Here is a 72,089-nt window from a genome sequence, read left to right as displayed (position 1 = left end):
ATCATGCCACTGCACTCCAGCCTGGGTGATAGAGTGAGACTCCGTCTCTAAATAAATAAATAAATAGTTACCTCCTGCATGATATAACATTTTTGAAAAGACAAAATTATAGAAATAGAAAACAGTAGTGGTTGTTAGGGGTTAAGGAGAGAATGGGGGCAGGAGAGAGATGAACTGTGGCTATTGAAGGGCAACATGGGCCGGGCCCGGTGGCTCACGCCTGTAATCCCAACACTTTGGGAGGCTGAGGCAGGTGGATCACCTGAGGTCAGGAGTTTGAGGCCAGCCTGACCAACATGTTGAAACCTGGTCTCTACTAAAAATATAAAAATTAGCTGGGCATGGTGATGTGCACCTGTAGTCCCAACCACTCGGGAGGCTGAGGCAGGAGAGTCACTTGAACCCAGGAGGGGGAGTTTGCAGGGAGCTGAGATCACACCACTGCACTCCAGCCTGCGTGACAGAGCAAGACTCCATCTCAATAATAATAATAATAATAATAAATAAAAGTTAATAAATAAAAATTTAAAAATAAAAAATTATCTGAGTGTAGTAGTGCACGCCTATAGTCCCAGCCTCTTGAGAAACTGAGGTGGGAGGATTGCTTGAACCCAGGAGTCCGAGGCTGCAGTGAGCTGGGATCGTGCCACTGCACTCCAGCCTGGGTGACAGAGTGAGACTGTCTCCAAAAAAATAAAGAGAGAGAATGATTGTTAAATGTAAAATGGCCTCCTAGAGTGAATCCTGGTACAATAGAATTGCCAGAGGCGTTCTAAATAGACTCCATCTTGTGTGAGGGCTAGGAAAATGAGGCTGGAACTTGCTGGGCTGCTTTATCAGAAAGGTATTCCTAGCCTCTAGATGTTTACTAAAGGAATAAATTGATAATGTTTACTAAACAGCCCCAGATGTGAGAGTGTCCTAATATCCCAATATCTTGAGAACAAAGGCATTCCTAATTTTGCTTTAAAGATAACAATATCGATTCTTACAAAATAAAGTAATTAAGAAAATTAACCCTTTATCACAAACCCTTGAGCACAGCACATCTTCCCATGATCTTTTTTTTGTTCTATATATACAAGTATTGTACCTAGGGTGGACGCGTTTCTCCTCTTACTTTCGGGAACGTCATACTCTGTCTGTGGAATAGCTGTACTTTCACTACTTTACTTTCTTAATGAAGTTGCTTCTACTTTGCACTGCGAACTCATCCTGAATTCTTTCTTGTGTGAGATCTAAGAACCCTCTCTTGGGGTCTGGATCGGGAACCTCTTCCTGTAACAAAATGACATTAGTGAAAAACAACAGTAACAATGAAGTCACTAGATCTCTGTGTACCAATATACAAAGATGTTTACATATTGTAAATGCTCAAAGATCCTTATATTTTGCAAGATCCTGTATGTGTGAAAAAATGGAGGGGTAGGCCAGGTGCAGTGGCTCATGCCTGTACTCCCAGCACTTTGGGAGGCTGAGGCAGGCGGATCACCTGAGTTCAGGAGTGCAAGGCCAGCCTGGCCAACATGGCGAAACCCTGTCTCTACTAAAAATACAAAAATGAGCCGGACACCTGTATGGTGGTACATACCTGTAATCCCAGCTACTCAGGAGGCGGAGGTAGGAGAATCACTTGAACCTGGGAGGCGGAGGATGCAGTGAGCCAAGATTGTGTCACTGCAGTCCAGCCTGGGCAACAGAGCTAGACTCTGTCTCAAAAATAGTAATAATTAAAAAAATGGGTGGTAAGCAGGGCATAGTGGCTCATGCCGTAATCCCAGCACTTTGGGAGGACGAGGTGGGAGGATTGCTTCAGCCCAGGAGTTTGAGACCAGCCTGGGCAACATAGTAATACCCTATCTCTATATTTTAAAAAAATGGATGGGTACATGTGTAGGTTTATGCAAAGAAACATATATTATACGTAATTATTTCAATCAAACATTTCTAGAAGGAAACAGTGATTTCCTCTAATAGGGAGTGCAAATGGGAAACAGACAGAAAAAACTTACTTTTTTTTGAGACAGACTCGCTCTGTCACTCAGGTTGGGGTGCACTGGCTGGCTCTCGGCTCACTGCAACCTCTGCCTCCCAGGTTCCAGCTATTCTCCTGCCTCACCCTCCTAAGTAGCTGGGATTACAGGCGTGCATCACCATACCTGGCTAATTTTTGTATTTTTAGTAGAGATGGGATTTCACCATGTTGGCCAGGCTGGTCTTGAACTCCTGACCTCAGGTGATCCGCCCCCACTTGGCCTCCCAAAGTGCTGAGATTGCAGACGTGAGCCACCGCACGTGGCCAGAAAACTTACCTTTTGCTTGACACACTACTGTTCTGTTTGTACTTTTTTAGTACCATGAGCATATATTACAACCATACATATATGTATATTTTTTTTAGACAGAGTCAGCCTCTGTTGCCAGGCTGAAGTACAGTGGCTCAATCATAGCTCACTGCAACCTCAAACTCCTGGGCTCAAACCATCCTTCCACCACAGCTTCCCAAGTAGCTGGGACTACAGGCAGGTGCCACCATGCCCGGTGATTTTTTTATTTTTATTTTTGTAGAGATAAGGCCTTGCCCTGTCACCCAGGCTGGTCTTGAACTCTTGGCCTCAAGTAATCCCCTCACCTCTGCCTCCCAAAGTGCTGGGATTACAGGCATAAGCCACCGGACCCAGCGACATTTATAATTTTTAAAACTGTAATTACAATGCTGTCATTATTTAGGTTCAAGCAAATCTAATTGTGTCTTCCTTAGAACAGAAGATGTATTACGGCATGATTATTTTTTATTATAGGAGTATTTCCTTTATCAATGACTAATAATAGGTTTATTTAAAAATGCCTTATATTGTGATTTAATTTGTAAAAGTGCGCCACTTTGTCCACCTTTTTTTGTTTGTCTCTTAAAATTTACTTATTGGCCGGGCGCGGTAGCTCACGCCTGTAATCCCAGCACTTTGGGAGGCTGAGGCGGGTGGATCACAGGTCAAGAGATCGAGACCGTCCTGGCCAACATGGTGAAACCCTGTCTCTACTAAAAATACAAAAAATTAGCTGGGTGTGGTGGCACGTGCCTGTAGTCCCAGCTATTCAGGAAGCTGAGGCAGGAGAATCAGTTGAACCTGGGAGGCGGAGGTTGCCGTGAGCCGAGATGGCACCACTGCACCCCAGCCTGGGTGACAGAGACTCCATTAAAAAAAAAAAAAAAAAATTACTTATCCTGCCTGGGTGCAGTGGCTTACACTTGTAGTCCAAACTACTCAGGAGGCTGAGGATAACTCGAGCTCAGGAGGTGGAGGCTGCAGTGAGCCGAGATCTGGGTGGATAACTTGAACCCAGGAGGTGGAGGCTGCAGTGAGCCGAGATCACGCCACTGCACTCCAGCTTGGGTGACAGAGCGAGACCATGTCTCCAAAAAGAAAAAGAAAATTTACATTATCCTTTTAAGATCAGCTCAGAACCCTCCTCCTCCACTATGAATAACCCTAGAAACAGTGATTTCTTTCCTTTGGACTCCCACAGCCATTCTTTCTGCTGCTTTTATGATATTCATCATGTTCTAGCTTATTTAGTAATGTATTTCGTCTCTTCTAAATTGTATCCACCTTGAGAGGGTAGATTATGTTTTATTAATCTTTGTATCTCTCACAATATAAAGCCCAGTGCCTTGGTGCTTGTATTAGTTTTCTGTTGCTGCTGTAACTAAAACTGCTAACTTAGTGACTTAAAAACAGCACGAATTTAGTATCTATTTTTTTTTTTTTTTGAGATGGAGTTTCACTCTTTTGCCTAGGCTGGAGTGCAGTGGCATGATCTCGGCTCACTGCAAGCTCCGCCTGCTGGGTTACACCATTCTCCTGCGTCAGCCTCCCGAGTAGCTGGGATTACAGGCACCTGACACCGTGGCCGGCTAATTTTTGTTTTTTTAGTAGAGACGGGGTTTCACCATGTTGGTCTCGAACTCCTGACCTCAGGTGATCCACCCGCCTTGGCCTCCCAAAGGGCTGGGATTACAGGTGTGAGCCACTGCACCCGGCCGCAAATTTAGTATCTTACAGCTCTGGATATTAAAAATCTGAAATGGTCTCCTTGAAGTCTGAATATTTAGTTAGAAAAACCCAAAAATCTGAAATGGGTCTCACAGCTAAAATCAAGCAGTAGGCAGAGATGTGTTCCTTCTGGAGACTCCAAGGCAGGCCTTTTTCATTATCTAGAGACTGCCTACATTTCTTGGCTCATAGCCACATCACTCTGACCTCTGCTTTCATCATTGTTACACCTTTGACTCTGACCCTCCTGCCTCCTTCTTTTTTTTTTTTTTTTTTTTTTTTTTGAGACGGAGTCTTGCTCTATCACCCAGGTTGGAGTACGGTGATGCAATCTCAGCTCACTGAAAGCTACACCTCCTGGTTCATGCCATTCTCCTGACTCAGCCTCCTAAGTAGCCAGGACTAGCAGGCACCCGCCACCACGCCCGGCTAATTTTTTGTATTTTTAGTAGAGACGGGGTTTCTCTGTGTTAGCCAGGCTGGCCTCAATCTCCTGACCTCACGATCCGCCTGCCTCGGCCTCCCAATGTCCTGCCTCCCTCTTATAAGGACTTTGTGATTCCACTGGGCCCACTTGAATAATCCAGGATAATCTTTCCATCTCAAGGCGGTTTTTTTTTTTTTTTTTTTTTTTTTTTTTGAGACAGAGTCTCACTCTGTTACACAGGCTGGAGTGCACTGACACCATCTCGGCTCACTGCAACCTCTGCTTTCTGGGCTTGAGTGATCCTCCTCCCTCAGCCCTGCAAGTAGCAGGGAGGCACAAGCCACCATGCCTGGCTAATTTTTGTACTTTTAGTAGAGATGGGGTTTTACCATGTTGGCCAGGCTGATCTTGAACTCCTGACCTCAAGGAATCCACCTACCTCAGACTCCCAAAGTGCTGGGATTACAGGTGTGAGCCACCGCGCCCAGCCTGTGTGTGGTTTTTTTTTTTTTTTTTTTTTTTTTTTGAGACAGGGTCTTGCTCTGTCGCCCAGGCTGGAGTTCAGTGGCACCATCTCCACTCACTGCTACCTCTGTCTCCTACTATATTAAGGAACCAAGCTCAGGGTGACAGAATAGTTCGTCCTATTTACTCCCACATGAGTTGTTTTGTTTGTTACTTCTGCTGATACTATCTGTAGACTTTGTATGGTGTTTGCCCAAATTCAAAGCTGAGCCTATGTCATGGGTTGGTAAAGGTGCCCCTTAAATGTAGTCCCTGCATCTAAGGCTGAGGTGCAGCCAACTCAGAAGCAAAGCAGCAGTTTACAGACCTTATTTTTGTTGGTATAAATCCAGTCATTCTTCAGTTATTCAGGCTTCATAATTTTTGCTATACCTGAATACTCTTTGACATATTTACCTAATTTTTCTTTTTTTCTTTCCTTTTTTTTTTTTTTTTAAGAGATGAGGTCTTACCCAGGCTGGTCTCAAACTCCTGGCCTCAAGCAATCCTCCCACCTCAGCCTCCCAAAGTGCTGGGATGGCTAATTTTTCTTAAGAAATTATTGTAACTATAAGTTACAATTTGCATTTACTTAGCTTCAGTGAAATCACAGGTTTAATTTGTTATCTTTTTTCAATGCTGATTAAAATAATCAGGTAAGTATCAAAATGAATACTGTATCTGAAATCTTCTGACTGTTTGGGATATGCTGGTATTGACAGATTGTAGCCTACTGGAATCTGTAGTCATTAGCCAAATCATGGCAGAGGCAAAGGTACATTTTTTTTTTTTTTCTTTTTTGAGACAGAGCCTAGCTCTGTCTCCCAGGCTGGAGTGCAATGGCGCGATCTTAGCTCACTGCAACCTCCACCTCCCAGGTTTAAGCAATTCTCCTGCCTCAGCCTCCCAAGTAGCTGAGATTACAGGCACCCACCACCATGCCCGGCTAATTTTTTGTATTTTTAGTAGAGACGGGGTTTCTCCATGTTAGCCAGGCTGGTCTCAAACTCCCGACCTCAGGTGATCTGCCTGCCTCAGCCTCCCAAAGTGCTGGGATTACAGGCGTGAGCCACCTCACCCAGCTAGATCTTGTTTTCTAAATAGTGGGACTGCTGAAGTCTGTGACTAGCCACATAAGTATTTTTCAGTTGTTGCTGGTGAAGATTATTTTTGATTATGCTACTAGGATTTGGGGGAAAAAATATCTCCTAGAACCACCACTATGCCACTTTCCTGTCTGTCCCCATTGAAACACTTGAAGTGACGTATAAATCGCTGGTACTTTCTGATACTATCTCCTAGAAGATCTTTGAGTCTTCCCTAAAGAGAGAAAAGAGTCAGGGGTAGTGCCCTTTCATTTTTATTTTCCTTTAAAATTTTGGGCTTAGCCTTGATCTAAACGAAAGAAACTATAAGTTACAATATCACTTAATATGCGTTGTAAGAAAGCTATTATGTCAAGTACTTCAAATTTTCAAATATTCACCATTACTTTGTTATCCTCCACTGCACTCCAGCCTGGGTGACAGAGTGAGACCCTGTCTCAAAAAATAAATAAATAAACAAAACAATACATAAATAAAATAAAATAAATAAAAAGAAGGGGTGAGGAATATGTACAGTCTGGTGAGATCAGGATTAAAGGAAACAGACTGGTGAAAGAAAAACTTCATTATAATTTATCAGGCTTGGGATTTTTTTTCTTTCAACATTTTATTTTTTAGTTTCCGAAATACAAATCAAAATACATTTTTGTTACATATCATTTTAACAAGCTTAACATTCTTTTCAATACAAGATTACTCGATATAGGTATTTTAAAACTTCCTTTTTAAAAAAGTCATACATTTTATTTTAGAGTAAATAGCTCATCAAAAAAATACATGGGTACATGGGCTATTGTTGTTTATTATTTTAGAGCACACCCTCCAACTTAAAATTTGGTCCACTAAAATGTGTAAATGTTCATCTGGGTACAGTGGCTCACGCCTGTAATCCCAGCACTTTGGGAAACCAAGGCAGGTGGATTACCTGAAGTCAGGAGTTCAAGACCAGCCTGGCCAACATGGTGAAACCCCGTCTCTACTAAAAATAAAAATAAAAAAAATTAGCCATGCATGGTGGCACATGCCTGTAGTCCCAGCTACCTGGGAGGCTGAGGCAGGAGAATCACTTGAACCTGGGAGGCAGAGGTTTCAGTGAGCTGAGATCACGCCATTGCACTCCAGCCTGGGTGACAAGAGTGAAACTCCGTCTCAAAAAAAAGAAATATTCCTCCTATCACAGAAATAAATTAAATCTCATGGCTGAACAAAACAGAAATGTGGCCGGGCACAGTGGCTCACATCTGTAATCACAGCACTTTGGGAGGTGGAGGCTGGCAGATCATGAGGTCAGGAGTTCAAGACCGGCCTGACCAACGTGGTGAAAAACCGTCTCTACTAAAAATACAAAAACTAGCCAGGCGTGGTGGCATGCGCCTATAATTCTAGCTACTTAGCAGGCTGAGGCAAGAGAATTGTTTGAACCCGGGAGGAAGGGCTGCAGTGAGCCGAGATCACACCATTGCATTCCTGCCTGGGTGACAGAGCGAGACTCCGTCTCAAAACACAAAACAATAGCCGGGCACGGTGGCTCACGCCTGTAATCCCAGCACTTTGGGAGGCCGAGGCGGGTGGATCATCTGAGGTCAGGAGTTCGAGACCAGCCTGACCAATATGATGAAACCCCATCTCTACTTAAAATACAAAAATTAGTTGGGTGTGGTGGCATGTGTCTGTAATCCCAGCTACTTAGGAGGCTGAGACAGGAGAATTGCTTGAACCCAGGAGGCAGAGGTTGCAATGAGCTGAGATCGCACCATTGCACTCCAGCCTGGGCAACAAAAGTGAAACTCCGTCTCAAAAAAACAAACAAACAAACAACAAAAACCAGAAAAACCAAAACAAAAACAAAAGAACAAAACCAGAAATGTTGGCATAGACCTGAGTAAGCGTGAAAAACAAGTTACGATGTTTTAACTGTATGGAGGCACATTACAGAATCCACATAGAAACATCTGGCAGAGCAGCTGGCTGGTTTCTATTGGAGCTGTTCTGTTTCAAAAAGGGATATAAAGTACATGGGAGGGTGCTGAAAACTCACAACAGCCACAGAATTAGTTACTCAAAATTAACCAGAATTCAATATACAAGAATATATGACAGCAGTAGAGCAATCTCAACAGTTACTCGATGCCTGGAAAGCAAGCTGTAAGCTTAGAACAAGTAACTCAGCAGGAACAACAGTCAACGTGTTTATACGACTTTGAAGGTGAGAAAACTTTATCGTTCATAGATGATGTCTTGTGCACAAGTACATTAGTTTCCAGGACACTGGGAACAACAACACAACAACACAACAATAGGGCCGGGCACGGTGGCTCATGACTGTAATCCCAGCACTTTGGGAGGCCGAGGCGGGCAGATCACAAGGTCAGGAGATCAAGACCATCCTAACTAACACGGTGAAACCCTGTCTCTACTAAAAATGCAAAAAATTAGCCGGGCATGGTGGCACATGCCTGTAATCCCAGCTACTCGGGAGGCTGAGGCAGGAGAACTGCTTGAACCCAGGAGGCGGAGGTTGCAGTGAGCCGAGATTGTGCCACTGCACTCTAGCCTGGGTGACAGAGCAAGACACTGTCTCAAAAAAAAAAAAAAAAAAAAAAAAAAGGTAAGAATAAATCCAAGCTGTTTAACCTTCCATCATTCTCTTGAGTATTAAACCCAGGCCACCTTTGGCCGCTCGCAGGGGTGTCTTTTCTTCTTCTCAGTGTAAATACTCGCTCCTTGGGACACCAGCAGTTTTGCTTCTTCCACTCTCTCCTCATCACAGGCTAAGTGTAGAGGAGTGTTACCCTCAGTGTCTGGATGTTCGTGGATGGTCTGTAGTACAGAAGGATAGGAATCATCTTCAAGTTACCCTTGGCTGCTGCCTGGTGCATTGCTGTAGCCTCACGATGGTCCTCGGCAGCTGGATCAGCCCCGCCTTCTAGTAACATGACAGCAATCTCATGCCTGTGTTTGGAAGCTGTATAATGTAGGGGAGTACAGCCATTTTGACTGACAGCATTTACTTGAGCACATTTTCCCGGAAGGGCTTTTACAATCTCATCCTGCCCAGCGGAAGCCGCAGTATGAAGAGGAGACCAACCTGCATCGCCTTTATCATTCACTGGCACTCCAAGTTGCAACAAAAATTCAACAATTTCTGCCTGTCTGGCTGAGCATGCCCAGTGCAATGCAGTTCTGCTGTTCTGGTCATTTCTACTAGCCAGGAATTAATAGCCCAGAATACTCTCCTTCAACTCTTCCAGCTTCCTCTGTAGGCCAGGTTGCAGACCATTAGGTTAGACACACACCCATCCATTTTGCTTTCCCAGGAACTTGTGATACTATTTTGTGTGTGTGTGTGTGTGTGTGTGTGTGTGTATGTGTGTGTTTTATTTACTTATTTATTTATTTTTAGAGATGAGGTCTCACTATGTTACCCAGGCTGTTCTAGAACTCCTGAGCTCGAGTGATCCTCCCACCTCAGCCTCCCAAAGTGCTATAGGATTACAGTTGTGAGCCACAGCACCTGGCCAATATATGCGTTTTCATCCATGGTTCGTGACTTATAACTCCCATAGCCCATGTCACAGTAAACAGACTCTCTCTCTTTGACCTTCTCTCGCCTTCTTTCACTTGCCTGACACAGGGTTCTAATTGTGAGTCATAAAACTCTCCATTCCAGAGGAAGTTCTGCCTCATAACCTGGAGGTAAGAATGCTGCACTGAAGAGCCAAGAAGAATCTGAACAGACAGGCCTTGCTGGGTTTAGATCATTCCCTTTTTGCCCAATCACATTTCAACATGGTTGTCCCTGCTTCAGTCATGCCTATCCAAGAAGTCTCCATGAAAGGCCCAAGAGGACAGGGTTTAGGGAGTTCTGGAGACCTGAACACATGGAGGCTGACAGGAAGGTGAATAAGAACTCGTTGAACAGCCAGGCGCGGTGGCTCGTGCCCTTAATCCTGTTATGCCTAGACCGTTTGTTCCCCAAAGAAGACCACCAGAGTCCAGAGTCAAAGCCAAGTGGCAAGGATCTTCACTGCAAGTTTGAACTTTGTCCCTCCATTCCACAGCATACAAGAGGGCCCTGAACAATGCGAGTGCTTGCCTTTTATAGCCCGAGGTAGATAGGATAGTAAAGTTACAGAGGAACAAAGGAATTCTTCTGGTTACAGCATTACAATTGGTTTACATTTACATTTAGTAGTTTTTTTTTAATTGGTTCCCGCGCTTTCAGTAAAACTACAAACGGCTGTGTCCTTATCGGAGATGTTTGTACTGGGCTCAGGAAATTGAGAGATATGTGTTTGTACTGGGCCTGTTTGTGTTGAAAGATGTATGGTGGGATGTGTTTGTACTGGGCTCGGGAAGTTGAGCCCGGGGCTGAGGAATGTGCCTGGGCTGAAGAATGTGCCTGATTTCTTTCATTCCTTTCAATCCCAACATTTTTGGAGGCCGAGGCGGGTGTATCACCTGAGGTGGGGGTTCAAGACCAGCATGGAGAAACCCCGTCTCTACTAAAAATACAAAATTAGCTGGCGTGGTGGCAGGTGCCTGTAATCCCATCTACTCAGGAGGCTGAGGCAGGAGAATTGCCTGAACCTGGGAGGCAGAGGTTGCAGTGAGCTGAAATCACGCCATTGCACTCCAGTCTGGGCAATAAGAGTGAAACTCCATCTCAAAATAAATAAAAAGAACTATTTCAACCAACTCTTCAGGCACAGAAGTTCCTGTGTTCAGGACCCTTCCAGACCTCTCAGTATGTAGGTATGTGTCAATATCTCTTCATCTGTTTATTCATATTTAAAAAAAATCCTTATAATAAACCAGTAAACTTAAATGTTTCCTTGAGTTGTATGAGCCACTTTAGCAAATTAATCAAACCCAAAGAGGAGTTTGTGGGAACCCCAACCTGAAGCCTGTTGGTCAGAAGTTCCTGAGGCATGGACTTGTGAATGGTGAGAAGGGGCGAGGCAGACTTGGGGGACTGAGCCCTCAACCTGTGGTTTCTGAGGCTATCCAGGAAGATAACGTCAGAATTGAATTAAACTGGAAGACGCTCAGCTGGTGTCCTCTGCTTGGTGTGTGGGGGGACATCTCCACATGTCTGGTGACAAGTCTTCTGTGTTGATTGTTGTAGCGAGACATTAGAGAAAAAAAGGTTCATTTGTTTGTTTGTTTTCTAACACAAGGCTCTGTCTCTCATTATATATAATAAGAAATACTGAAACTTTTCCTGAGCTGTTCCCTCTGCCCCCTGGGCTCAAGTGATCCTCTCACGTCAGCCTCCCAAGTAGTTGGGATTACAGGCACATGCCACCATGTCCGGTCTTTTTTTCTTTCTTTTTTCTTTTTTGAAGACAGGGTCTCACTCTGTGGCCCAGGTTGGAGTGCAGTGGCATGATCGTGGCTCACTGTAGCCTCAACCTCCTGGGCTCAAGCCATCCTCCTGCCTCAGCACCCCTGCCCCCCAGTAGCTGGGACTACAGGCACGTACTACCACACCCAGCTAATTTTGGTATTTTGTGTAGAGACAGGGTTTTGCCACATTGTCCAGGCTGGTCTCAAACTCTTGGTCTTAAGCTGCCTGGCCCAGGGTGCTTCTAATATGAACACAGCTCAAAACCTGGTTTTCGGATAAGGCTGGTGCTGTGATAAACTCAGTTGGCAAACTCCCTGCAGAAAGCAAAGGAGACGCTCCCTGTCTGAACTCCCTCATTCCAGAATAAGTAAAAGGCAAAAGATCCTTTGGAGCTCTTCAACAGGAACTTCATGATTTTCCTGCCTTCAACTGTTGAATCTATTAGATTCACTGAAGTAGATATTGAAAGGAAAATCTATTGAAAGTGAACTAAGTATGGCCTGGCACGGTGGCTCACACCAGTAATCCCAGCACTTTGGGAGGCTGAGGCGGGCGGATCACCTGAGGTCAGGAGTTCAAGACCAGCCTGACCACATGGAGAAACACTGTCTCTACCAAAAATACAAAAAATTAGCCAGGCGTGGTGGCACATGCCTGTAATCCCAGCTACTCAGGAGACTGAGGCAGGAGAATCACTTGAATCCGGGAGGCGGAGGTTGCGGTGAGCTGAGATCGCGCCATTGCACTCCATCCTGGGCAACAAGAGCGGAACCCCATCTCAAAAAATAAAAAAATAAAGTGAACTGAGTAGGCCAGGCACGGTGGCTCACGCCTGTAATCCCAGCACTCTAGGAGTCCAAAGCGGGTGGATCACTGGAGGCCGGAGTTCGAGACCAGCCTGGTCAATGTAGTGAAACCCCGGCTCCACTGAAAATACAAAAAAGTTAGCCAGGTGTGGTGGCAGGCGCCTGTAATCCTAGCTACTCTGGAGGCTGAGGTGCAAACATTGCTTGAATCCGGGAATTGAAGGTTGCAGTGAACCGAGATCGCAGCATTGTACTCCAGCTTGGGCAACAGAGTGAAACCCTGTTTCAAAAAAAAAGAAAGAGAACCTAGTGATGTTCCAGGTTTCAAAAGCAGAGCCAGGGCATGCATTTCTATAAGTATATGGGAATTTAGATTAATCAGATCTAAGTCAGTCTGATAAAATAGAGGTACTCAATCTCTATCTGATGTCTCAGCTATGTTTGTAGACAGTGAGGAATCATTAGGAATGGATGTTCAACAGGGTACACCTGAGGCATAATTACTAAATGTGCCTTCGGGGCACCTATTTTCCTACTTTGGCTGCTTTCTTTGCAGTCCCCTTTGTTCTTATAAGTAAAAGGCCTGGAAAGGGTTGGATTGTACGGATATTAAAGGATTTATCTCAAGATAGTTGCTTAAGTGCTGTGCTTGAGTGAACCGAAATGTGAGTTCCCCAGGGCAATCCTGTGGGCTAATTAGTGAGAACTGAGGTTTCAGGGCTTCCCAGGGAACTCTGAATAGTGTGTGGATCTGGGTGGATTTTGAGGCTCCCAGGGGCTCCCATGGCCCTACCTTCGCTCCTTCTTGCCCTTCCTCTTCAAATGGGATTTCGTCTCTATGGATTACAGTCTTGAATTTTGGTTAAAATCGGAAGATTGCTATTTAGCTTCTACTCTCTCCTGAAAGCTCACTAAAGTACAGTAAAAAGTGTTATTAAAAAGGACTTAAAGGCCAGGCATGGTGGCTCACATCTGTAATCCCAGCACTTTGGGAGGCTGATGCAGGTGGATGCTCTGAGCCCAGGAGTTTGAAACTAGCCTAGGCAATATGACGAAACACCACCTCTACCAAAAAAACAAAAACAAAAAAACAAAAAAAACAAAAAATGAGTTGGGTGTGGTATTGCAGGTGGGAAGATCACCTGAGTCCGGGGAGGTGGAGGCTGCTGTCAGTCAAGATCATGCCACTGCATTCCTGCCTGGGTGACAGAGAAAAACCCTGTCTCAAAAAAAAAAAAAAAAAAAACTTAAACACTAAAGAAAATTGGAAAAGAGACAACAGCCCACAAAGCTGCTTAAATTGGAAAGCAAATGGGAAAACGATGACGAAATTAGCAGATGGGAGAAAGCTTAGTCCTAAAAGGGAAGTGAGGAAAGCTGATAAGCAACTTCATCTAAGCTGTGGAAAGACCCAAAGACCAGGAACTGGTGGCACCAGGCGCCTTTGGACATGGGGACGTGAGAGTAAAACACAGACGCTGGTTGAAAATCTGTTGAAAATGCAGTGGAACTTCAGGAATTTCTCCCCCTGCCCCAGGTAATTAGGCAACTTTCCCTCCTCCACTCTGGCTAGAGGTTTATTCTTCAAAAATAGTGAATAAAAAGACCTCTGGATTGAGGGCCCTCATGAAGGTACACCTGACATTTGGTGATCATGTAGAGAACTGTTTTTTTTATCTGTGTCATATTGTTAGACTTGGGGAGGGCCATGTGTGCACTCAAAAGCCTACCTAGTATCCCACGAAGAGGTTTTTGCTATGCCATAGTGATTTACTTCTCTCTTCTGTTTGCTGCTATTGTTGACACCAAACTGATAATTTTGTTTGGGTCATATTAAGTCTGACACTCAAACAGGGATGTTGAGTGGGCAGTTATATAAAGTTGTGTATGTAAGCCTACAACAGGGATTGGAAGTGAGAAATCAGGTTGGAAGATCTCAGTGTGGGAGTCATTGACATATATATGGCATTGAAAATCACTGGACTGGATGGGATCAAATAGAGAATGAGCATAGAATTATGAGACTGGATAGAGGACTGAGTCCAGAAATATTCAACATTTATTTTTATTTATTTAATTTTTTTGAGATGCAGTTTCACTCTTGTTGCCCAGGCTGGAGTACGATGGCAAGGTCTCGGCTCACTGCAACCTCCGCCTCCGGGGTTCAAGTGATTCTCTTGCCTCAGCCTCTCGAGTAGCTGGGATTACAGGTGCCTGCAACCATGCCCGGCTAATTTTTGTATTTTTAGTAGAGACAGGGTTTCACCTTGTTGGCCAGACTGATCTCGAACTCCTGACCTCAGGTGACCCGCCCATCTTGGCCTCCCAAAGTGCAGGGATTACAGGCGTGAGCCAACGCGCCTGGCCATATTCAACATTTAAAGGTCAGCAAAGGAATATGAGTCCACAGAGAAGACTGAGGAGAGGTAGGAAAAAGAAGAGAGTGTGACAAACCAAGAGAATATGGAGTTTCAAGGAGGGATTTCTCGAAGGTTTAAATGCTGATGAAATATTAATATGACTACTAAGAAATGACCACTGGATTTGCAAGATAGATGCTATTGGTAATGTTGACTAGAACAAATTCAGTGGTAGGGATGAAAGCTTGATTAGTGCAGGTTAAAGAGAAAATGTGGTATTAAGGCTATGTGTAGTGAATTAATATGACCTGATAACTTTCACAAATACTAGATAAATTATGACACAATTTTTCTTTTTCAGAGGCAGGGTCTTGGCCTGTTGCCCAGGTTGGAGTGCAGTGGTGCAATCGTAGCTCACCACAGCCTCAAACTCCTGGGCTCAAGCTATAGTCTGACCTTAGTCTCCTGAGTAGCTGGGACTACAGGCATGTGCCACCACACCTGGCTAATTTTTTAAGAAATGGGGATCTTGCTATATTGCCTAGACTGGTCTCGAATTGCTGATCTCAAGCAATCCTCCTGTCTCAGCCTCCTGAGTCACTGGGATTACGGATGTGAGCCACTGAACCTGGTGAACACAAATTATTTTAAATTCATAGCTGAGCGTGCAAGGCAAAAGGACTATCAGCAGATATATCAAATGAGGAGGAAAGTGAAGACCAACAAGGATATAAGCTGACTCTGACTACTGTAAGCCAAAAGGTGTCTGAGACAGGTCTCATTCAATTTAGAAACTTTATTTTGTCAAGGTTAAGGATGCACCTGTGACACAGCCTCAGGACATCCTGACAACAGGTGCCCCAAGAGGGTTGGGGCACAGTTTGGCTTTATACACTTTAGGGAGGCATGAGACATGTCAGATGTACATTGTAAGATGTACATTGGTTCAGTCCAGAAAGGCGGGACAACTCGAAGCAAGGAGGAGGTTTTCAGGTCATAGGCAGACAAGAGACAAATGTTTTCTTTTGAGCTTCTGATTAGCCTTTCACTGAAGGCACAATTTACCAGAATAGTCACTTATGTCTTAGTCTGGCTTGGTGAAACAGCAGGGCAAAGGAAGCAATCAGATATGCATTTGTCTCATGTGAGCAGAGCGATGACTTTGAGTTCAGCCTGTACTTTGTCCACAGGGAATTTCCTGGTGGGCAGATTGTGAGGGAGGTATGTAGCTTTTTAAACTCTTTGTAGTTATCTTATTTAGGAATAGAATGGGAGGCAGGTTTGCCCTACGCAGTTCCCAGCTTGACTTTGATTTTGGGGAGATTTATTTTCCTTCCAAACTACCTAAGGATTGAATTGGCTTTAGTAATCTAGGGGCTTTGTTAAAAAAAAAAAAAAAATATATATATATATATATATATATATGTGTGTGTGTGTGTGTGTGTATGTGTGTATACATATGCATACATATGTGAGACAGAGTCTCACTTTGTCGCCCCAGCTGAAGTGCAGTGGCACAATCTCAGCTCCCTGCACTTTTGCCTCCCAGGTTCAAGCAATTCTCCTGCCTCAGCCTCCCGAGTAGCTGGGATTACAGGCACGCGCCACCACACCCGGCTAATTTTTGTATTTTTAGTAGAGACGGGGTTTCGCCATGGTGGCCAGGCTGGTTTCAAACTCCTGATCTCAAGTGATTCACCCTCCTCGGCCTCCCGAAGTGCTGGGATTACAGGCATAAGCCACTGTGCCCGGCCTAAAGAATACTTTTTATTTTGGAATAACTGTAAGTTTGCAGAAAAGCTACAGGTAGTACACAGAGTTTCTCCATATTTGTTTCACCCGTGTTCCCTCACTGTTAACATCTCAGAGTTTAGTTTCTCATAGGGGTTTAGAGTTTGAATTTTTTTACCTATGTGGTACCTCAAACTCTAATATGAGAACTTATAGAAATGTGTACAAGCCCAGTGACGTTCCAAGACTCTCAGCAGAAGTCAACAGAGAACAGACGTGCCAGGACTCTTTCTCACGATGAATTATCTCAGGAAAAAGCAAGCCCTGCTACTGATGAACTTATGCTCCAGACATACATGGAAACTGCTCACCATGCCTGTGAGTCAGTCCCAACAACAAACAGCCAGGTGCATGGTCGTGAATTTCGGATTATGGAAAGATTATCTGAAAGAGAACATGAAATGAGCACATTTAAAATGACTAAAATACGCTGGGCACGGTGGCTCATGCCTGTAATCCCAGCACTTTGGGAGGCTGAGGCAGGAGGATTTCCTGAGCTCAGGAGTTAGAGAACAGCCTGAGCAATACAGCAAAAACCCATCTCTATTAAAAATATAATAATAAAAATAAAAAATAATAAAAAAAGACTAAGACATAGAAGAATTGAATCCCTAAGATAGTAATTATGTACTACACAAAAAAGAAAACGTAGGCCAGGCACGGTGGCTCACACCTGTAATCCTAGCGCTTTGGAAGGCCAAGGCAGGCAGATCACCTGAGGTTGGGAGTTTGAGACCAGCCTGACCAACATGGAGACACCCCATCTCTACTAAAAATACAAAATTAGCCGGTCGTGGTGGCGCATGCCTGTAATCCCAGCTACTCAGGAGGCTGAGGCAGGAGAATCGCTTGAACCCGGGAGGCAAATGTTGCAGTGAGCTGAAATTGTGCCATTGCACTCCAACCTGGGCAACAAGAGTGAAACTCTGTCTAAAAAATAAAAAATAAAAAAATTGATCCCAAGCATGATGAATCAAGCCTGTAATCCCCACACTTTGGGATACCCAGGTGACCAGATTACTTGAGGCCAAGAGTTTGAGACCAGCCTGGGCAACATAGCAGAGACCTCGTCTCTACAAAAATACAAAAATTAGCCAGGCATGGTGGCACATGTCTGTAGCCCCAGCTACTCAGGAGGCTAAGATGGGAGGATCGCTTGAGCCCAGGAGAGGTCAAGGCTCCAGAATGAGACCCTGTCTGAAGAGAAGAAAAAAGAAAAAACATGGAAGCGAGAGTCTTCCCGTTTCTCTCTCTTTTCTCCTCCCCTTCCTTCTTTTTAACCAACATAAATGTGAGAGAAGCACCAAAAATCCTTTTCTGGCTTAATTAAGAAAATTCAGAAGTATTTCTATGTTTTAGAAAAAAGACAATGATTTAAATATTATTATAAGATCAATTACTTATTAAGAATGTCAACCAAGAGGAAATAAAACTTTAGAGGATAAAGGTAATGCATATAAGACACAACAATTTCTGAACGAACACATTCCCAATTTAATATACAATTTGTCAACCCCTAATTCCCTGAAAGCCTATTGATTTAGGTCCCAGCTCTCTGGGTAGTACAATTTGACAACTTATTTTTGCTTACAAGGTTTTATCTTTTGTGTTTTCAATGCTGTGAAATCTGAGGGATCTCTTTAATGTGAAGTTTTTCTGCAGACATCACTTTCTCTGGGATATCTTTATCCTTTTTTTCACAATCATGTTCCACATTTATGTCGATAAATTCCCCTTCACAAAATTCCTCTGGCTTCATATCTTATCTCAAGAATGACAGCAGGATCAACATTTCCCAAGTGGGGTATCTTCTACTCACATCCAATTCCACTTCTAACAATATCACTTTTTCTTTCTTTGCTTCACTTTCATCTTCATTGAGCAATTCCCTCTTTTTTTTTTTTGACTCTGTCATCCAGGCTGGAGTGCAGTGGTGCAACCTTGGCTCACTGCAACCCCTGCCTCCCGGCTTCAAGTGATTCTCCTGCCTCAACCTCCTGAGTAGCTGGGATTACAGGTGCCCGCCACCATTCCTGGCTAATGAGCAGTACCTTCTTTTTAAATTAAAAGTTTTTTTTAATACTTTTTTTTTTTTTTTTTTTTTTTTTTACAGTCAGGGTTTCACCGTATTGCCCAGGCTGCTCTCTAACTCGGGCTCAAGCGATCCTCCCACCTCAGCCTCCCCAGTAGCTGGGATTACAGGTGCTAGCCACCACCCAGCTCCTCCCTTTTTTGATGACCTATTTTTGCAAACTGTCGTGTGGATTTATCACTTGGAGACAAAGAATCAACTACATACTCTGCTAGACTGTGGATGAACCAAATAACAAACGCACAGTGACTCATCAATATACTTTGAAAGAATTGATGTGACTGGTAACTGCTCACAACACTTATCTGTTATTTGAAGACAGTGAAATTTGTACTTTATGTAAGTGGTTACAGAAAAATGTACTTTGGTAATTGCAATTTGCACTGTGTTGTGGGAGGACTGGTCATATCTACGTGAAATTTTTGCATATTGGAACCATGCAAAGAGAGGATTGCCTACATTGATTTCTTTTTTCTTTCTCTCTTTCTTTTTTTTGTTTTTTTGTGAGATGTAGTCTTGCTCTGCTGCCCAGGCTGGACTGCAGTGGCACGATCTCGGCTCACTGCAAGCTCCACCTTCCCAGGTTGACGCCACTCTCCTGCCTCAGCCTCCCAAGTAGCTGGGACTATAGGCACCCGCCACCATGCCCGGCTAATTTTTTGTATTTTTAGTAGAGACAGGGTTTCACCGTGTTAGTTAGGATGGTCTTGATCTCCTGACCTTGTGATCCGCCCGCCTCGGCCTCCCAAAGTGCTGGGATTACAGGCATGAGCCACTGCGCCCGACCTGCCTATATTGATTTCTCGACAAGAAAATGATCAAATTGGTTTCTGGCAGAAAAGGCTATCAATATATTAGGTGTATGTAAATTGTTTTGTAGTTTTTGGAAACAGTTCACTCAGGTCAAAGGCGGCCAAGTCCAAACCTTGCTGTGTCACAAAGGTGAGTCTGTACTTACGAGAAACAAACTACAATCTAATTTTTTTTTCATTTTTTTAAATTTTCTGAGACAAAGTCTCACTCTGTTGCCCAGGCTGGAGTGCCGTGGTGTGATCTCGGCTCACTGCAACCTCCGCCTCCTGGGTTCAAGCAGTTCTTCTGTCTCAGCCTCCCAAGTAGTTGGGACTACAGGCACATGCCACCATGCCTAGCTAATTTTTGTATTTTCAGTAGAGGTGGAGTTTCACCATGTTGGCCAGGATGGTCTCGAACTCCTGACCTTGTGATCCACCTGTCTCCAGCTGCACTCCAACCTGGGCGACAGAGCGAGACTCCATCTCAAAAAAATAAAAGAAATCAATGTAGGCAATCCTCTCTTTGCATGGTTCCAATATGCAAAAATGTCAGGTAGACATGACCAGTCCTCCCACAACACAGTGCAAATTTCAATTGCCAAAGTACATTTATCTGTAACCACTTACATAAAGTACAAATTACACTGTCCTCAAAGTGCTGGGATTATAGGCGTGAGTCACCGCGGCCAGCCGGTACAATCTAAGTTATTAAAAACAAAGTCTGAAACAAGACCTTCCTGTTAACAGTCAGCTTGAATGTCCCATTGGAATTTTTTTTTTTTTTGAGATGGAGTCTTACTCTGGCGCCCAGGCTGGAGTACAGTGGCGTGATCAAGGCTCACTGCAACCTTCACTTCCTGGGTTCAAGTGATTCTTCTGCCTCAGCCTCCTGAGTAACTGGGACTATAGGTGCGTGCCACCATGCCCAGCTAGTTTTTGTATTTTTAGTAGAGACGGTGTTTCACCATGTTGGTCAGGTTGGTCTCGAACTCCTGACCTTGTGATCTGCCCGCCTTGGCCTCCCAAAGTGCTGGGATTACAGGCATGAGCCACCGCGCCCTGCCAGTACAATCTAAATTCTTAAAAACAAAGTGTGAAACAGACCTTCCTGTTAATAGTCAGGTTGAATGTCCCATTGGAATTTTTTTTCTCTTTTAGTCTCTTCTTCCCCTCACCTCCCTTTGTCATCAGGACAACTCTCTAAATCAGAAACTCTTAAATTTTCACCTTCAGAATCACCCAATTCTGTTAAAACATAGGTTGCTGGGAATTTGCGTTTCTAACAAGTTCCCAGATAATGCTGGTGCTGCTGATCTGAGGACTACACTTTGAGAACCACTGTTTTTGATGAGAGACTTAGGAATGGAATCTTTACAATTAAGTGGATAATTATGTTTTCTTACTTTCAAAACCTTGTGATTGGCCGGGCACAGCAGCGCACGCCTTTAATCCCAACACTTTGGGAGGCCAAGGCGGTAGGATCCCTTGAGGCCAGGAGTTCAAGACCAGCCTGGACAACAGAGTGAGACTTTTGTTTCTACAAAAAAAAAAAAAAAAAAATTAGCTGGACACAGTGGCACTTGCCTGTAGTCCCAGTTGCTTGGGAGGCTGAAGTAGGAAGATCAAGTTTGGGACTGCAGTGAGCTATTGTCACACCACTGTAATCCAGCCTGGGCTGCAGACTGAGATCTTGTCTCTGAAAGCAAAAAAAGAAAAAGAAACCCACCTTGTGATCAAGTGACAAAAGAGATAAAAGTCTTTCTCGGGTGATAATCTAAGGGATCCTTTAAGCCAAACTCCTAATTTTATAGTGTGCCACTTTTTCCAATATAAATTGTATGTTTTATTGTTTACATATATGAAAATTTAAAAATCTTCAGAATATCATCTAGTATTTTAAACATTTGCAAAAATATTTGTGACAGAAAGTGAAAATTTAAATACAAAATCACTGCTGTACAGCTCCAACCTCAGGTGTTCTGCCTGCCTCGGCCTCCCACAGGGCTGGGATTACAGGCATGAGCCACTGCACCCAGCCAAGTAGGTTTTAAAGCATAACTTAAAAGCTCACAGGAAATTAGCTGTGTGTGGTGGTGCACACCTGTAATCCCAGCTACTCCAGAGGCTGAGGCACGAAAATCACTTGAACTCAGGAGGCAGAGGTTGGAGTGTGCCAAGATCGCAGCACTTCAGCCAGCCTGGGTGACAGAGCAAGACTCTGTCTCAAAAATAAAGATAAAAATAGGCTGGGCACTGTGGCTTATGCATGTAATTCCAACACTTTGGGAGAATGAGGTGGGTGGATCACTTGAGGTCAGGAATTCGAGACCAGCCTAGCCAACATGGTGAAACCCTGTCTCTACTAAAATTACAAAAATTAGCTGGGCATGGTGGCACACACCTGTAGTCCCAGCTACTCAGGAGGCTGAGGCGGGAGAATCCCTTGAACCTGGGAGGTGGAGGTTGCAGTGAGCCGAGATGGCGCCATTGCACTCCAGACGGGGTAACAAAGCAAGACACTGTCTCAATAATAATAATAATAAAATAAAATGAATAGAAGCTCACTGGGAACCGGAATAAAATCTGTAGTTTTGTTAGTAGTATTGCGCCAATGTTAATATCTTAGTTTTGATCATTGTACTCTGATCCTGTAAGGTGTTAACATTAAGAGAAGCTACTGGGGGAGCTGAGGAGGGAGGATTACTTGAACCTGGGAGGTCGAGGCTGTAGTCAGGCTGCTCTCTAACTCCCGATCTCAGGTGATCCGCCCGCCTCGGGCACCCGAAGTGCTGGGACTACAGGTGTGAGCCACCACACCCGGCCAATTTATATCTTTTAAATATTATTTTGGTCAGATATAGTTTTTACTCTCATCTGAACTTAAGTTTTTCCTCTTGGAAATAATGTTTTCCTAGTCAAAATTTTTGTTTGCTTTTTCACCACAGGTTCTAAAGTAATCTTTAGATTATTTTAAAAAGAAAAAATATACATTAAAAAAAGTTAAAAACATTTTTTTACTTTTTATTTATTTATTTATTTGAGACAGAGTCTCTCGGTGACGCCCAGGCTGGAGTGCAATGGTGCGATCTCCGCTCACTATAATCTCCGCCTCCTGGGTTCAAGAGATCCTTTTGCCTCAGCCTTCCAAGTAGCTGGGACTACTGGTGCCCACCACCACACATGGCTAATTTTTGTGTTTTTGGTAGAGATGGGGTTTCACCATATTGGCCAGGCTGGTCTTGAACTCCTAACCTTAAGTTATCTGCCTGCCTCAGCCTCCCAAAGTGCTGGAATTAACAGGCGTGAGCCATAGCGCCCGGCCTAAATAAAGTTTTTTAAAGTTTTCATCTTCTGAAAACCAGCATGTACTGGATGCATTTCCATAAGGCATAGAGTGTAATTTACTGCTGGGCTCCTATAGACAAGGTAACAGAAGAGCATTTACCTTTTCCTTTCAGGTTTTATTATTCACTTTTTTTTTTTTGAGATGGGGTCTTGCTCTGTCGCCCAGGCTGGAGTGCAGTGGTACAATCTTGGCTCACTGCAAACTCCCCCTACCAGGTTCAAGCGATTCTCCTCCTCCCTCAGCCTCCTGAGTAGCTGGGATGATAGACGTGCACTACCATGCCCGGCTAGTTTTTGTGCTTTTTAGTAGAGATGGGGTTTCGTCATGTTGGCCAGTCTGGTCTCGAACTCCTGACCTCAAGTGATCCGCCTGCCTCAGCCTCCCAAAGTGTTGGGACTAGAGGCGTGAGCCACTGTGCCCGGCCAATGACTCACTCTTCTTGGGAATCTTTTTTTTTTTTTTGAGACAGAGTCTCCCTCCGTCACCCAGGCTGCGTGCAATGACACTATCTTGGCTCACTGCAGCCTCTACCTCCCAGGTTCAAGCAATTCTCCTGCCTCAGCTTCCCAGGTAGCTGGGATTACAGGTGCCCGCCACCACGCCCAGCCTATTTATTTATTTATTGTATTTTATTAGAGACGGGGTTTCACCATGTTGGCCAGCCTGGTCTCAAACTCCTGACCTCAGGTGATCCACCTCCCTCAGCCTCCCGAAGTGCTAGGATTACAGGCATGAGCCACCATGCCTGGCCTCTTCTTGATAATCTTTACGACTGTTTTTCTTAGATATGTATAATATCTTAGTGGTCTTTTGAAAACAATTATAAAAGCCCCCTCGAATTTAGGTACTTTACTGGACTTGACTTTCTCATTTTTCCATGGGTGAGTTATCCTATATATAAGTCAAAGGCCTCTCTCGAAGGAGGCTCCTGCCTCTGTTATTTGTGACATATCCACGGCAATTCTCCAGGAATAGAAAGCTTTTACTACTGAAGTCTTCAGAAAGGGTGGAGTCCCTTTTGGAGTCACAGGTCCTCCCGGATATATATGGGCTTCAGGAAAAAAAAAAAAATCACAGGCAGATAACAAAAGAAATTAGAAAACTCTTGGGTAAACTGAAATTACACAGAAACCCTGTAAGAACAAGAAAAAGAAAGGAGGGAAATACATTTATTAAGAAGGGAAACACATTCAGTGGCCACGGGCTTCGCATTAAGACCTTCACTGTGCATTTATCCTCTGGGAGGCAGCAGTTCCCTGCGAAGGAGGAAAGGTAACCTTGGGAAGGGAGTTCTGCATTGAGTCCCTCCATTTCCTATTTTACTAGCAACGAGGAAAAGCACTTTCTACCAGTGCTCCAAGTTCACAATCCTTACTCACTCGAACAAGATTAAAAATGTAAGTTGAATCACCTCTCAAATGTAGAAACACCTATTCAGAGAGTAAACATTGTTGGTTCCTCTTGAGTCAGCTACTAATGACTCACAGAAGAGTCTCCACCTATTTTATGGATCCACACTTCATGACGGCAGCCTCAGGACAGTACAATAATAGCAATGACAAATACCATACTGACTGACTTTTCTTAACCACTGCAGTTTTCTGGCAGTGCATCATTATTAAAAGGTATTCACGGCCGGGCGTGGTGGCTCACACCTGTAATCCCAGCACTTTGGGAGGCCGAGGCAGGTGGATCACAAGGTCAGGAGATCGAGACCATCCTGGCTAACACGGTGAAACCCCATCTCTACTAAAAATACAAAAAATAAGCTGGGCTTGGTGGTGGGCGCCTGTAGTCCCAGTTACTCGGGAGAGTGAAACAGAAGAATGGCGTGAACCCGGGAGGCAGAGCTTGCAGTGAGCCGAGATTGTGCCACTGCACTCCAGCCTGGGCAACAGAGCGAGACTCCATCTCAAAAAAAAAAAAAAAGTATTCACATTTATAATTATAAAATAATTTATAGAAGTTAAATCTAAAGACTTACAAAAGATCACAATATATCAAGTGAAAAATAGAGATTTCATATTGTATTTACAGCCTGATTCCATTTTTGGAATACATACATACACTTAGAGAAAACATTTCTGAAAGTCATAACCAAAATTTATTTTTTTAATTTAGTTTTTAATTATTTATTTATTTATTTTTTTGAGATGGAGTTTCACCCTTGGTATCCAGGCTGAAGTGCAATTGCGTGATCTCTGCTCACTGAACCTCCTCCTTCCAGGTTCAAATGATTCTCCTGCCTCAGCCTCCTGAGTAGCTGGGATTATAGGTGCTCACCACCACACCCAACTAATTTTTGTATTTTTAGTAGAAACGGGGTTTCACCATGTTAGCCAGACTGATCTTGAACTCCTGACCTCAGTTGATCCACATGCCTCAGCCTCCCAAAGTGCTGGGATTACAGGTGTGAGCCACCATGCCTGGCCTTATTTATTTATTTATTTAAATTAGAGGTGAGGTCTCACTGTGTTGTCCAGGCTGGTCTTGAACTCTTGAGCTCAAGCGATCCTCCCACCTCAGCCTCCCAAAGTGCTAGGATTATAGCCATGAGCCACCACACCCAGCCCAAAATTTCAACAGTAGTTTCCTTTGGCCAGTGAGATTACAATAGTTTTTATTTCCTTCTTTGCATTATTCTGTATTTTCTAAATTTTCCACATGAAACACTAAAGTGTATAATATAAACTAGCATATGAAAAGAAAGAATACACGTATCAGGAAACTTGGAGAAAAATTAATCATGGATTTTAACACTTAAATGAATAAATATGGAGAGCCTCTGTCCTACATTTTCCTGGCTCTTATCTGTGAATATTTATAGAGCATGATAACTAGCATAAAGTTGTTTTCGGACGGGTAAGATTTCAGGACCAAGCAGTAGATGCTCGAAAAAGAACTAAATGCTGTAAATGAGCATATGCTCATTATTCTTTCAGGGCAACTCTGAGCAAATGTCAGTGCTCCTATTTTTCTCCTTTTCCTCTTGAAAGGTTTCTACAAATAAAGCAGCCGTCAGGTTCTAGATTGCCTCATTCTGCAATTCTAGGCTCTTGGAGGAAGGTGGGCCACAGTGATCATCTCACCCTGCCCTCCTACCTAGCTCAGAAATCCCTCCTAGTATACCTCTAACTTCCTGCCTCTCCTGTGGCATCTCCAGAGGTGTGGAGCTCAGTATTTAAATGCTTCTCCTCCTTTGCCTGCCTGGAGAACTTCTACTCACCAATCAATATTCAGATCAGGGGCAGTGTTTCTGTGAGGCCCATGTGGTGCTGACATATGATGGTTATAAGCATGGACTCTGTTGTCAGAGATACCTGGGTTCAATCCCTCCTCCCCTACTAACACTTGCTTATTATGATTTTTTATTTTTTATTTTTTTTTAGATGGAGTCTCGCTCTGTCACCCAGACTGGAGTGCAGTGGTGTGATCTCGGCTCACTGCAACCTTTGCCTCCCGGGTTCAAGCTATTCTCCTGCCTCAGCCGCCTGGCTAATTGTTTATATTTTTAGTAGAGATGGGGTTTCACCGTGTTAGCCAGGATGGTCTCGATCTCCTGACCTTGTGAGCCACTTGCCTCGGCCACCGAAGTGCTGGGATTACAAGTGTGAGCCGCCGCGCCTAGGATGCTCTTTTTTTTTTTTTTTTTTTTTTAGATAGGATCTTGCTCTGTCACTCAGGCTGGAGTGCAGTAGTGCGATCAAGGCTCACTATTGCCTCAACCTCCTGGAATCAAGCAATCTTCTCACTTCAGCCTCCCGAGTAGCTGGGACTACAGGTAAACACCTGTACTATACTGTATATCATGCCTGGCTAATTTTTTTTTTTTTTTTTTTTGAGACAGGGTCTCACTCCATTGCCCACACCTTAATGCAGTGACACACCCTTGGCTCACTGTAACCTCTGCCTCACAGGCTCAAGTGATCCTCCCATCTCAGCCTCCTGAGTAGCTGGGACCATAGGCACATGCCACCATGCCTGGCTAATTTTTTGTATTTTTTAGTAGAAATGGGTTAAAAAAAAAGAACTCTACATTTTTTAGTAGAGATGTTGCCCAGGCTGGTCTCGAACTCCTGAGTTCAGATGATCTATCTGCCTTGGCCTCCCAAAGTACTGGGATTACAGGCATGAGCCACTGTACCCAACTAGCACCTTGCTAGTTAATTTTTTTTTTGTAGAGATGGGGTCTCCCTATATTGCCCATGCTGGTCTTGAACTACTGAGCTCAAGTGATCCTTCCACCTTGTCCTTCCAAAGTACTGGAATTACAGGTGTGACCCACTGTGCTGGCCTTATATGATCTCAGCCAGTTTATCTCACTTCTCTGAGCCTCAGTTTTCTCATCTGTAAAATGGGGTTCCTAAATGTCATAATATGTATTAGATCTTCAAGTGGTGTCTGTTACATAGCAAGCAAGCAAATAATATTAACTACTCCTATTTGTCATATCAGTGGTTTCAGTGCTGACCTGCACATTAAAATTACCTTTAATAGGTTTGGGCTGATGCTCCTAGCAGGGTATTTTTTAAAGTTAGGCAAGTGATTCCAGTGTGTAGCCAGCGTTGAGAACTATTGAACTTGACCAGTAGCTCTGAAAGTATGCAACCCAGACCGATAGCACCAACATTTCCTGGGAAGCTGTCAGAAATACCAATTCTAGGGCCCCACCACAGACCTGCTGAATGGGAAACTCTGAAAATGGGCTCCAGCAATTGGGGTTTTAATACGTTTTCTTTTCTTTTTTTTTTTTTCTTTTTTGAGACAGAGTTTTGCTCTTGTTGCCCAGGCTGGAATGCAATTCGCAATCTCGGCTTACTGCAACCTCCGGCTCCCAGGTTCAAGCAATTCTCCTACCTCAGCCTACCTAGTAGCTGGAATTACAGGCATGCACCACCACGCCCAGCTAATTTTTGTATTTTTAGTAAAGATGGGGTTTTCCCATGTTGGTCAGGCTGGTCTTGAACTCCTGACCTCAGGTAATCTGCCTGCCTCAACCTCCCAAAGTGCTGGGATCACAGGCGTGAACCACTGCACCCGGCCAGTTTTCATAAGTTTTCTAGAAGATTCTGATAGGTGCTAAAATTTGTGAAGAACTGCACTAGATTGTAAGCTGAGCAAAGGTGTGAACTGTCTGGTTTTTTGTTTTCATTTTTGTTTCTTTTCAGAGACAGGGTCTTGCTCTGTCACCCGGGCTGGAGTGCAGTGGCATAATCATGGCTCTTTGCAGCCTTGCACTCCTGAGCTCAAGCAGTCTTCTCTTCTCGGCCTGCTAAGTAGCTAGGAGTCTAGGCACATGCCACCACATCTGGGTTTTTTTTGTTGTTGTTATTTTTTGTAGAGATGGAATCTTGCTATGTTGCCCAGGCAGGTCTTAAACTCCTGACCTCAAGTTATCCTCCTGCCTTGGCATCCCAAAGTGCTGGGATTACAGGTGTGAGTCACTGCACCCGGCTTGTGTTGTTAATGCTGCATTCCTAGGGCTAAACACTGTGTTGTGAAGAAATTCAGTTTAACTAAATTCAACTCAAGAAATATTTATTGAGCACTAATTTTTTGTTAGGCATTGTGCCTGGGCCCTGGGAATATGATGCTGTGTGAGATAGGTCTTTGCCCGCTTAGCTTCTTCCAGCTTTTCAGACTTGATTCTTCCTTCTCTACGCTTTCACTGCAGCTTAAACACTCTACCATTGGAATTTTTATGCTGATTTATATATTTTTTAATGTGTCTGTGCTTCTCCCTAAAGTGTGATATTGAGGGCAGGAACAGCCTTTAATCCTTTTCTTTTTTTTTTTTTTTTTGAGATGGCGTTTTGCTCAGTTGCCCACGCCGGAGTGTAATGGCGCGATCTTGGCTCACTGCAACCTCTGCCTCCTGGGCCTCCCAGGTTCAAGTGATTCTCCTGCCTCAGTCTCCTGAGTAGCTAGGATTACAGGCACCTGCCATCATGCCCAGCTAATTTTTGTATTTTTAGTAGAGACAGGGTTTCACCATGTTGGCCAGGCTGGTCTTGAACTCCTGACCTCAGATGATCCACCCACCTTGACCTCCTGAAGTTCTGGGATTACAGACGTGAGTCACCGCGCCCTGCCAGCCTTTAATCATTTTCTTAGAAGATGCTCAGATGCAGTTGCATTGCCGGACCTGGTCATGCATTTGAAAGCAATAGGATGTGTTCTCCTAATATACCTCTGAAACTGGTCCAATTGTCCCATAGAATTGATATTTATGGCTTCTTTTGAATAAACATGGAAATTGACCCTCCCAGTTTTGAAACTTGAGGAAGTTACATTTATCTTTTCTCAGTTTCTTTCTCAGGCATCCAACCATCAGGCCTCCTAGATAGTGTCAATAAACTGAAACTTACCAGATCACTGCATCTAGACAATAAGACATCAGACCCCTCACCTACCATGGTTGCCTAAGTGACTACCTGCTTCCTGTTGAACAGCTCCTCTTCCTTACCCCTCCCTAATTCCTGTTTTCCTGTATGTAGTTACATTTCTTCCCTGCTATATAATCCCCTAATTTTAGCCAGTCAGGGAGATGGATTTGAGACTGATCTCCCATCTCCTTGGCTGCAGCACCCAATTAAAGCCTTCTTAACTGGCAACACTCATGTCAGTGATTGGCTTTCTGTGTGGCAAGCAGCAGAACCTAGACCTAAGCCTTGGTGTTTTGGTAACAAATTGATAGGGTGAAAGAAAGGCTGGTTCATCAGTCAAGGTTTCGTCAAGGAAGCAGAACCACTGTGAATCCTATGGCACAGGGGATTTATCTAAATCTAATGCCGTTGTGGGAGGAGCTAGGAAAATAATGTCCAGGGAAAGGGAGTTGGAGGATCTGAGGAAGGTTACTAATCAGTCTTCCAAAAGCATTGGTGCTCTTGGACAAGTCAGAGCTTTTAGGGAAAACTGGACAGGCCCATATAGCTGCCAAGGGACTGCACAGGGGAGTTAGTGGAGAAATCTGTGGAAGGCCCTTGCCCTATTAGGTATACTAGGGCTATAAGTTAGCGCGGCCGGCAGTGGAAGAAGGGTTGAGTGCCAAGCAGGGGCGAGGGAGAACAGGCTGGAACCCTTTGGCATCCCTGCATCCATCTCTCACTGCAGCTTTTCTTTTCTTTGTTCTTTTTTTTTTTTGAGATGGAGTCTCGCTCTGTCATCCAGGCTGGAGTGCAGTGGTGCAATCTTGGCTTACTGCAACCTCCACCTTCTAGGTTCAAGCTGGGATTACAGGCGCCTGTCACCATGCCCGGCTAATTTTTGTGCTTTTTAGTAGAGACGGGGTTTTGCCATACTGGCTAGGCTAGTCTCAAACTCCTGACCTCGGGTGATTCGTCCGTCTCAGCCTCCCAAAGTGCTGGAATTACAGGCATGAGCAACCATGTACAGGCCTCTCACTGCATGTTACCCCGATGACTTTCAGAGAATAGTGGCTGCTGCTTTGTTAGTCTTCCAAATCTCACACAAATTTCTCCTTTGGCTAACTCTAACCCAGACCCATGTAGGAAAGGGGCTCCTTAAAAGCCTAATTCCTGCTGAGTTGAGTTGGCACAGAGCAAAATGACCCAGCTGGTAAATACCGCTTACCTAAAAAGCTGCTACCTATGTATTTTTTTCCAAGACCTACTATTTTATCCATTTTTAATGGATGCATTGAATCGTGTTATTTCTATACACTCAATGTGGTACCGTCTCTAATTGCCATAAAGAGAAAGACAATTAGAGACCAAAGACTTTTGCTAGAATCATATTTCTAATTCAGTAGTAGAGACAGAAGTGAAGATTATTTTCAGAGAATAATTTCTTTACTTTCTATTCTTTTTGATATGATGAGGAGTCTTGTAATGCAGTTTCCCACATGTTTTCCACAAGCTTAGTTCATGAATATCTAAGGATACTATCCTGTTTGTATGGCAAGTGCCATGGATATTAGAGTTAATGACATGACTCTAATGATTAGACTTCGATTATTTGAGCCGGGATGTAAAGTGTTTTACACTCCATTTGTGTATTGATTTTGTATGTTTATGCATGCAACTACTGAAATGTTTTAAATTATGTGCATTTTAAGTCAGTCTGTTACTTTATGAGCTACTAGAAAGCACAGTTTCCTTGTCTGTGTCAATGTCATCATTCCTGTAGGCACCGGACTGAAAAATATATTGTCCTCTTCAATTTATTCCTCTCTTTCATTCTTCATACTCAGTAAGTGATTTATGTCTTTTATTTATTATTATTATTTTTTGAGACAGAGTCTTGCTCTGTCACCCAGGCTGGAGTGTAGTGGCGTGATCTCGGCTCACTGCAACCTCCACCTCTCAGGTTCAAGCGATTCCCCTGCCTCAGCCTCCCAAGTAGCTGGGACTACAGGCACACGCCACCATGCCCAGCTAATTTTTGTAATTTTGGTAGAGACGGGATTTCATTATATTGGTCAGGCTGGTCTTGAACTCCTGACCTCAGGTGATCCGCCTGTCTTGGCCTCCCAAAGTGCTGGGCTTACTTACAGACATTAGCCACCATGTCCCGCTGGTATAGATATTTAAAAAATAAGAAAGTTACTTTCTGGGTCACAGGAAACTCATATTTATGTTACCTAACAAAGGCCTGAAGTGGAAATACTTCATGTTGTTGAGTAAACTGAGAGGTATAGGCTTTATATATCAGCCCTTAGTCATTATTTTTCTGCTAAAACATGATCGTCAGAAAATACCCAGAGCAGCACCCTGACTCCATTCTCTTCTCATTCTGGTCCACCCTACGCAGAACCTTCAGAATCATCTATCTCAAATACTTTCTGAGTATGGTAAAGACTGTAGAAGGAACTCTACTGCATATTTCAGCCTAAAATCCCAACTGGGCTACATGCTACCTTTCATAGCTGATTCCTCTACCTTGTCAACTTCTTCCAATCACATTGGTTGCGTTCACTCGCTGTTCCACAAAAGACTGCAGCCGGAGCAAGTCTTCGTTCCATATGCTTTCATCTTGACTTACCAATAGGATTGCAAGATCTTTGAGGGAAAGGATTTATGTCTTTTAAAATTTATTTCTGGCCGGGCGCGGTGGCTCAAGCCTGTAATCCCAGCACTTTGGGAGGCCGAGACGGGCGGATCATGAGGTCAGGAGATCGAGACCATCCTGGCTAACACGGTGAAACCCCGTCTCTACTAAACATACAAAAAACTAGCCGGGTGAAGTGGCGGGTGCCTGTAGTCCCAGCTACTCGGGAGGCTGAGGCAGGAGAATGGCGTGAACCCGAGAGGAGGAGCTTGCAGTGAGCTGAGATCCGGCCACTGCACTCCAGCCTGGGTGACACAGCAAGACTCCGTCTCAAAAAAAAAAAAAAAATTATTTCTTTTCCTCTCAGGACCTCATGTGAAGCATATGGTAAATAGTTAGTGACTGCTGCTTAACTCAGTTTATCCTGACCAATACTTAGAACAGCACCAGCCACAATTAGGTATTTAATAAGGATATTTTGGATTGAGACAAGGATCCTCTCAGAGTCAGAAATTATCTTGGTATGTCTTTTTTTTTTTTTTTTTTAATTGAGTCTCTGTGACTGTAGTCAGTGACTTGGTGTGTCTTTTGTAATGACAACATTAATAATAAAGCCTTCAGATGACATGGTATAATGGAGTTCAAAAGGTCTAAGTCTGAATGCCAGCCCTGTCACTTATTAACTATGTGACCCTGGGCCAGGCACTGTGAACTACAGTTTCCTTGTAAAAGAATGATGACCACGAGGGCCTTAGAGTGGTTGTGAGGATTAAGTTATATGCCAAAAGTAAATTATCTAGCACAGCAAATGGCTGTAATAGATGTTCAATAAATGTTTGTTTTTTTTTTTCTTTTTTTTTGAGCCTGAGTTTTATTTCATTTTGTCACCCAGGCTGGAGTGCAGTAGTTCAACCTCTGCAAGTGCAACCTCTGCCTCTCAGGCTAAAGTGATTCTCCTGCCTCAGCCTCTGGAGTAGCTTGGATTACACGCATGTGCCACTACGCCCGGCTAATTTTGTATTTTTATTAGACATGGGGTTTTGCCATGTGGCCAGGCTGGTCTCAAACTCCTGACCCCAGGTCATCCCCCCGCTTTGGCCTCCCAAAGTGCTGGGATTACACGCGTGAGCAACCATGCCCAGCCCAATAAATGTTTTTATTACAGAAAATTTAAAATGTCTGTCACTTTTTATTTTATTGATTTTCTATTCGCTTCTTTACCTGGATCAGAAAGATAATTTCAAATTTCTTTGGAGGTTAGGTATTTTCTGATAATGAGAAGTTGGTAGACATGGTATTAACAGAGATGATTTTAAAAATATTTTTGGTAATTAACTGGACTATAAGAAAACAATACTAAACAAGCCAAATTACTCTTAGCTAAGGCTTGGAAATCTGGATAAAGAGGAAGAAGAGAAGGTAGAAAGAGTCCTTATATTAGTAGCATGACCTACTAACTCTTCTTTTAGCACCCATGGTGCTAAAAGGAAGTCCTGCCAAAGCACTTCTGCCTTGGTTAGAGAATATTCCAGTGTTGGGTTATGAACCTCCATGGCAAAGCCACAGCACTGACTCTCTGACCAGCTGGAATTGGCTGCAGGATGGGTATGGCCGAAAGGAGACCACTGTGAATTAACCAGGAGTGAGAACATCAAGACTGATCTTTATTTCCCCCAGAGGCAGAGTGATAAAATGGCATTCATCTCTATTTAAATTCTATCCCATCTTTCTTCTTGTCCTTCCTCTCAAGGTTGCTGGCAGAGGTGGTTGGGGCTATGTGCCTGGAGTGAAGATTCTGCCCATTGGTCAAGAGACCTCCCTCTCAGATGCTGGCTCTGCCCCTGCCTTTGGGGGTCGACCCTTGTACTCGCAGGACCTTAGGTGACTCTGTAAGTATAGTAAAATGCAGTTAATCTGATGTTATCATTCAATCTTTTTTAAAAAGTGGAGCAACCAGTTGACAAGGTAAGACTTTTTCCTGACATCTGTGGTTGTTTATTTAAAAGAACAGACAATATTTAAAATGAAAGACAAACTCAGAGGTTCAAATGCATCCAAAAAGTTGAAGCAGCAGTGACATATACATCCAAAGATGATTGTAGCTATTTAAAGCCATATCTTGTTTCTCTAGGCAAAAGACAACATTGGTTATAAAGCATATACCTTCTTTGCAGTATAAGGCAATGAAAGATAATCCTATTATTCTCTTTCTCAAAAGTCAGTGGTCTTCAAAGTCATAGCAAAAAGATTATAAAGTGAGACTAGAGAATAATTTCCTCATAAAATTTCGGAAAAAACTTTGCATCACATTCCATAATATTCCCTTGTCAATTATTTAAAAAGTTTTCTTAGCAAGCCTGCTTCTATGTTGCTCCCTCTGCTTTTCATCCTTATCATTAAGGTCGGAGCTTCTGTAAACTAAGAATTACTCAATCTAGGTTCAGCAAAAATAAACAGAATACTCCTCTATGAAAGCCTGTTGCAAAGTGTAGTTAATGAGTAAACAGAAGTTACTGACTTGTGAGAAACACTCTCACTCAGAAAGGGAAGTGGGAGTACTTATTTGATATAACTAGCCCATTTTGGGAACAAAAAGTCAATTAATTTATGTCCCCCCTTTCCTCCCTTTGGCCAACCTTTCTTTCTTTCTTGTTACTTCTCTTTGACATCTGGAAGTTTTTCTTATTTCTATTCCATTAATGAGTTCACCATTTAATCTCTTGACTTCCCTTATTTTCACACACATTCAAAGACCAGGTGCCACAGTTTATTAAGAATGTCAAGCATCTTTGTATGAAAATTCATGACATATGTTGCAAGGTACATCATTGTTATCAGAGAAGCCAACTGCAGCGGGCCATAAGGCACATTAGTTTGTTCATTTACTGTGCTAGTTTAGAAAACTTGGGGAGAAGATTCAGAAAAGATTCAGAATTGTGGCACACAATTTTATGCAGTCCATGGAGACTGATGGTGTCTGCACCGAGAGTCTCACCACTTCTCTTTAGATTGTTCTGAAGCTGCACAGTTTTTGGTGCATTATATCAGAACATTTTCATTTGGACAATGGAGAGAGGGATATTGATACTTTAATAAAATATTAAAGAAATACCCATAGCTGCATACATTAATAAAGGGCATCAGCAAGATTGAAATCATAAGATTCTTTCATTTTTGTGGTTGGGTTATTTTCACTAACTGACTTCCAGGGGCGTCCAGGACATTTGGGGGAGGTTGTGTCTGGAAAATCTGATATCGGGTTAAATGAAAGCCCATTTGATTCTATCTGGATGTCAGGGATCCAATCGTCATCACTCTCTGTGGGAGTTGGTGGTGTAGGAGGCATCATAGTTACAATGAGATCAGAGTCCTGAAAGTCAGGAGAGGTATCTGCTACACCTGGCTGGGCTAGGGAAGGGATGGGTGTTGGCCCTTCTGTCTTCTCTTGTATCTGTGCAGAAGGTGTAGTACTGTCTTCAGAAGAGCTTGCCAAATGCTCTGTTTTCCAACCATTGTGCTTTCCATTCTTTTTGCCTTTATTTTTATGTTTTCCATGGCCATGACCATGCTTATGCTTATGTCCATGGTCAAGGACATGGCCCCCTTGGTGTTCAAGATCATCATCAAGTTTGAACTTATGTCCATGACCAAGACCATGCTGCTGTTGGTGTCCACGGCCGAGGCCATGTCCCCTTTGATGCCCATGCCCTTGGTCACGTTCATGTTTATGGCCATGGCCGAGATTATATTTTCTTTGTTTTTCATGGCCCCCGTCATGTCTATGAGTACGCCCTTGTTCTTTTCCTGACTCCCGCTCTTCATCTTGTGCAGGTGCCATGGAAGTGTGGGGTGGACTTACAGTTGTTTCTTCTTTTATTTCCCCTACTTGTGTTGATCGGAAAGGTGAAAAACCTGGAGGCCTTTTCATCAATGAGATCTAAACAGAAAATATTAAGATGAAAGTATTACTGCAAAAATCATGCTATCAATGAAGGAAAGAAACACTGAGATCTGGCAGTTCTATCTTAGTTTACAATGGGGGAGGTGTTTTCCAGAGTTTAAATACTGTATTAATATTCCAGAAAGGATGAATAATATTTTTTTGTCTTTTGATTGACCTTAAAATTTGTGGACATTGATTATTGTTCTTAATAATACTGTAAAATGGCCAGGCACAGTGGCTCACGCCTGTAATCTAAGCACTTTGGGAGGCCAAGGCGGGCAGATCACTTGAGGTCAGGAGTTTGAGACCAGCCTGGCCAACATAGTGAAACCCCAACTCTACTAAAAATACAAAAATTAGCTGGGTGTGGTGGCACATGCCTGTAATCCCAGCTACTCAGGAGGTTGAGGTAGGAGAATCACTTGAACCCAGTACGTGGAGGTTGCGGTGGGCTGAGATGGTACCACTGCACTCCAGCCTAGATGACAGTGACTCTATCAAAAAAAAAAAAAAAAAAAAAAACCCAAGACAAACCAAAACAAACAAACAAAAAAAACCCAAACAACAAAAAACACTGTAAAATAAGCTGAGCATTTTTTCTTCATCTGGAAAAATTGGGTGGTTAAGCTAGCTAATCTCTAGGGTATCTTCTTCTTTTTATTTTTTTTTGAGATGGAGTCTCACTCTGTTGCCCAGGCTGGAGTGCAGTGGCGCGATCTCGGCTCACTGCAAGCTCCGCCTCCCGGGTTCACGCCATTCTCCTGCCTCAGCCTCCTGAGGAGCTGGGACTACAGGTGCCTGCCACCACGCCCGGCTAATTTTTTTGTAGTTTTCAGTAGAGACAGGGTTTCACCGTGTTAGCCAGGATGGTCTCGCTCTCCTGACCTCGTGATCCGCCTGCCTAAAGTGCTGGGATTACAGGTGTGAGCCATGACGCCCGGCCAACTCTAGGGTATCTTCTAGGCCTATGTTTATGCAAGCACAGTATTTAATTGTTGATACTACTCTTATTACCACCATCACTGCTTTTATCCTAAAAGGCCCTAAGTGGCTTTATGAACTGAATATATGGGGAGCATGTATCTATGATCACTTTGTTGTACTGAAGTACACTGAGACATATTTGCAAACTTGAAATGCAGCCTTAGTACAATGTTTGTGTTAGACTATCTACATACTTACACACAACAAAAGACCAAATCAGAAAAGAGGGAGAAGAGGCAACTTGCATCAAAGAAGTCGATTTGTGGATTGATTCTACCTACACTTTTGCTACCTGTGAGAATGTGTTAATTGGAGGCAGTGTTTGGTGATGCAAAGAACATGGTCATTGCAGTCAAGCCAGACCCTACTGGTAATCAGCATTGTGATGAAAAGGGTAGACTCTGAATTGACTAAGATTTGAATCCAAGTGCCACCAGCTTCATTTTTGTCTTCTGTAAAATAGAAATAATAGCAGCACCTGCCTCACAGAGTTATAAGGAGGACTGGAAAATGTGGGTGAAGCCTTCAGTATAGTGCCTGGGACAGAGGAAGCATTTGATAATGTCATTATTCACTCAGGACCTCAGAGTCTTTCTAATTTTTAGTGTCTCATCCTTGACAATAAGGAAAGTGTTATTATGTCCCAGAGTTCTTTTAAGACTTAAAATAGAAAAATGACATCAAGAATGCTTCTCAAACTTGATTGATGCATATGAATCCCCCGGGGATCTTGTTAAAATTCGGTAGCTGTGAAGTGGGGTTTGCAAGTCTGAATTTTTCTTTTCTTTTCTTTTCTTTCTTTCTTTTTTTTCTCTGAAGACACAGTTTCGCTCTTTGTTGCCCAGGCTGGAGTGCAGTGGCAGGATCTTGGCTAACTGCAACCTCCACCTCCTGGGTTCAAGAGATTCTCCTGCCTCAGCCTCCCGAGTAGCTGGGATTACATGCATGCGCCACCACACCCGGCTAATTTTTGTAGTTTTAGTAGAGACAGGGTTTTCACCATGTTGGCCAGGTTAGTCTTGAACTCCTGACCTCAGGTGATCTGCCTGCCTTGGCCTCCCAAAGTGCTGGGATTACAGGAATGAGCCACCACTCCCAGCCATGCATTTTCCACATGGTCCTTGCATGTCAGCAAAATGCAGTGGAGTGTTGTATCTGGCCTCAGGTACACCTGGCATAGCCAGTGTTGCTCCCCCACAGCAGGACTGCAATGCACTAGGAGAGAGTCTATAGAAGCTTCACTGAGACACTGACAATGTGTGAGAAGTGATCAGGAGGATTGTTACTCTCCTTTCTAGCCATTAAACAGACATCAGCACAGAAGTGTGAGAGTTACTCCCCATTTAAAAAGGTAGCTCCCCAATTCATTTTGGTAATGGTTCATTTTCAGCCCCCAAATATGGATTTTCAGAATGAGCAGAACCGACCCCACGCTGACTGTAATTAGAATCATACCATTCCCAGTGGTTGACAGTTGACAGTAGGGTAAATTTTTTTCTCCCAGGGTACCACATAAACTTCAGCATTGCAATCTAGGCTTTGCTATCCATAAAAACAGAAATCAAAAGAGACAGTGTTATTCATGAGATACTTGAACAAATGATTCTAAAAACATCCAATAGGCTTCCAGTGAAAAAGTAGACAGGTGCATGACTACTCACACCAAGTTTTTTGGTCTCACAGCTTTCGGTCAACCCTTCATTACTTTCCTTGGAACATGTGGTTTCCCTGGCCACAAAGTCAATAAAATATTTCTTGCCAGCCACCACCTGAAAAATTAATTAGTACAAAGTAAACACTTAAAAATATTTGCATAATAAATCATTTATCTTCAAGAAATTTTAAGGGAGAATCTTGAAATTTTAATTGACCAACTTACAGAGTTGCATTTAAAAAGTACAAATGTTTGGCATTAAAGCTTGGCATGCATATTTAAAATACTTGGCTGTCAGTTGCTCCCCTTTCCTTTTCTAAATGGGGGAAGAAATAAGCAAGCTATAATTTTTTTTTTTTTTTTTTTTTTGAGACGGAATTTGGCTCTTGTTGCCCAGGCTGGAGTGCAGTGGCATGATCTTGGCTCACCGCAACCTCTGCCTCCTGGATTCAAGTAATTCTCTTGCCTCAGCCTCCTGAGTAGCTGGGATTATAGTTGCCCGCCACCATGCCTGGCAAATTTTGTAGTTTTAGTAGAGATGGAGTTTCTCCATGTTGGTCAGGCTGGTCTCGAACTCCCGACTTCAGGTGATCCACCCGCCTCGGCCTCCCAAAGTGCTGGGATTACAGGCATGAGCCACCATGCCTGGCCTATAATCTTTATTTATTTATGTATTTATTTGAGTTTTATTGTCCAACAGCTGTTAAATTCACTGGTAATTCAAGGACTCAAGTTGTAATATCTAAGAATCTAACAGGAATAGGAAGAAAAACTTAAAATGTTTTTAAACATGCCTTATTGTCCTGCCAAATCTTGAATTGGTGAAATACTGAGTTAGTACTACTATAGAAATTATGCGGATTAAATTTTGTAATTAGAAAAATTATTTGGGGTTTTTATTGTTCTCTTACTATTTTTAATATTAAGAAATTATTTTAGGCTGGGCGTGGTGGTTCGTGCCTGTAATTCCAGCATTTTGGGAGGCTGAGGCAGGTGGATCACTTAAAGCAGGCTGTTCAAGACCAGCCTGACCAACATGGTGAAACCCCACCTCTACTAAAAATATGAAAATTAGATGGGCATTGTGGTGCACACCTGTAATCCCAGCTATTTGACAGGCTGAGGCAGGGGAGTTACTTGAACCCAGGAGGTGGAGGTTGCGGTAAGCCGAGATCATGCCACTGCACTCCAACCTGGGTGACAGAGTGAGATTCCTTCTCAAAAAGAAAAAAAATTATTTTAATCTCTATCAACAGTTTTAATCACTACTCAATGCTATCTTCCATTAAATATTTTGTGGCCCAATTTCTAAACCAAATTATTTAGTATTAAATTGTAGTATTTAAACAGTGACTCCTGCCTGTAATCCCAAGCACCTTGGGGGCCTAAGGCATGTAGATCACCTGAGGTCAGGGGTTTGAGACCATCCTGGCCAACATATAGTAAATCCCTATCTCTACTAAAAATACTAAAACTTAGCCAGGCATGGTGGCAGGCATCTGTAATCCCGGCTACTTGGGAGGCTGAGGCAGGAGAATTGCTTGAACCTGGGTGGCGGAAGTTACAGTGAGCCAAGATTGTGCCACTATACTCCAGCCTGGGTGACAGAGTGAGACTCTGTTTTGGGAAACAGAACAAAACAAAAACAAACAAACAACAAAAACACAACTAAACTAAAACAAATAAATAAATATTCACCAAAACTCAGTATGAGGAAGACCTTTCTTAGATGAAAAGCAGAGGAAAGAAATCTAAAGGAAGGGAAAATAGTAACACTTGACTAGAGAAAAATGAGAACTGCTTCTGAAAAATCACAATCAGCAAAATAGAAAGGCAAGCTGGGAAAACTATGATATAGAATCAATATCTGTATGCATATAAAGCCCAACACTAAAAAATGGACAAAAGCCGTGAGCGGGTATTTCAGAGAAGAAGTTAAAATGGTCATTAAGCCTGAAAAAAAGTTTAACTTCATTAATAAACAAAAACATGCACATTAAAAAAGCAATGAGACATCATTGTTAGCCTTCCATGCAGGCAAAGATGAAAACAAAAATTGATGATACGTGGCATTGGCCAGGCATAGGAATCAAGCAGCCTCAGTCACTGCTGGTAGGAAGAGAATTTAAATTAAGATCCTCAACTGGTGTCTTTTTGCTTTTATTTTTTGAGACGGAGTCTAACTCTGTCATCCAGGCTGGAGTGCGGTGACACCATCTTGGCTCACTGCAACCTCCACCTCCTGAGTTGAAGTGATTCTCCTGCCTCAACCCCCGGAAGTAGCTGAGATTACAGGCAAGTGCCACCATGACCAGCTAATTTTTGTATTTTTTGTAGAATGTAGAATGTATTTTTTGTAGAATGTTGGCCAGACTGGTCCCAAACTCCTGACCTCAGGTGATCCACCCGCCTCTGCCCCCGAAAGTGCTGGGATTACAGGCGTGAGCTACCACACCTGGCCTCAACTGGTGTCTTATACCCAGGTGATGTGAGTGTAAATTGGCATCATTGCAAATATTTAGTGATTTTGGCAATTTGCATCAAGTCTTAGATGTATACGTATTCTTTGACATTTCTAGGACTTTGTCAAGGGAAACATTTCTCCATGTGCACACACAGATCTTGGAAGTTTATTCATCTCAGCAGAGGCAGACAGGAGCATCAACAGCCTTGGGGACAGCAGCAGTGGTGGCAGGGCAAAATAAAACGTATATGAAACTACAATCACTAACGTGTGAAAATGGAAGATTCAGAAAGTGTTTGGTATCTGAAATGTGAACCCAACATGGAATCAACATGCATCCAAACAGGACTAAATGTGCAAACCCAGGGCAAGATTAAAACTATAAAATATATATTTAGCAATTTGGCAAATTGGTCATTTGGAGACTAGCTTTTAGCAAATTCATCATATGTTTAATTGATTTCCAGTCAATTGGCTGCTTCCACCAAGGCTGCCTTGGGTGACTATGTCCAAGCAGCCAAATTGCTCTCTTTAAATGCAAAAATCAGTTAAGATTCATCTCTCTAAAGTAAGTTTGAAATTCTCACAATATGCAGATTCACTTGGCAACTAACTGATGGGTTACCTCTTTGTGTCTCCCTGGCATCCTTAATGTAGACACACACACATACTAGAATGTTGATTTGTTAATCTACAGAAAAAACTGTAACTACTAAGAAGACTAGATATTCATGCTTGAGAATGAGTGGTTCTGTTTTTGATGGCAAACCTCTGACATACAATACGTGGTGGCCTATTCCTACAACATTCAGAATAGAGAATAAGGGAGCTGGGAGCAGTGGTGTGCGCCTGTATCCTAGCTACTTGGGAGGTTGAGATGGGCACATTGCTTGCTCCCAGGAGTTCGAGTCCAGCCTGGGCATCACAGTGAGACCCCCATCTCTCTCTCACACACTCTCTCTTTTTTTGTTTGCTCTGTTGCCCAAAGGGCCTTGCTCTGTCACCTAGGCTGGAGTGCAGTGGCATGATCATAGCTCACTGCAGTCTTGACCTCCCAGTCTCAAGCAATCCTCCCACTTCAGCTTCCCAAAGTAGTTGGGACTACAAGCACATACCACCATACCCAGCTAATTTTTTAATTCTTTTTTTTTTTAAATTATTTTTTGAGATGGAGTTTCACTCTTGTCGCCCAGGCTAGAGTGCAATGGCGTGATCTCGGCTCACTTCACCTCCGCTTCCCGAGTTCAAGTGATTCTCCTGCCTCAGCCTCCCGAGTAGCTGGGATTATAGGCACCCACCACCATGCCCAGCTGATTTTTGTATTTTTAGTAGAGACGGTTTTTCATCATGTTGGTCAGGCTGGTCTCGAACTCCTGATCTCAGGTGATTCACCTGCCTTGGCCTCCCAAAGTGCTGGGATTACAGGCATGAGCCACTACGTCTGGCCTTTAATTCTTTTCTTGTAGAAACAGGGTCTTGCTATGTTGCTCAGGCTGGTCTCGCTCCTGGGCTTAAGTGATCCTCCTGTCTTGACATCCCAAAGTACTGGGATCACAGGCATGAGCTGCCATGTCTGGCCCCTGTCTCTCTTAAAAAACAACAATAAAAAAACAAAGAAAGAATTTCACAAAAAAGCAAAAATATAAAGTGAGAATTAAAAGCTGACAAGAGCATGAATGGCATAGGTTGGCATTCCTTTCAAGTAAACCTAACATGGTCATGTGGCAATGAAATCCGAGAGAGAGGGTGGCCATGTCTGGGATAGAAACCAGTGCTCAAGCAGCAGAGAGATCAAAGTGTCAGTATTGATTTACTTTAATCTAGTTTGTTTACTTTTTTCAGTTACAAAAGTAACACAGAAAATTAGAAAGTTTAAAGTAGCCTGTTATTCCATTATCTAAAAATCTCCCCTATGACTATGAGACATTCGTTTTTTTGTTTGTTTCCAGACGGAGTCTGACTCTGTCGCCCAGGCTGAAGTGCAGTGGCACGATCTCGGCCCACTGCAACCTCCGCCTCCCGGGTCCAAGCCATTCTTGTGCCTTAGCCTCCTGAGTAGCTGGGATTGCAGGTGTGTACCATCACACCCTGCTAATTTTGGAATTTTTATTAGGTTGATGCAAAAGTAATTGCGATTTTGCCATTACTTTGGCAAAAACCACAACTACTTTTGCACCAACCTAATAGTGTAGATGGAGTTGCACCATGTTGCCCAGGCTGGTCTCAAACTCCTGACCTCAAGCAACCCACCCACTTCGGCCTCCCAAAGTGTTGGGATTACAGGCGTGAGCCCCCCCCTTTTTTTTTTTTTTTAACATTATTTTCTGTCCTTTAAAATAACACAACTGATAACATCATGCATATTCAATTTTATGACTCCTTTTTTTCATTGAATATTAAAACACAAGACATCCCCCATATCAAGAGCACCTCACAAAGATACTTTTAAATTGCTGCTTAACACTCTATTCTGAGGATATGCCAGGCATGATCTAATCATTCTCATATTAATCATTTTGACAGTTTACTATTTTTGCTGTTATACTTAAAACTGCAGTGAATAGCATTGTATATAAAGACTCCTATTTTAGATTCCTAGAAATTCAGTTCTGAGTCAAAAACATGAACTTTTTAGTGAGAATTTTTTTCACCAGATTATGAGGATTATGTTGGATTGCTGTAACAATTTGGCTCTATTTTGATTATTTTTCTTTAGCTTGTATTTAGGGAAGCCAATTTTGAGTCCCTAAAACAGGGATCTGTCCATAATCATATCCATCAGATACCATTGGAGTTGCTAGAAATGTAGGCTCTTCTCTTTTTTGAGACAGAGTTTTGCTCTTGTTGCCCCGGCTGGAGAGCAATGGCGCAATCTCAGCTCATTGCAACCTCCACCTCCTGGGTTCAAGTGATTCTCCTGCCTTAGCCTCCCGAGTAGCTGAGATTACAGGCATGCATCACCACGCCCGGCTAGTTTTGTATTTTTAGTAGAGACGAGGTTTCTCCATGGTCAGGCTGGTCTCGAATTCCTGACCTCAGGTGATTTGCCTGTCTCGGCCTCCCAGAGTGCTGGGATTAGAGGCATGAGCCACTATGCCTGGCAAATGGGGACTCTTCTAATACAGTTACTCATTTTACAAATGGGGCCACAAAGGCTTAGAACGTTTGAATGACCACCCAGAGTGATCTGGGATGTGAGTGGCTGATGCTATGGTGGAACTGAGTCTCCTGACTCCCAGGAGACACTCCTGTCAATCTTCTATTGACAGGGCATGAAAGGAAGATGAATCCCCAGAGGGTCCATTTGCAGGAGAGCGGGATCCCAGGCAGAGAGAACAGTGGGTGGAAGACATGGAGGCAAGAGAGTTTGGAGCCTGGGTAGTGATGGATTGCCTGATGTGGCCAAGCCCAAGGCATTATGTGGTATTATAATGAGAGATGAGTCTAGAAGGACATAGAGTAAGTCTTGCTGGCCCTAGCTCTGAATTTTATTAATTGTATCACTGTTGCTATTGTATTCATTTATTTATTTATTTATTTATTTATTTAGACAGAGTCTCACTGTGTTGCCAGGCTACAGTGCAGTGGTGCAATCTTGGCTCACTGAAACCTCTGCCTCCCAGGTTCAAACGATTCTCCTGCCTCAGCCTCCTGAGTAGCTGGGACTATAGGTGCACACCACCACGCCCAGCTAATTTTTGTATTTTTAGTAGAGACAGGGTTTCACCATGTTGGCCAGGATGGTCTCGATCTCTTGACCTTGTGATCCACCCGCCTCGACCTCCCAAAGTGCTGGTATTATAGGTGTGAGCCACTGCGCCCAGCCGCTATTGTATTTATATAGCGTTTTACAGTTTGAAAAAGTGATATGACATATATTAACTTATTTGATCCTCACCTCAGTCCTTCACATATAGAAAACAGAATGTTGTAAAACACCTGTCCAGGATCAAGCATACAGGGAGACTGGCACTTAATTAAATCGAATGCACCAAATCACATTATCAAATGTATCATTTCCTAATACAGAGCCAAGATCAGTGGCAAAATTAGTAAGCAATTTGCACATAGACTATAGTGTTACTGCTTTTGTAGCATAATTGACAAACCTGTACTCTTGCTTTTTTCACATTGTCAATCTTGAAATAGAAAGTTGCGTTATTCTCTGCATTAAGCTTTGTGATGGTGTGAGTCAGTGTCTCCTCCAGCTCTGGGCTGTTGGTGGGTATATCTCTGGGGCAGCCCACGCAAATCTTGGAAGGTGGTTGTACAAAATCCTCCCCTGAAAGGATCAGGTTTTAAGTCAGCATGTACACTGAAGTAGCAGCCTGGCCTAGCATCCCTCCTGCACAGGAACCAGCATCCACATGTATAAAGGGCCACATGGGAGCCCAGGCCCAGTAGTGAGTGGGTGAAGGTTGTCTGTCTGACTTTCACTTCCTGCCTCTCTTCTTTTCCCCTCCTCAGAGCACAGTGTATTTAGGGAAACATTTTCAATATGAAGGTGCGAGTAACTCAATCAAAATGCTACACTTTTCCTGAATTTTTGCATTTTTGATGGAAACTGTAAAAAGCAATGCTTAATTTAAAGGAGTGACTCTCATGAGAAAAATTTAAGTGCTGTGGTTGTGGTGAACAGGCAGCTTCAGACTACTCATGGTGGAACACATACAAGTGTTTTCCAAGTATGAGAAAAGCACACCCTTGTTATAAGAAACACTGACCTGACCACAAACTCAACACTATCTCCATTTCCTCCCATTATAACATGCAGGAAAAAAAACACCTTAATTGAAAGGGTTTTATTCTGAGTACTAAGAAATAAAATACAGGTCTCTCCAACTTACAACATCGGACTTAAGGACAACTTTTAGAGAAGAGAGACCAGTTGGCATTGTACCCAAAGGCCAACTTTACCCAGGGGTCATACATTTCCCTTCTGTCTTCATAGCCCATTCTGGCCACTTGCAGAGCAGTCTGAGCTGCAGCACAACTGGGCAGGGAAGGGGTCCAGTGATCTCATCAAGGGATGCATCTGTGTCTGCAGGTTACACAGACTTTGGAGTATATCATGGGAGCCAAAACACAACTTATAGGAAAAGACCCAGCCAGTTGTCTGGGACCGCTATTCCTCTATTGTGGTGCCAACGTGTGTTATTCCTTACCTGGATAAATGTCACACTTCTGTGAGAAGGAAGCAATTCGTAGCTGAGTATCGATGTATGCATTATCTGTACATTCACCAGTATCCTGGTTTTTAAAAAGCATATAAGTGCTCAGTTGAAAACATTTCTTAGAGTCTTTAAAGTAAACAACTAGTAAAATTGAAAAACAGGGATGTGTACTTTCCAAATCATTGCGTAGCAAAGAAAGAAACAAAACATAGTCTTACTGTGAAAGAGATACTAAAATACAGTTAGGTATTAGTATCAATAGCATCAACAAATACATGCATATACACAAGCACATGGAAAGCAGGAAATAAGATAATAAGAAGATCTAGTATAGAAATAACAGCCATGTAACTAAAAAGGTAAATTTCTAAAAAAAGAAGGTAAGACTTTCAGACTGTCAAAACACCAGATCAATGTATTACGGTTTCAAGAATCATCTTATAATAGAAACAATGTATAGAGCTTAAAAATAAAAGATGAACAAAGCTACATGGGACAAATATAAACATAGCTGGAACTAGAGTATTAGTAATATTGGACAAAGTAAAATTCATGATAACAAAAACTTTTATTATCAAAAAAAATTTTATTATCATGATAATAAAATTCATGATAAAGGTAGTAAAAATGATAATTTTATTTTTCAAAAGCATGGACTGGAAGACATGGAATCAAAATACATAAAGTAGAAAAAATTACACATATGAAGAGAAATGGATAGAAATAATCATGGTGGGAAAATTTAGTATGCAATTACAAATCTAAGAAAGGGCAAGAGAAAAAATAATAAGACCATAGAAGATTTGAATAACTTGATAAAGATTTATTTAAATGGTATTTTCATATGCTACATATGATTTAAAATACTTTCATAAGTATCATAAAATTTGTATGTATTTGTGTGTGTGTGTGTGTATATATATATATATATTTTTTTTGAGACAGTGTCTCTCTCTGTCACCAAGGCTGGAGTGCAGTGGTGCAATCTTGGCTCATTGTAACCTCTGCCTCCTAGATTTAAGTGATTCTCCTGCCTCAGCCTCCCAAGTATCTGGGATTACAGGTGTGTGCAACCACACCCAGCTATTTTTTTTGTTTTTTTTTAGTAGAGATGAGGTTTTGCCATGTTGGCCAGGCTGGTCTCGAACTCCTGATCTCAAGTGATCCACCCACCTTGGCCTCCCAAACTGCTGGGATTACAGGCATGAGCTATCGTGCCCAGCCAGTATCATACAAATATTGTTCATTGTTTTTACACCAGGTCACAAAAAGATTCAATAAATTTTACAAAGCATAAACAATACAGAACATGTTCTTTCACCTCAGCACCAAAAAGAAAAAATAATCTGTAAAAATTAATAGCATGTTTAAACAAACAAAAATAATATACTTGGAAATATAAACAAGCTTGCCAATAAAGTTAGGGTCTTTCTTGGATAAGGAAAAAAAAAAAAACCAAAATAACAAAAATGAGAATTCCATATAGTGTTATCAGAACAGCATTTTAAGTTAATTTTTGACTTGACATGAGTTCATAGTTTAAAAACAGCGGGAGAAAAACAAATAGAAAAACCTATGCCTAGGTCCCCAGAAGTGAGGGGAAAAAAGAATAATAAACAAACATAGCCAAGTGCTGTGTGATAAATGTGATAAAACATGTATAGCAAAAAATCTGCCATTTTAAAGGATACAGTTTGGTGGCATTAATTCCATTCACAATGTCATGCAACCCACCACCATTTCCAAAAGTTTTCATCACCCCAAGCAGAAATTCTCTACCCACTGAGCAATACACCCCCATTCTCTCCTCCTCTCCACTCACAAATTCACATCTACTCACTGTCTCTATGAATTTGCCTATTCCAGATGTTTCATATAAGTGGAATCACACAATATTTTGTGTGTGTGTCTGGCTTATTTCACTTAACATCATATTTTCAAGCTTCATCTACATTGTAGCATGTATCAGAATTTCATTGTTTTTAGAGGGTGAACAGTGTTTCATTGTGTATATATATGATAGCACATTTTCTTTTTTTTTTTTTTTTTGAGACGGAGTCTGGCTCAGTCACCTAGGCTGGAGGTGCAGTGGCACGATCTTGGCTCACTGCAAGCTCCGCCTCCCAGGTTCACACCATCTCCTGCCTCAGCCTCCCGAGTAGCTGGGACTACAGGTGCCCGCCATCACGCCCAGCTAATTTTTTGTATTTTTAGCAGAGACGGGGCTTCACTGTGTTAGCCAGGATAGTCTCGATCTCCTGACCTCGTGATCTGCCCGCCTCGGCCTCCCAAAGTGCTGGGATTACAGGCGTGAGCCACCGCGCCCGGCCTGATAGCACATTTTCTTTATCCATTCACCTGTTGGTGGACACTTGGGTTGTTTCGACTTTCTGGCTATTATGAACTTTGCTGCTATAAATATTCACGTGTAAGCATGTGTTTGAATATGTGTTTCCATTTCTTTTGGGCATATACCTAAGAGAGCAACTTCTGGATCATATAGTAATTCTATAGTTAAGTTTTTCAGAAATTGCCAAATTATTTTCTATAATGATTGCAGCATTTTACAGTCCTACTTGCAATGCACAGAAGTTCTAATTTCTCCATGCCCTTTCTAATACTTGTTATTTTGTGAACAAAAAGAGGTTTTTTATATATTCTGCTTGTTAAACTCTTGTCAGATACATGATTTGCAAATATTTCCTCTCATTCTGTGAGTTGTATTTTTACTCCCTTAACAGCATTCTTTTTACTTTTTTCTCAATAAAATAAATGCATGCTCAATTAGAAAACTCGGGAGGTATCAAAAAGTTCCAAAAAATATAAAGAATCAGAAAAAGCGGCCGGGCGTGGTGGCTCGCACCTGTAATACCAGCACTTTGGAAGGCCAGGGTGGGTGGATCACCTGACATCAGGAGTTCGAAACCAGCCTGGCCAACATGACGAAACCCCCATCTGTACTAAAAATACAAAAATTCGCCGGGCATGGCAGCGGGCGCCTGTAATCCCAGCTACTCAGGGAGGCTGAGGCGTGAGAATCACTTGAACTCTGGAGGCAGAGGTTGCAGTGAGCTGAGATTGCACCACTGCACTCCAGACTGGTTGACAGAGCAAGACCCCTTCTCAAAAAAAAAAAAAAAAAAAAAAAAAAAAAAAAAAAAAAAAAAAAAGAAAAAGCACCCACAATTCCAAATGAAAGTTAACTACATTCTATATTTTGTCGTAATTTGTTTTCCATCACTTTTTATATTTACATTTATTTTACATATTTAAATAAATCTGCATGTATAGCTTTGTATCCCACTTTTTTTGTTTTTTACTTAACATTGTAACCATTTTACTATGTTACTAAAAATTAAAAATTTTTGATAGCTGTATCATGTTAAACTCTTGCAAATATTTTCTCTCATTCTGTGGGTTGTATTTTTACTCTGTATGGATATACTGTAATTTACTTAACCATTCTCTAATGTTGCATAAACAATTTATTTACAATATTTTTCTATTAAAAAACAACTGAAATTAACATCTTATGGTCTGGATTTCCCATATAAAAGCATTAGAAGCAGAATTACTAGATCAAAGGACTTGCAGCAATTCCTTGCCTAAAGCACAGTCTTCTGCTCAAATGCAAACATCCCTGGGCACATATCATGTCTTAGCCATCTTAACATTCACTGGCTACTACTACCTTGAGATACACCATTTTAATGTGATTTTGGTTCAGATAACAAGATAAGATGCTAGGAAGGACCACTAAGGGCTAGAGACTCAGGGTCTGTTTATTAAAGATAAAGGTAGGGAAGGGAAGATGAGAAAACAAGCAGAGAAAAGTTTGACATGAAGAATAACCCTGGGGAGAGCAAGGGAATACCATATGGGCATTGAGCACACGGGGAAGAAAAGGAAATAGGAAAGTGTGGAGACATAATGAAGATACACTTGACAGTTCAAGCATTTTGTCTATTCGTCGTCCCTGGTTACACTCTGTAAATACTTACTGCTGGCCAGGCGTGGTGGCTCACGCCTGTAATTCCAGCACTTTGGGAGACCGAGGTGGGCGGGTCACCTGAGATCAGGAGTTCCAGACCACCCTGGCCAACACGGTAAAACCCTGTCTCTACTATAAAAACAAAAATTAGCTGTGCATGGTGGTTGGCGCCTGTAGTCCTAGCTACTTGGGAGGCTGAGGCAGGAGAATAGCTTGAACCTGGGAGGTGGAGGCTGCAGTGAGACGAGATTGCACCACTGCACTCCAGCATGGGGAACAGAGTGAGACTCTGTCTCAAAAAATAAATAAAATAAAATAAAGTTATAAAAAAATCTTTAATGCTAGCTGTGCAGATTCTTTGGCCAGGTAGGTAAGGCAGATTGACCAGTGATGTGAGCTTTAGGCTTCCCGAGTGAATGTGAATGTGAATTGCTGAATGTCATCTAAAATTTTCGTGACGGTCTTCCCACTCAGCTTGATAGTTACCATCAGAATGTAAACAAAATGCTAAGAACTTTATCATTAAATTTTTGCCCACTTACACCATTCCAAAGGGACTTGCAGTCTGGAGTTAAGAACAGAAAATTCTCTTTGGAACAATTCGTTTGCACAATTGAGTAGGTAATTAGAAAGTTCCATCCAGCCACCACCTGAAACAATTTCAGATTGAATATTTAAAGGGCGGTTTAAACATTATTCGCTGTGGGATATGAAAGTTATGAGGAGGTTAGAAAACTGTGTGGCAATATAAAAAGTGCTCAAGAAATATAAATTATTATTATTACTAGGCAAAAAAATGCTGAATAAACATTGAGCACCTTAACACTCTCACATTTCTCACACACACACACACACACACACACACACTATACACACACAGACATACCACTAGCCATCTGAAAATGACAAGCAATATATATATTTTGCTATTTTTCAGCCAGTTTTGGAAATCCTAACAATAGTTCCTCTGCCAGGCTGCAGAGAGAAAGGTTTACTGAATTTCATAAAATAATAATGCCCTTCTAGATGGACAAAGAAAACTTTGGAGGGGAGTGGTCTTTACTGCTGGGTCCTCAGGCTCCCAGGTTACCAAGTAGTAAGATTTCTCCTACTTTATTCTGGGCCTCTCCCACCCTGATAGCTCTATATGGACATCACTGAGTAAAGCATGCTCACATGAAAGCAAGTTGTAAGGTTCATTAAATGCAGAGAATGTTACTGACCAAAGGGAATCACTCATAATAAGAGGCTGAAATACAAGCGACCCAGTCAACTATCAGAAAAGTCTGGGTGGGCGAGGCGTGGTGGCTCGTGCTTGTAATCCTAACACTTTGGGAGGCCAAGACAGGCGGATCACCTGAGGTCAGGAGTTCAAGACGAGCCTGGCCAACTTGGGGAAACCTTGTCTCTACCGAAAATACAAAAATTAGCCCAGTGTGGTGGCAGGTGCCTGTAATCCCAGCTATTCGGGAGGCTGAGGCAGGAGATCTCTTAAACTTGGGAGGTGGAGGTTGCAGTGAACTGAGATAGCGCCACTGCACTCCAGCCTGGGCAAGAGAACAAGACTCTGTCTCAAAAAAAAAAAAAAAAAAAAAAAAGGAAGAAATTCTGGTTGTACTGAATCATTAAGAAGATTTGTAGCTGAGCGCAGTGGCTCAGGCCTGTAATCCCAGCATTTTGGGAGGCCGAGGTTGGAGGATCACTTGAGGTTGGGAGTTCGAGACCAGCCTGGCCAACATGGTGACCCCTCATGTACTAAAAATACAAAAATTAGCCAGATGTGGTAACGCATGCCTGTAATCCCAGTTCCTTGGGAGGCTGAGGCAGGAGAATCGCTTGAACCTGGGAGGCAGAGGTTGCAGTGAGCCAAGATCGTACCACTGCTCCAGCCTAGGCAACAGAGCGAGACTGTCAAACAAAACAAAACAAAACAAAAAACAAACCAAAAAAAACCAACAAAAAAACAGATTTATGGATATTTACTTTTTTTTTTTTCTGATGATACAGGAACTGTAACTTAGTGGGTAGCCAGAAAGCCACGCCGACCGTTGTAGACACAATGTAATATTTTGGAGCAGCGTTTAACTCATGATGACTAGGTGATAGTAGAGTTTTCTGAAAATCCTAAGGCCACTATGACTTTTCTTTTCACTGTCTCTAGGAAGAGCCTGTAATGACGATTACCCATTTGTTAAAATCAAACGTCAAAGGAAGGGGGTCTGATTAGACATCTTTTCTCACTTTACATGTTGCGGTATCCGACTCACTTTGACTAAGGAGAAAGCCCTTTGCTTCCTGTGCTAGTCACATGAAAACACCACCAGCCATGCAATCATACATTTTAAACATAAAGATCTAACACATTTTAGTAATACTATGTGACCTAGAGAATTAAAGAACAAACCTGTCTTTGGGCCCGTTTTACTTCACTAAGCGTGAAGAGGGAGGAATGTTGAGTGTTGTTGTTAAAGTACTGAACGCCGTGTCTCAGAATGGGCTCCAGGTCTGGGCTCTGCGTTGATATAGGATGCACACAGCCGAGGCAGTTATACTGGGCTGTCACCACAGGGCCCTCGGCTTAGCAAAGAGCAGACAAACAGACAAAAACGCGGCATTAATGATTACAATCAGCATTCACATACATTGCCCTAAACAAAGAAGAGGCTGGGCATGGTGGCTCACTCCTGTAAAACCAGCACTTTGGGAGGCTGGGGCGGTAGATCGCCTGAGGTCAGGAGTTCAAGACCAGCCTGGCCAACATGGTGAAACCCCATCTCTCCTAAAAATACAAAAATTAGCCGGGCATGGTGGCGTATGCCTGTAGTCACAGCTACATGGGAGGCTGAGGCAGGAGTATTGCTTGAACCCAGGAGACGGAGGTTGTAGTGAGCAGAGATCATGCCACTGCACTCCAGCCTGGGAGACAGAGCAAGACTCTGTCTCAAAAGAAAAAAAAAAATTGCAGACCATTCATCCCACAAGGGACTAACATCCAGCATATATAAGGAATTTAATCAACTCACCAATAAAAAAACCAAGTAGTCCCGTTAAAAAGTAGGCAAAGGATCTCAGTAGGCATTTCTCAAAAGAAGACATACAAATGGCCAACAGGTATGTGAAAAAATGCCCAATATCACTAAGCATTAGGAAATGCAAATCGAAACCATTATGAGATGAGATATCATCTTACCCATTAGAATGGCTATTATTAAAAAGAGTTTGTATTAAATTACCAAGTAATGTTCATAACAGATAGCCCTAACCTACTGGTCAATAGAGGCAAAGTCCATAAAAAGGTAACGTAGCTGAAGAGTGAGCGGCACACCTGGAGGGACCCCCTGGGAGGCTGGGCTTCTTCACCCACCAAGCTCTCGCTGCTTGCCGTGTAAGCAGCAAACACAGCTAGGAGGGTATGGAGGAAAGGGAACGCTTATACACTGTTGGTAAGAATGTAAATTAGTACAACCACTATGGAAAATAGTGTGGAGATTTCTCGAAAAATGAAAACACCAAATACCATATATCCAGTAGTCCAGCTACTGGGCATCTACCCAGAGGAAAAGAAATCAGTCTATCAAAGGGGCACTTCCACTCCCAGCTTTGTCGCAGTAGTATTCACAATAGCAAAGATATGAAATCAACTTAAGTGTCCATCAAAGGGTGAATGAATAAACAAAATGTGGGGGACCAGGCACGGTGGCTCACACCTGTAATCCTAGCACTATGGGAGGCTGAGGCCAGCAGATCACCTGAGGTCAGGAGTTCAAGACCGGCCTGGCCAACATGGTGAAACCCCATCTCTACTAAAAATACAAAAATTATCCGGGCGTGGTAGCAGGTGCCCATAATCCCAGCTATTCAGGAGGCTGAGGCTGGAGAATTGCTTGAACCCCAGAGGTTGCATTGAGCCAAGATCGTGCCATTGTACCCCAGCCTGGGTGACAGTGCAAGACTCCATCTCAAAAAGACAAAAAAAAAAAAAGAAAATGTGGTATATATGCATAATGAAATACTATTTGGCCATAAACAAAGAATGAAGTCATATCATTTAAAGCCACATGGACAGGCCTGTAATCCCAGCACTTTGGGAGGCCGATGCAGGTGGATCACGAGGTCAGGAGATCGAGACCATCCTGGCTAACACGGTGAAACCCCGTCTCTACTAAAAAATACAAAAACCTAGCCGGGCGAGGTGGCGGGCGCCTGTAGTCCCAGCTACTTGGGAGGCTGAGGCAGGAGAATGGCGTGAACCCGGGAGGCGGAGCTTGCAGTGAGCTGAGATCCGGCCACTGCACTCCAGTCTGGGTGACAAAGCGAGACTCTGTCTCAACAACAAAAAAAAATAAATAAATAAAAAAAAATAAATAAAGCCACATGGACAGAACTGGAGGTCGTTCAGTGAAACAACCGAAGTACATTGTTCTCACTCATATGTGGAAGGTAAAACACTTAATCACATGGAGATAGAGGAGAGAAGAGAATGACTGATACCAGAGGCTGAGCAGGGTAGGGAAGTAGAAGGGGGAAATGAAGAGCTTGGTAAAATAGGTACTGAATTATAGTTAGATAGAAGAAATATGTTCTAATATTATATAGCAGACTAGGGTGACTGTAGTTAGCAACAATATATTGTATATTTCAAAGTAGCTAGAAGAGAGGACCTGAAATATTACCAATTCATAGAAATGATAAATATTCCGGGTGATGGGTACCCCAAATACTCTGACTTGATCATTACATGTTCAACGCATGTAAAAAACACTCACATGTACCTCATAAATATGTAAAATATAATGTATCAGTAAAAGAAAAAAAGAAGGAGAAGTTAATACATGTAAGGAGCTTCGAGTCATGGCTGGGACATAAAGACTCAATACATGTTAGCTATTATTTTTATCCTTATTGTTGCTAATATGTTATTATGATTAATATGTTAGTATGTTGATTGTACCTCCAGACATATCATCTCATTTCAGCCTCACGACAGTCCTGTGAGGTGGGAAGTACTGTTACCTCCCTTTTCTAGACAACGAAAAGGACAGCCAAGAAGGCGAGGAGCTCTGAAAGATTCCAGGCCAGGTCTGCCCTCAAAGCCTAAGCACTCCTCACTCTGGAATGCTGCCTACAATAGAAGGCAGGCAGGTCTTGTGTCTCCTGGTCCTTCTGCAGAGCTCTTGCACACACCAGGTACAATGTAGCACACGGGAAGAGTTGGGATAGTCCTAAGGGCATGAGGGTCACAAGCCTGGCCCACCCTCCGGGCTCTGCCGCTCCACCCAATGCTCCCTAATTGTGCAAATGGCTTTACTACTGCCGCCCTCTGGGAGCAAGCAGAGCCTGGTCAAGGTTGTGTTCCTCGCACACAGAAGTGGTTAATTTCCCACCAGGGCAGTGCCAGAGGATAAACCAGCTACCTGGAGTAATCTGGCAGGTCTGGGTAGCCACAGAGAATTTCATACTCGCCCTCTTCCCCACGGTTGCCGTGCATTCTCCAGTGGCCTAAAAAGAAAAGAAAGAGATCATTTATCCTAGTCTTTCACATGGGAAAGTCTACCTAGTACTGTTGCTAAATGTGGCTTTCCTTAAAAAACAAAACAAAACAGAACTTGTGAAGATTTTATCCAAAAGAGTTTTGAGACATGAGAATAAATGTTTTTTTATAGCCTAATGATTACATAAGCCACTGATATTCATGAGATGTTGGAGAAAAGACAGTGTAAAAAGGTTTTAAAGGTTGAGTCTTTGTTTTGAGCCCTGGAGGTATTTCTTTTTTCTTTTTCTTTTTTATTTTATTTTATTTTTTAAGACAGAGTGTCACTCTTGTTACCCAGACTGGAGTGTAATAGTGAGATCTCAGCTTACTGCAACCTCTGCCTCCCAGATTCAAGCGATTCTTCTGCCTCAGCCTCCCAAGTAGCTGAGATTACATGTGCGTGCCACCACGCCCAGCTAATTTCATATTTTTAGTAGAGACGGGGTTTCACTACGTTGGTCAGGCTGGTCTCGAACTCCTGATCTCAAATGATCCAATAACCTCAGCCTCCCAAAGTGTTAGGATTGCAGGCATGAGCCACTGTGCCTGGCTAAGCCCTGGAGCTATTTCTTTCTAACCAAGATGGATGCAGAGGTCTAGAACCAGCCTGGTAAACACTCCTGTTATCTACCTCTCAACTTTACTGAGTTAATACTGTTCATATAAACTTCATTTTAACTTAATAGAAAGGGCAAGGACCTTGGCGTCAAAATGTTTTTTGGTTCCAGCCTTGTCAGTTGCTAGCTGTTACCTATGTCATGTCCCCTTGACTCTCGAAGTCTCAGTTTACCCATCTTGTAGGAGATGGGACACATCTATCTCTTAGAGTTGTTGTGAACAGTATGTGTGCAAACGCACGCTGTGTTTGCCTACTAGAGGCCCACCACAGAGCAGGCACTTAACAATAGGCAGTTGTTTAATTGTTATTGTTGAACAGTGTTTTTGTTTTGTTTTGTCTTGTCATTCTTCAGTCATATCCATTGGATTCTAAGTGACAGATATTATTCCATCAGGATAGAGCACACCTCCCTTTATCCACACAGCCTCTAGAAGCAGGCAGCACAGGGCACAGCAGCTACTTATCCCCACCCTGCAGATGAGACGATTGAGAAGGGAACACCAGCACTGCAAACTCCTAGACTCCTGACTTGGAGTTCAGTGCTGCTCGGTAACTGCAGATGACTGACAGTCATCTTTTACATTCTGACATAAAAGAAGGGAATCAATCCATGAAAAACGAGGCTTGCTTCCGAGGCAGATACTGTCTGAAATCTTCCTTAATTAAAGCAAAACAACCGGCTATGGTGTGCCAGGCCTATATGTTAGGCATTTGGTTAAGATAGGCCTTGTTATCAAAGTTATTTGCATAATTCATCTGATTTCATCCTCCAACAACCTGATGAGGTCAGTATTATCTCCCATATACAGCGGAGAGTGCCAGTTCTGAGAGGTCACAGCTCACCCGCTATCACACAGCCAATGGAAGGCAGAGTCAAGATTTGCAATCAAGGTTGTGCAATGGAAGCACCCAGGCCCTCCCCTCGCCAGCCCTTCGGCTCGGCCCAAATGTCCATCTGTTGTCTCTCTGGAGTCTGAGTCACATGTTCTGACTTGGACACTAGAGCTCCCTTCTCATGGAAAGGCTTGCTCCATGTTTAACTGCTGGCTTCTCCACAATTTTTCTGTCTATACAAGAACACAGATACAAAGCATCTGACTTTTCTACACACTGGAATGTTTATTTGCATTTCTCATAAACAGGCTCACCAGTAGTCATCATTTCTGCAGGAGTAAAAAAATCTGGCAGAGTCAACGGAGAAAACAGAAGACCCAAGAATGGCCAATACACTTACCGCTTCTGCAGCATCCTTGTAGTCACAGTCCTGCCAGGTTTTGCCACTTTGAACAGGACAATCCCCCTCCTTGATTTCATACTTGAAGGAATAAAATGTGTCAGAGCGAACCTGAAAAGCAGCCAAAGATACTCAGGGTTCATCCAACTGACCCGATAGCAAATAATTCTAGTGGGTTCCAGTAAAGTTAGGAATATTGATCTTTGACTTGAGAGCAAAGCATTCACTTAAAATATATTTATATTTGTATCATAAACATTTATGTGAAAGAATGTTTATAACATACTCACAATGTCGTTTTAAAGGTTACAAAGCAGTATGCATAGTATTAGCCCATTTTTGTAAAAACCGGGTTATATATAAATCTATGTTTTTTAAAAGTCTGGAAAGATGCACAGCAAGCTGTTAAAATGTTTGTCTGTCAGTGGTGAGATTATAATTATCTTTCACATTCTTCTTCAAGCAAACATTTCTAAGTGACCTTTTCCCCTAATGAACATATGTGACTTTTACGAATTAGAAAAAGCAAACAAGAAAACCTTAAACAAATGTTAACAGTTATCTCTGTATGGTGGCATTAATTATGGGTGATTTTAGTACTTTTATTTGGTTTGTTTTGTTACCTACTTTTTCTTTTTTAAACAGCTTTATTGAGATATAATTGACGTGCCATAAAATTTACCCTCTAAAGGTATACAGTTTAATGTTTTTTGTATATTTACAACCGTACCCACCACAATCTATTGGGTACCACACCACAAATAAACTGTTGCTTGAGATTACCAAGAAGCAGAATTTCTCACATGACTGTACTAGATTGTGAAACAAAATGGCTCAATTTTATTTTCAGAAAAAATAACATGTCCACTGTGTTTATTTTCCTTTATCCCCATGTTGTCATATGGTTAGTTTTTTTTTTTTTCTGCTAAAGTAACCAATTGCTTAGCTGTCCCAGAGATGTAGTCTTTTATAGTGAAATTTGTTTAAACATACTCTTGAAAGATTGATATTTCTTTGAACCATGCATCCTGCAAGGATTTATCTCCTACTGGAGTACATCATTGCAATAATATCAAAAACAAACATTGCTGTTAAACCTGGTACATTCAGCCATACAGACTTCTGTCTAATTCCGTAGAATTGCACTAAACTCATTCCTGACTCCTCTTAGACACGACCCATTCAGTATCCCCTCCCATTTAAGGTTTGGAGGTCTGTATTTTTTAGCCTAGGGCCAGAGACCCAGTGAATTCTTTTGCTGCAGTCTAACTAAATTCCTAAATTCTCCCTCTCTACTTGGTCCCGTTCAGATTTCTCCATTTACTTTTGTTTCATTTCACCCTAGATTCTACTTCTCTGATCAGGAAGCCAATCTGCCTGAGGACGAGTCATACTCTGCCCTCCCACCCCAGGCCAGAGAGTGGTTCAGTCTTTCCACAAGTTGTAAGCTTCTACCTTTGATGATCACATCTTTGGTGGTGGTGGTGGTGGGTGGTGGTGGTGTGGGGTGGTGGTGGTGGTGGGTGGTGGTGGTGTGGGGTGGTGGTGGTGGTGGGTAGTGGTGGTGGTGGTGGTGTGTATGTGTGTGTGTGTGTGTGTGTGTGTGTGTGAGGCCTGGGCTCCTAGTGACAGTACAAATCCCAAGTGACTTCAAGGTTAAACACAGTTCACTCACCATCTTAGTGGCTTCAGTTATGCGGTACAGTACGAACTGGTTGTTACTTTGGTTTTGACTGTTATATTTCTTCAGAGCAGCATCCACAGCTTTAAATAAATCCTTATCATTGCAGTCAATTTCCTCGGACTGTGATTCCTGGGTTAAACTTAGTAGCAGCCTGGAGCAGAGGAAAAGGATGATAATTAGTTTCATGATCTAACAGTCTCCCTCTAGGAGCTGAGGGGTGGTTTCACCAAGAATCAAGAGGCGACTGGGATACTGAATTTGACAATCTCCAGCCTCTCGTTTTCTGTCCTCCTCTCTGCCTCAGCACTCAGGGCACTGGTTGGATTCCTGCTGCCATACGCTAGTTGCCCTGTTCCCAAAGGTTAAATGGCTCTGCTGGGTTATCCAAACATATTTACGGCTAGAACATTGCAACACTGGGGTTGTTAACCTGCTCATTTGCATTTGAAAATCACGAGGGAGCACAGTGCATATTTCCAGGTGATTATACAACTTTATGTAGCAAATCAGAGCAGAATCTGATGGAGGGGAAAAAAGTACTTACTAACTCGGTTATTCTCCTGTGACTTTCACAAAGCCATTTGTGAAGGTCACTACATGGGTAAACAGTGCAAGAATGAGTACAATGTGCAGACATGTTTCCTACAGAATCTCTTTGCAGGATACTTACCTGCATAGAAGCAGACTGCTATTAATTCTATTACATGCCTAAGAAGCTCACGCCCAGGGGCAGCCAGTGAGTTCCGGGAGTCTCATGCAGGATGTTGACACAACTGAAAATAAAACATGGGTGTCCTATCTGGTCTCTGGACAGGCCAGCTTTTTTCTGCTCAATTGCATTAGTTCTGTAAAAGAAAATTGCTCCCAGGGTGGAGGCGATAGAGGAGAAGCATAGAAAGAGATGGGTTGGGTGAAGCCCTGGATTCCCTATGCTTGCTTCTTTCTGGTTTGGTGGTGTTGGTTTGGCGCAGAAAAAGATAGCCCCAAATATGGCTCTTTGGCATGCCGAGTACTTTGAACTGAAGGACCTTAAAAAGGCTGCAAAAACAAAGCCTATTTCTTGCTTTCTCCTGCCTGTCTTTCCCCTGCTCCACTTCTTCCCTCAAGGCAGGCCACGGAAGCTAGAATTTCTCTTCCCCAAGGCGGGTCATAGAACCCTTCTCCCTCAAAATCAGCAATAAAACTTTATTATTCTTATTTTCCTCACATCAACACAGAGTGGGGAAACTATATTACAGAATGGCCCCCATCTGTAGGCCAACATTGGAAAACTACAGTTGATCATCTCAACAGATGTGTGAGGCTTGATGGTATCAACATCCTTACTCCTAAAGGATAAAAACTGGCCGGGTGCGGTGGCTCACGCCTGTAATCCCAGCACTTTGGGAGGCCGAGGCGGGTGGATCACCTGAGGTCAGGAGTTCGAGGCCAGCCTGACCAACATGGAGAAAACCCATCTCCACTAAAAATACAAAATTAGCCGGGCGTAGTGGCACATGCCTGTAATCCCAGCTGCTCGGGAAGCTGAGGCAGGAGAATTGCTGGAACCTGGGAGGTGGAGATTGCAGTGAGCTGAGATCACACCATTGCATTCCAGCCTGGGCAACAAGAGCAAAATACGGTTAAAAAAAAAAAAAAAAAAAAAATCAGCCTATTCACTCTGCTCCTTGTTCAGACTTTAATTTTTAAAAAAATCTGTAGAACCATGTTCATGATGACAAACCTACTTTTTCTTTTTCTTTCTTTTTTCCTTTTTTTTTTTTTTTTTGACACAGGACGTAGATGTTTGGACTATTTTCAATCTTTCTTTTTTTCTGATAAAAAAATTCTATAAAGAAAATCTTTATGCTCATCTATAAAATAGAACAAAGATTTCTTGGAGAGATGTAAAACATGGCTGTGCATCTTATTTTATATACACTTATATAAAAAATTTCAGGTTAATTTATTCTTAGATTCTATGCCTAATTTTTTTTTTTTTTGGAGACAGAGTCTTGCTCTGTGGCCCAGGCTGGGGTGCAGTGGTGCAATCTCAGCTCATTGGACCTCCCAGGCTCAAGCAATTCTTCTGCCTCAGCCTCCCAAGTAGCTGGGATTACAGGGACTTGCCACCACACCCAGCTAATTTTTGTATTTTTAGTAGAGATGGGATTTCACCATATTGGCAGGCTGGTCCTGAACTCCTGACCTCCAGTGATCTCCCTGCCTTGGCCTCACAAAGTGCTGGAATTACAGGTGTGAGCCACTGCACCCAGATGCTGTGCCTAATATTAAAAGCTAGAAATGACTAAGCCTCAGCCCTGGAGTCCTAACTACAAGAGCATCTTTAAATTCATTCAAGGTTGATTGAACTGGATATGACTTTACTTTTCTGCCAAATCATATTACTCCCTAATTCTTGGAAAAGTTTTCATACTTTTTGTGTGATACTAGCAATTGCACTCTTTTCCCCAGGAGTGTTGTATCTCTTCCCCTGCTCCTTTCACACACACACACACACACACACACACACCCCCACCCACCCAGAGCCATAAGAATGAAATACACTATGTGTGCAAATACCACTTAGTCTGGTACTGCCCATAACAAAGCCTACTAGAAAACCCACCTGAGGGTTGAAGACTTCACAGTTTATGACATCGTAGGACAAATCTGCTCTGCAGAATCCAAAGACTTTCAAAGAAGAGAGAAGGCTGTGTGTATGTGTGTGTGCGCACATGTGCGCACTGAAGATGCCCAGCCGGAGTTGTGAGCTTCCAGTCATTCAGCAAAGGAAGAGGAGCTTTAGAAAAATCAGAGTAATATGATCAGATAGCCCCACCAGTGGGTCACCAGTCTCCCCCATGTACACGTTGATGAAAGCCCAGGTGGTGAAGGGTGTCGTTTAAGTTGTTGTGGTTTTCTTCCACGGAGGAAAGTGTTGAACAAAAGGGAACCTGTATAGCATAAAGATGGATTTTCATGGACCCTGCCAAGATAAGTGTCTGCTGGCTCTACCCTGCGTACAAGGGCTACAATTGGCTGGCACGCCTGTGCTCCAGAGGCCCCTAAACCCAGCTGTGAAAGATAAACTGAGACAGGAGGATGGCTGTCTGCTAGACATGAGCAGGCATCAGCACTGGGCATCCACATGGGTGGTGGGGAGGAAAACCACATCAACCCTTTTGCACTGGAGACCTCAGTTGCCTGTGCTTCAACACCATTCTTCATTCTGCCTTTCACAAAATGTACCACCTAAGTGATAAGGTGAATACTATTTCACTGAAAAGGTTCAAATGATATGAACAAAAACAGAGTGTGAAAAATCACCCATCCCGCACCTCAGCTTCTTCTCAGAGGTACCACTATCATTCATTTTATATGCTTCTCCTAGCCTTCTATTCACTTCACAGCTTGTATACACTGCAGTCTAACTTTGCATTTTCTTTTCTTTGCTTTCTTTCTTTCTTTTTTTTTTTTTTTTGAGATGGAGTCTCACTCTGCCGCCTAAGCTGGAGTGCAGTGGCGCGATCTCGACTAACTGCAACCTTCACCCCTGAGGGTCAAGCGATTCTTCTGCCTCAGCCTCCCAAGTAGCTGGGTGTACAGGTGCACACCACCACACTCGGTTAGTTTTTTTTTTTGTATTTTTAGTAGAAACGGGGTTTCACCATGTTGCCCTGGGTGGTCTTGAACTCCTGACCTCAGGCAACCTTGGCCTCCCAAAGTGCTGCGATTACAGGCATAAGCCACCATGCCTGGTCTGACTTTGCATTTTCTAAATGCATGACAAACATCAACCAACTGGCAATATCTCTTATGTCTGTTCCTCATTCTCATTGCCCTAATTCCCACTGCTCGGGTCTGGCCCTCATTCCTGCATACATAAGATAACTTCCAAGTTCATGTCCCTATCTCCTGCCTCAGTTTCCTCAGGCACACTGGGGCCTCTCCCGCTCACCCACTCTGTGTGCTAGCTCTCAGAGGTAGCTCTGTGCTGACGCATGCTGTGCTATAACCTGGAGCAGAGTCTGGGATGGGAGTAAGGGTCACTGAATAGAATCGTAAATTCCAGCACTCCTGTTCTCTGTAACTTGCAGCGCTCCCTCTGTGATACATTAAGAAGGGTACATTGCTTTGCAGTACTCCTGCAGTACTCTGTAGTACTCCTGGTCTGTCCTCCTGATTTCAGTTGTTTCACCAAAGAGGGAGTAGTTTGTTTTGGGAGAGAGGACGGAGGCTTCATGTCTTTCCATGGTGTCTATCAGCCACTCAGTCCACTGCAGGTAAGCAAATAATCGAAGTGAAAACAGTAGCCTTGCTTTGCCTTAAGATGAGCCTGGAGGCTCATCTCCCAAATAATGACAGCTCCAGAGCCCACACAGAACTTCTGGAACCCCCACTGCTTATATTCACTTGTTCCCCAACACCCTTCTTTCTGATTCCCTACTCACCTAGAAGTAGTGGTGCCAGGAATTCACCAGGAATGCCTTTACCCAGACCCTCTTCCTATGCAAATCCTACCCATGTATCGCTAGCAAGCTGAAGCCTCCCCACATGCAATCCTTTTTTTTTTTTTTTTTTTTTTTTGAGAGGGAGTCTCGCTGTCTCGTCCAGGCTGGAGTGCAGTGGCGCAATCTTGGCTCACTGCAAGCTGTGCCTCCCAGGTTCACGCCATTCTCCTGCCTCAGCCTCCCAAGTAGCTGGGACTACAGGTGCCCGCCACCGCGCCCGGCTAGTGTTTTTTTTTTTTTTTTTTTTTTTGTATTTTTAGGAGAGACGGGGTTTCACCATGTTAGGCAGGTTGGTCTCAAATTCCTGACCTTGAGATCCGCCCGCCTCGGCCTCCCAAAGTGCTGGGATTACAGGCGTGAGCCACTGCGCCCGTCCCCCATGCAATCCTAATAGATCCCCCTTCATTACATAGCCCCAGGACATTTACCACTCCCGTGTTCACTCGAATATTGTTGGGACCCAGAACACAATATTCCAAACTATGGTGCCTTGATATGCTGAGTCCTTTGAACTGAAGGAAACCAAAAGGGCCTCAGAAGCGAGATCTGTTTGACCTTCTCCCACTCTACTTTCTCCTGCTCTCCTTTCTCTCTTAAGGCAACATAGAAACTAGAATTCTTCCCCCAGGCAGGTCACAGAAAGTGAAATATCTCTGCCCCCAAAATAACCACAAAACCTAAAATATAGCTCTACCCTCCCTGCTGCGTCTTTCTTTGTAGGAGCTGGCTGTAAAGAAATTCTAGGATTCACTGTCTGATAATAGGTCCTCAGATCCACGTTCCAGAGGGATTAGGCGCTATACCCAGGAGCAAGAACTGCCACACAGAGGGGCCACGGAGAACTCACACTGAAGCCCTGGCTGGGTTTCCCCTGACAGTCTATTACTATGGGATCTTTCCCTATTCATCCAATCACATTTTATACTGTTGTACAGTCTTCACCGACTTAAGCCTAACGATGAACAGTGTCACTTGTGTGTTTGGGTCTTCATTCTGAAGATTTCCACCCTATAAAAACTTGGATGAAATGAATATGCTATGCTTTCCCCTGTTAACCCTTTTTATTGTTGTAAGAGGCCCAGCTGTGACCCTTATGGTGGGTAAGGAAAGGCATCACACCTATTTGCCCCTACAGTGGATATCTAGTGTTTTGCATTCACAAAACCTAAACAAACTTTTAAATAAATTTAGACTATTCAGAGAGAGGAGTTTTAAAGGTAGGTTAGAGACACGTGATTGTCCTTAGCAAATGTGTATCTTCAAGTCTTTTTTTTTTTTTTTTTTTTTTGAGACGGAGTCTCGCTCTGTGGCCCAGGCTGGAGTGCAGTGACGCGATCTCTGCTCACTACAAGCTCCGCCTCCCGGGTTCCCGCCATTCTCCTGCCTCAGCCTCCTGAATAGCTGGGACTACAGGCACCTGCCGCCAAGCCCGGCTAATTTTTTGTGTTTTTAGTGGAGACGACATTTCACCGTGTTCGCCAGGATGGTCTCGATCTCCTGACCTCGTAATCCGCCCGCCTTGGCCTCCCAAACTGCTGGGATTACAGGCGTGAGGCACTGCGCCCGGCCGTATCTTCAAGTCTTACAAAGATAAAGGTTGAAGTTTCGTTGTGTTAGGATCTCTCAGTTGATTCTCTCTGGAGTCCCTGGAGAAGGGTCAGCGGGAGCAAATGGGACTATTGTAGGGGTGGGGCAGGAACATGAGCTTGCAGTCAGTCCAACCTGGATTCCAATCTAGCTCTGCTACTTACCTATGTGACTGCAAGCAAGACAGGGTCACATAACCTTTCTGACCTTAGGTTTCTCACCTGTAAATGGTAGAAAATCATAATATTTTACCAGGGTGTTTTTGAGAAGTGATGAGGTAATATTACTATATGTGCAGGGCGTGGTGATTAGTTCTTATATTAGTTCTCCAATGCTAGGGAAAGGTGTCTAAGAATCCCTGCCTGACTGAAATAGGTTCAAGTGCATTGTCATGGGAGAAGGCAGATTTCAACGGGGACTTGTGTGGAAAATATGAAAAATGAAAGCGATTTTGCGAAGTTCCGAGGCAGAGAGGAAGGAGGAGAAGTAGAGATGCAGAAGCTGGAGACTGGGAGGATGGGGAAATGCATGAGGAGCTCTGTCCAGGGGGAAGTGGACAGGAGTGGTCGAGGCTGACCAGCAAGTGAGTTTCCAGTGAAGGCTCACAAACAGGCCGGGCGTGGTGGCTCACATCTGTAATCCCAGCACTTTGGGAGACAGAGATGGGCAAATCACTTGGGGTCAGGAGTGTGAGACAACATGGTGTGGCCAACATGTCTACTAAAAATACAAAAATTAGCTGGGCTTGGTGGCGAGTGCCTGGAATCCCAGCTACTTGGGAAGCTGAGGCAGGAGAATCTCTTGAACCGAGGAACGGGGAGGTTGCAGTGAGCCAAGATCACACCACTGCACTCCAGCCTGGGTGACAAGGGGAAAACTCCATCTCAAAACAACAACAACAACAACAAAAGAAACAGGCCTGGGCAGCGTCTGCCGGCAGTGTCAGCAAGAAGACAGCGTGTGGCCGTGGTGGAGGCCAGTCAGGTTCTAATCCCAGTCCCACTTTTCTGACTGTAAGCCTAAGCAAGTAATTCAACCTCTCTGGTTCTCCTCTTTCTTCCCTAAGAAACGGTGATCATGCAGCCCATTTTCCCGCCTGTGTCCCTTTCCTCCTTGAAGTACAGGCAGACTTCATTTCCCCATCTCCCTTGCGTTAGGTGTGGCCATATGACTGAGTTCTAGCCAGTGAAATGTGAGCATGAATCATGCATGTGCCTTCCAGGCCTGGCCCACAGAAACCACCTTTCTGATCCTCCAGTCTCTCCCGACGTGGACTGGATGCAGAGGATCCAAGAGACAATTCTGAGGCCAAGGGGAAGGCAGAGCCACAGACAAAAGGGGCCTGGCACCCCAAATCACCATGTAGATGACCGCCTGCTGATAACCCATATTGACCTGTAACATGAGAGAGAAATCAAATTCTCCATCCTTAGGCCACTGAGTTTGTTTGTTCCAGCAATTGACCTATTTTGATACAATGATATTTTCTGTATAAGGGACTTGTTGGTAAAGATGAAATTACAAAACAAAAAAATATTCAGAGTCATAATAAATTTTTACTGTACCAGGTCATTAAATAAACACTTCTTGAACCCTTAGTGTTTGGGAGGCGCTTTAGTGAACAAACCAGACAATGTCTGTGCTGTTATAGGGATGAAGAAGAAGAGAGAATCAAGAAGTATTTCTCTGCTATAGGACGTAAAGAATGGTTGTGCCACTGACAGCAAGAGTGATGGTAGGAAGTGGGGGAAATTTTCTAAAGAAGAGTGAGGTGATTGGGCTTTAGACATTTGAGGAGGCAGTTATATTCCCTCTGTGAACATCACAGAAAGTTTACAGAATATTTGCAAAGATTCATAGCCTCGTTAGCTACGATGACATATAAAGTATAGAAAGGCAAGGATACATGGTGTATTGTCTAAAGCCTCTAGTAGAATGTATGCTCTCAGCGTGGGAATGGTTTCTTATCCCGTTATTCTCCTGCAGTATCGGGTGTGCATGTGAAGAATGCATTTAATTGAAATGAATTGAGAACTTCAACTCCTCTGTATTCAAGGTAATATTGTCATTAATTCAAGCAATGTTTATGAAAGTACTTTGTAAATTATTGAACCCTACTAGTGCTTCTGCAGGAGGATGCATTCCAAGTTATTAACTTCTGTATCTTTTGTCCTCCCTGGTTCTCACCTTTCTCTTCTCCCCATTCAGGCGGCTGACCTGGTGTCCATGCCTCTAGGAGGAATGTGATTTTACAGGGCCACATTCAGCTGCATCTGTCAGAGTGGCCACACTGGTTGTTTATGGATGGCAGCTATTCTGATTTGTTGTTTTGTCTGGTCTGATTGGTCAGTGCTTGTTTCATATTGGTTATGCAATACTTTGAGTATCACCGTTGTACTTGGAAGGCATAGAGAATCTGAATTCTTTGAGTTTGTTTCAAATGATTGAGCCCTGATTTGAGAAGAAAATGAATATTTCAGCATGGAAAAAGAGTCTTCTGGCCCTAAAAATAAATAAAGTGAAGTTACCTGAGACTAGAAAGAGAGCCCTTAGCCGAGGAAGAAGATATAAGAAGAGCAGTGGGGTCTGGGGTCTTTGAAGCAGAGAACACCTCTGCCCTGCTTTCTGGGCCTGTAGCCAGGAAGGCAGCAAGAAGCCAGGAGAGAATAGTAACATGCCTTACCTTAGCAGTCACGTCCATTGCTAGTTACAGACGCTCCTGTATCCACACTTTGCTACAGAAGTAGCAGATAAACAAGACTCAGATAGTCACCACTCAGGGTGGTGACTATCCCTCAACAGGGGCAACTGTTGGGCTAATGATCAAGGATCAGACCTCCTTCTGGTGGTCACTACCCAGACAGCTTGGCACTGTGTGAGATTCTAGAACTGTGGCCCAACTTTGTGTGGAAAATAGCAGGGCAGGGCAAGGAGAATCCAAGAAGGCCTGGGGTTAAATTTCCCACTAGTCTAGTAGGATGGCAACCTGAAATTGAAATAAATTTGTTCTGAACATAAAGTGATATTTCTTGTAAACATGAATTTATGATCATGATTTATGCCAGCAAACTTCTTTGGAATTTATAGCCAGAGGTTTGCTTCATGATTGAGTTCAGAACTTATTTTTCCAAGAGGAAATTTATATAACTAGAAATAATCACTAGGAGAGAATTTGCATCACTTTTATAATAATAATCATCATCATCACTATCATCTTCCATCCTTTAAGTACCCATCCTTTCTTGGTATGCCCACATGTAGCCCAAGCAGTAATAGAGACTGTAGAATTAGAGTTAAGTCCAAAAGAGAAAGAAATTTGAAAGGTCATAGATTTGCCTCAAGTGATGTAGTGGAGAGTGACAGAATTAACTACTGATTGGCAGCACTGAGCTCTTTCCTTTTCATTTGATATCTCGCTCATGTGATCTCCTTTCCCATCCGTATTTTGCTGCATCTTGAGTAAGCATGTAAGGTGAGAGGAACTGAGATTTTCATTATTACTGGTCATTTCATTTGTGGTTCTAGTTCAAAATATTTTAATATTTTTCCCATCTAAGGAATCACATTTTATTTTGGAAATCTACATGCAAAAACTTGGAAACTTGTGGAAACTCACTCTTGAACTTCCCTGGACATGATTCAGAAGCAGATTGAGGGAGGGCTGAAAGTTTGGCTTTAGAGGGTTTTTGTTGTGCAGCTATGGGAAGCTGGGAAAATTGACTTCAGGAAGACTCAGCACCTTTCCTTCCTTTAGAAGGGAGTGGGAATGCAGATACAGTTTATCTGCAATGGAAGGGAAAGTGTCCTTTACCTGGATCTCATCCTTCTGAGTGCCCAGGTGGTGGGCCATGGCTACGGCGATGGTGACCTTGGGAACCTTGGCTATGGGGTGGTGGGTCATAGGGTCCATCCTCATGGAAGTGATGGCCATGGTGATGACGTGCATAGGGATGGTGTCCATGCAGATGGTGTCCTTGGGGATGACGGTCATGAAGATGGACCTCTCTGTAATTATGATTATGAGGGTGATTTTGGGTCCTGTTTGTGCCAGAAGGGGTGTGATGACCTGTTGACCAAGAAGAGGGCAATTGTGAAGGAGTCCTTTTGTTGAAGTAGAGGTCTGTCCAAGTGATCTTTTTCATCTAGGAGAGGTGGGAATCCAAGTTCTTGTAGCTTGTGGGGATGATGATGATCTCTGGACCCATGGGGCTTAAATGGAAGTTTAGCAGTAGGAGAATGCTCATGCCCACCAGAGTGAAAGGGATAGCCCAAATGGGGGTTACATCATTGATGATTCTATATTCCTGGTATGGAATACAGAAAAGTGAATATCATCATGTAACATGCAATGAGAAGTTAGACGTTTAACTACATTTAGACCAATGGTGCCCAGATCTTGGGTTCCACAAATGAATTTGAAAAGTAGAATTTAAAAAGGTGTTCTGAAATTGTCATTTAACCCAGTTGATATTTAAAATATAAACCACAACTGTTATCTTCCATCATCATTTCACAAAAGAGTCAGAAATACAACTTTGGAGTAAAAGATAGTCCTACAGATGGGTAATTGTTAGATACGAAAAACATTGTTATCAGCCAGATATGGTGACTCATGCCTGTAATCCCAGCACTTTGGGAGGTCCAGGTGGGCAGATCACTTGAGCTCAGGAGTTCGAGACCAGCCTGGGCAACACGGCAAGACCTCATCTCTATGAAAACAAAAACAAAAACAAAAAACCATTATTATCCTCATTTTTCTCATTTTAACAGACAGTGGTGAAACTATATTATGGCCTAGAAACCATGTGTGGACCAACATTGGGGAGCTAGTGCCTTATAATTGATACTCTTGATAGAGGTCTGAGGCTTAATGGTATCGATATCCCTTACTCCCCAAGCTGAACACTTAACCTGTTCCCCCTCTTTCTTGTTTAGAGTTTAATTTTTAAAAATATCTACAGAGTTATGTTCATGGTGACAGCCCTGCCCTTTGTTTCTCTTTCTTTCTTTTTTTAATTTGGGATATGGATGTTTGGAATATTTTCAGTTTTGTTTCTGATATAAAAAATTCCATGAAGCAAATCTTTGTACTCATGTAAAAAATAGAACTAAGATTTCTGGGACAGAAGTAAAATATAGTTTTGCATCTTATTTTATGTACATTTATATAATAAATTTGAGGCTAATTTATTCCCCTTGGATTCTGTGCCTAATAATAAAAGCTAGGAATGACTAAGTCTCAGTACTGGAGTCCTGACTGCAAGGAGCATTTTCAAATTCATTCAAGGTTGAGTGAATTGGACATGATTTTACTTTTCTTCCAAATCTTGTTCCTCCCCAGTTCTTGGAAAAGTATTTGTACTTGTTGTGTGATAATTGCCATTGCACTCCTTTCCCCAGTATGGGGCACTCTCTGTAACTCTTTTCTTGTGTTTCTCTCTCTCTCACACACACATGCACGCACAGTCTCTGTTACAGAGCCATAAGAACCAATTACACTATGTGTGTGCAAATGTCACTTAGTCTGGCACTGCTCATGACAAAGTCTGCTTAGACAACTCACCTGAGGGTTGAATACTTTGCACATTATGACAAGGTCTTTTGTGCTTTTCAAGTCCAAGGCTCCTGCATCATAGGACAAATATACTCTGCAGACTCCATAGACTTTCAAAGGAGAGATAAACCCGTTAGTGTGTGTGTGTATGCGTGGTGTATATGTGCGCACATGGGGAAGTGAAGATGCCCAGCCAGAGGTGTGAACTTCCAGACATTCAGGAAAGGAAGAAGAGCTTTAGAGAAAATAAGAGTAATGGGATCAGATAGCCCCACCAGTTGTTCAGCAGTCTTTCCTTGTTAACACTTTGGGGAAAGTGCAGGTGGCAAAGGGTATCGCTTAAGTTGCTGTGGTTTTTTTCATGAGCAGGCACCAGCACTGGGCTTCCCCATGGGTGGTGGTGATGAAAACCACATCATTGATGCCTTGCCTTTAGGCCAACCCTTCTGCCCTGGAGAACTGAGTTGCCCGTGCCTACAAACAATGAAGAATGGTATTGAAGAGGGATTTTTGCAACTGCAGCTCGTTCCTTGGAGGAAGGTGTTGGACAGGAGGGAATCTGCGTAGCATAAAGATGGGTTTTCATGGACACTGTCAAGGCAAGTGTCTGCTGGTTCCACCATAGGTACAAGAGCTACAACTGGGTGGCACTCCTGTGCTCCAGAGGTCCCTAACCCCAGCTGTGAAAGATCGCCTAGGACAAGAGGATGGCTGTCTGCTAGAAGAAACTGTTAAGCATTGAGGTTCCGAGTACAGTTTGGGAATCAGAGAGACCTACATTAATCCTGGCTTCTCCATTTCCTAGTTGTGAGTTTGGGAAAGTTACACAGAATTTCTGAAAGCCAGTCATTGTGAAATGGGTATAATATATACTCACAGGTGTAGGAAGGCTCTATTATTATTATTATTATTAATATTATTATTATTATTGAGACAGAATCTCACTCTGTCACCCAGGCTGGAGTGCAGTGGTGAGATCTCAGTTTATTGCAAACTCCGCCTCCTGGGTTCAAGCGATTATCTCACCTCAGCCCCCCAAGTACTTGGGACTACAGGAGCCTGTCACCACGCCCTGCTAATTTTTGTATTTTTTGGTAGAGATGGGGTTCCACCATGTTGGCCAGGCTGGTCTCGAACTCCTGACCTCAAGTGATCTGCCTGCCTCTGCCTCCCAAAGTGCTGGGATTACAGGCGTCACGCCCAGCACCAGAGGGCTCAGTTAAATGAGAGTATGCTATAAAACACTTAGAGCCTCTTCTCCAGCTTCCATGGTTCGCCACTGGGCTTACGTTACCCACACCAAACCCATGAAGAGTTAGTTGGGGATGGGGATGGGAGAAGGAGGTGTCTTTTCTGGTGGCCACTAAGCAGAATGCTACAATTGGTTCAGGTTGAAAATTTCCACAGCCTGAAAAGGAACTAATATATGATTCCTTCCTTCCAGCTATGAATGATATGTTGTCAAACCTTAGAAAAATCCTCAATGTGAAATCAGAATTAAAATTCTGTGTCCTAAAACTTTCTAGATAATTGCC

At 43.0% G+C, this 72,089-nt stretch overlaps 1 protein-coding gene and 1 pseudogene across 3 annotated transcripts; both read right to left on the bottom strand.

Moving 5' to 3' along the window:
* Window positions 1-8,721: 8,721 nt before the first annotated feature.
* LOC103241871 (uncharacterized) lies at window positions 8,722-9,451 on the bottom strand (annotated as a pseudogene).
* A 23,367-nt stretch (window positions 9,452-32,818) lies between these two features.
* KNG1 (kininogen 1) lies at window positions 32,819-59,288 on the bottom strand. Of its 3 annotated transcripts, XM_073023742.1 has the most exons (11): window positions 58,912-59,288; window positions 57,237-57,347; window positions 55,265-55,349; window positions 52,255-52,427; window positions 50,393-50,500; window positions 45,851-45,935; window positions 44,795-44,967; window positions 38,229-38,336; window positions 38,023-38,109; window positions 35,500-35,577; window positions 32,819-33,527 (listed from the first exon to the last, which is right to left on the bottom strand). In XM_073023742.1, exons 1-11 carry the CDS (start codon window positions 59,104-59,106, stop codon window positions 33,447-33,449), a joined length of 1,284 nt encoding a protein of 427 aa, XP_072879843.1. In that variant the 5' UTR covers window positions 59,107-59,288; the 3' UTR covers window positions 32,819-33,446. The 3 variants fall into 3 exon arrangements, with proteins under 3 accessions (XP_072879843.1, XP_072879844.1, XP_072879845.1); XM_073023743.1 differs by lacking the exon at window positions 50,393-50,500; XM_073023744.1 differs by lacking the exon at window positions 32,819-33,527 and having other exon boundaries at window positions 33,700-35,577; window positions 58,912-59,219.
* Between the last annotated feature and the right edge of the window lie 12,801 nt (window positions 59,289-72,089).

This window comes from Chlorocebus sabaeus, chromosome 15 (genome assembly GCF_047675955.1).
Source record: "Chlorocebus sabaeus isolate Y175 chromosome 15, mChlSab1.0.hap1, whole genome shotgun sequence".
NCBI lineage: Eukaryota > Metazoa > Chordata > Mammalia > Primates > Cercopithecidae > Chlorocebus > Chlorocebus sabaeus.
Note: the sequence above shows the minus strand (reverse complement) of the source record. Positions and strands in the feature narration are given on the sequence as shown.

Excerpts from the sequence above, each read along its gene's own strand:
- KNG1 (XM_073023744.1), bottom strand. The coding sequence starts at position 59,106 with ATGAAACTAATTATCATCCTTTTCCTCTGCTCCAGGCTGCTACTAAGT. Across the intron at positions 57,348-58,911 it reads TAACTGAAGCCACTAAGATG|GTTCGCTCTGACACATTTTA; the intron begins GTGAGTGAACTG and ends GCTGCTTTTCAG. Across the intron at positions 52,428-55,264 it reads GACCTGCCAGATTACTCCAG|CCGAGGGCCCTGTGGTGACA; the intron begins GTAGCTGGTTTA and ends CTCTTTGCTAAG.